The sequence below is a fragment of the Enhydra lutris genome, unplaced genomic scaffold (genome assembly GCF_002288905.1).
Source record: "Enhydra lutris kenyoni isolate GAN:26980312 unplaced genomic scaffold, ASM228890v2 scaffoldscaffold14, whole genome shotgun sequence".
In the NCBI taxonomy this organism is placed as follows: domain Eukaryota; kingdom Metazoa; phylum Chordata; class Mammalia; order Carnivora; family Mustelidae; genus Enhydra; species Enhydra lutris.
The window spans coordinates 34829057-34901145 of NW_019154098.1; the positions used below are offsets into that span (position 1 = coordinate 34829057).

Genomic DNA, 72089 nt, shown 5'->3' on the forward strand with positions numbered 1-72089 from the left:
GGGGAGGCTGTAAGGAAGGATGTTCTTTCCTGCTAGGCTCATTCTTACTGCCTGTAAGTGTAAGATATTGCTAGATAATGAAACAGATTTCTTACCTGGCTTTTTTTTTTTTTTTCCTTAATGAATTAACAACTGCTTAAAATTTGCAGTTTTGAATTCTGATTTAAAAAAAAAAGAAGGATCCCTCTTGTTATTTCTGTAGTGGCTTGGCTACATTTGACCAAAGCAAGGTTTCTCAACAATGACACTCTTGATATTTTGTACCAGATAATTCTTTGCTGTGGCGGTGTTGTCTTATGCATTGCAGGGTATTTAGCAGCATGCCTCCTGGCTTCTACCTACTAGATGCTAGCAAGAACCCTTTCCCCAGCAGGTATAACAATTAAAAAATGTCTCAGACATTGTCAAATGTCCCCAAAGGTACAAAACTGGCCCCCGTTGAGAACCACAGGGCTAAAAGTAAAAAGCCTTGCTCTAAGGTAACTGAGAGCTATAAAGCCAGACTCTTCTTAAACATTTTTAAGAAAAACAAAAAGTAAGGTGTTGTTTTTTTTTTCTTTAAAGATTTTACTTATTTATTTGTCAGAAAGAAAGAAAGAGAGAGGGAGCCCAAGCAGGGAGAGCAGCAGGCAGAGGAGAAGCAGGCTCCCCGTTGAGCTGGGAGCCCAATATGGGACTCAATCTCAGGACTCTGGGATCATGACCTGAGTCGAAGGCAGACACTAAACTGACTGAGGCCCCCAGGCGTCCTGAAGAAGAAGTTTTTTTTATTAAACTCCTAAACTTTAGTGACAGAGGATTAAGACTCATTTCAGAACTGATTCCCATTCCTGGAGCACTTGGATGACTCAGTCAGTTAAGTATCTGCCTTCAGGTCAGGTCATGATCTCAAGGTCCTGGGATGGAACCCGGCAGGCTCCTGCTAAGTGGGGAGCCTGCTTCTCCCTCTCCCTCTGCCCCTCCTCCCTGCTTGTGCTTACTCTCTCTCTTCTCTCTCTCTCAAATAAATAAATAAATAAATAAATATGTGATTCCCCTTCCTGGATATTTGCAATATGTGCCAAATGTTTGGGTTTTTTTTTAAAAACATCATTTTATACTGCTTTTTTATAAAGCCTATATGACATTACTAAAAGCTCCACCAAAAAACTATTAGAATAAACAGATTCAGTAAAGTTACCAGAAACAAAATCAACATAAAAAATCTGTTATGTTTCTATACATTAATAATAAACTATTAGAAAGAGAAATTAGAAAACAATCTCATTTACAATTATATCAAAAAGAATAAAATACCTAGGAATAAACTTAACCATAGTGGTGAAAGACTGAAAACTAAGACCTTGATGAGAGAAACTGAAGATGACACAAAAGAATGGAAAGCTACATTGTGCTCATGGACTGGAAGAACCAATATTGTTAAAATGTCCATACTTCTCAGGGCAATCTACAGATTCAATGCAATCTCCGTTAAACTTCCAATGGCATTTTCACAGAACTAGAACAAATAATTCTCATATTTGTATGGAATCACAAAAAACCCTAACTTGCCAATGTAATCCCAAGAAGGATGAAGCTAGATGCATACTTCCTGATTTCAAATCATATTCCAGAGCTATAGTAATTAGAGCACAGCGTTGTGTTGGCATAAAAAAAGATGCACAGATCAATAGAACAGAACAGAGAAGTTAAAATTAAACCCACGCATATATAGTCAAGCACTGATGGCAAAGGAGCCAAGAATATACAATGGAGACAGAACCACCTCTTCAATAAGTGGTGTTGGGAAAACTGGACAGCCACATGCAAGAGAATGAAAATAAACCACTATCTTAAATCATGCAAATAATTAACTCAAAATACGATAAAGACTTGAATGTAAGAGCTGAAACCATAAAACTCCTAGAAGAAAACAGGCAGTAAGCTCACTGACATTGGTCCTGGTGATGACTTTCTGCATCTGACACCAAAAGCAAAAATAAGTAAGTGGAAAATAAATAAATAAATAAATAAATAAGTGGGACTACATCACCCTACTGCACTGCAAAGGTAACCATCAATAAAACAAAAAGGCAATCTACCGAGTGAGATAAAAATATTTGCGAATCATATATCTGAAAAGGGGCTAATATCCAAAATATATAAAGAACTCCTACAACTCAATAGCAAAAAACAATCCAATTAAAAAATGGGTAGCAGCATCTGGGTGGCTCAGCTGGGTAAGCAGCCAACTCTTGATTTCGGCTCGGGTTGTGATCTCAGGGTCCTGGGATCACCCTGTGTGTCAGGCTCCAGGCTCAGTGAGGAGTCTGCTTCAGGATTCTCTCTCCCCCTCTGCCCCTCCTCCTGCACTCTCTTTTTCAAATAAATAAACTTTAAAAACCAACAGGCAGAGAATCTGAATATGTATTTTTCCAAAGAAGACAAAGAGAGCTAACAGATACATGAAAAGGCACTCATATTACTAATCATTAGGGAAATGTGAATGAAGGCCACAATGAGAGAATCACTTCACACCTTTTAGGATGGCTATAATTAGAAAGAACGAACAAACACAAGTGTTGCAAGGATGTGGAGAAAAGGGGAACCATCGTACACCTTTGGTGGGTATGTAAATTGGTATGCCCATTATGGAAAACCATATGGAGGTTCCGCAAAAAATTAAAAATAGAGTTACCATATGATCCAGCAATCCCACTTCTGGACATATATTTCAAGGCATTGAAATCAGGATCTCAAAGAGACATCTGCACTCTCATGTTCACTGCAGCATTATTCACAAGAGCCAAGACACAGAAGCAACTTTATTATCCATCAACAGATGAAAGAATAAAAAACCACATGCACATACACAGTGTAATATTATTCAGCCATAAAAAAAGAAGGAAATCTTGCCATCTGCAACAAAATGGATGTACCTTGAGGGCATGTTGTGTGCCAGTCTCAGCCTATCAATAACCAATGTAGCGGCTGAGCCATCCCTTGTGGTTCTTATTATGATTATAATTGCAAGATGCCCTCAGCAATAACCATCAGGAAACTTTGAAAGAAACAAGGTTAATTACTTATAGTACCTGGAAATTACATGGCACATCTGTGGCTACACAGGGAGGTTGCGGGTAGAGAGAAAAAGAGACGGCATGCATGGCCCTAGGGTTCTGATTTTATTAGGGTTGAGGATGAGGGCCTAGGGTTCAGGCTCACTTTTTATTGAATTGTTCAAAGCAGAATAGAGGGAATTTAAAATGCAGAAAGAGAGAAAACAAAAACAAAAACAAAATAAAACAAAAAAAAACCCCCAAGTGGCCCAAGTGGTCACTTATCAAGACCAACCAAGATCTCTAAAATAAAGGAGACTGGTTGGGGGTGGGAAGGCAGTTGGTTGTGGCTGACTCTTTAATTGGGGCTGGCAAGTGTTTACTTCAGACAGCCATCTTTGAAGCAGACGCCTCTTTGAAATTAGATGGCTCAGCAATCAAACCTTAAGTCATACATTTGCATTACAAAAAGAAAAGCCAAAGGGCTTATGCAAGAGGGAAATTATACTAAGTGAAATAAATCATACAGAGAGATAAACATCTTATGATCTCACTTATATGGCGAATCTGAAACAAGAACAAACAAAAACCAACTCATAGATATAAAGAGTGTTGGGTGCCAGAGGCGGCTGGGTGGAGGGGCAGGTGAGTGAAAGGGTGAAGGTGGCCAAAAGTTCAGTCATAAAATAAGTTATCCCAGGGATGTAATGTACAGCATGGTTACTATAATTAATAATATTGCACTGTTTATTTTAAAGCTGCTAAAAGAGTGGATCTTAAAACCTCTCATTACAAGGATTATAATCCTGTATGGTGATCATTTCACAGTATGCACAAATATTGAATTGTATGTTGTAGATCTGAAAGTAATGTTACATGTAGATTACATCTCAAAAAAAAGGTTTATCTTATACATTCATTACATCAAAATCTTTGAATTGAGAACTCAGTTGCCGTAAGTGGTAAGAAGTTTCCATCACTCCCCTCTACACTCCCTCCAGTAAAAATGAAAAAGGATGAGGGCAAATATCTAAACTTTCAAAAGTGGTCAGATAGTTGATGGATGGTCAAGAACCCTGAAATAGTGTTTTTCCACCATTGAAAACCCTTGTCCATTTCCTTCAACAAGCAGAAAAATCCGTGGATCTCCTTTGTGTTTTATAAAATTGAAGAAAAAACATAGAGATCAAGCAGAGGGGGAAAACTGGGGCTTTGTTTCTTTTTTTCAAAATATCATTTATTTATTTATTTATTTATTTTAGAGAGAGTGTGTGCAAGCAGAGGGAGAGGGAGAATCTCAAACAGACTCCGTGCAGAGCCCAAGGAGGTGCTCGATACCAGGATCCTGACAATCAGTGACCTGAGTCAAAACCAAGAGTTGGAAGCCTAACTAACTGAGCCACCCGGGTAGCCCTGGGTTTCTTAACTGCATGATTTGATACATGCACTCTCATTCTCCACCCCTTAATCCTGGTTGGGTCCTGCTTCAGTCATAGTGATCACTCTTCAACAAAACAGTAAAATCATAGTGATTACTCTTCAACAAAACAAAATCCAAAATCCAATCAAATACAAAAGGTATTTTGTAATGTTTATTTGGCTTAACTTTAAATATTTGACTGTATTTTTATGTATGGGTATATTTTCATGATTTGACTCAATAATTTCAATTAGTTAATTCAAACTGAGGTGTGGTATGAATGACAAAAATAGCTTGCATATTTTCATAAAGGTTAATTGAAGCAGTTACACTGTAGAGTTCAATGGCTTGAATTTAATCAACTTTTTATTTTATCAAATAATTTTTTTGATGTTAGCACATCAAAAGTCAATTTTTTGATGTTAGTACATGTTTTTATTCATGCATGTGAACAATATACTTTTTAGTATTTCGGGACAAAATATATTTTATTTTATTTTTTTAAGATTTTATTTATTTATTTGACAGAGAGAGAGAGAGATCACAAGTAGGCAGAGAAGCAGGCAGAGAGAGGGGGAAGCAGGCTCCCTGCTGGGCAGAGAGCCCTATGTGGGGCTCTATGCCAGGACTCTGAGATCATGACCTGAGCTGAAGGCAGAGGCTTAAACCACTGAGCCACCCAGGTGCCCATCAGGACAAAATATATTTTAAAAAGGCACTCTCGTTAAATACAGACATTCTGCATTCTCAGGCTTATGGAGGACAAAGGAATCAGGAGAAAAGTGTTAAGTCATGAAAATATACAACTAAAATCATCAGTAAATATTCCACCAGGATTTCAAGTCTGGCTTTTATTTTATGTCAACAAACATTTAATGAGCACCTACTACATGCCAATTCCATGACAGTTAATACCACTTAAGACCAATATTTAAAGAGCACCTTGCAAATGAATTACACTTTCACTTACATTAAGTTCAAGATAAGTAAAAAATTACTGTGTACTTACTGAATGATCTTTATGTAGAAATATCAACAGATCCTAATTCATAAGGACAATGGGTATGGAAGCAGGTAGCTGTGGCAGCCATGGAAATGTGCCCCTCAGATCTCCTTCCAGAGAACTGGCAGTGGGGAGCTGAGTCTACTAAGAACCCCAGACCCACTACCAGGCGCCAGCCCAAGGCTACACTTCCCTCAACTGTTTCCAGCCAAAGACTGAGCACAGTAGGGGTCTTAGTTCTGGCCCATCCCTGAGGGGTTAAGGAACTCTCTAATAGGCAACTCGGACTCCAGGACTCACCATTGGCTTGGCTAAAGCTTTCTTAGAACTAACTGCACTGCCGCCTAAGGCTCTCCTGGCACACGTGTCAAGCCCACAGTCCAGACAGAAGCCTCTCCCTGCGTACTTCTGCTCCCTGCCTTTTTATTTTTTTTATTTTTATTTTTGGGCTCCCTGCCCTTTCACCTTCACAGACACTTCCTTCCAATAAATCTCTTGCTTGCCTAACCCTGTCTTGGCATCTGTTTCTTTTAGAAACAAGGGTAGAGCAAGAAAAGAAGAGGTAAGGTAGAGTGCAGAGACAGCCCCACTCACTGCCTGGCTGAGAAAAACGGCTCCAGTCTGAGTGGCTGAGCCGCTGAAGATTTCAGTGTGGTGACCTAGGAAAATGTCCTGACGGGAGGAACTACCCTTGCAGGTGTGATGATTCAGGCATGTGAAGGAGACGAGGGCACAATGTCTCCAAGAACAGCAGAGTGGCTGGTTATTAAGTTGTACTGGTGCCTGGCAGAGGAATAATGAGAAACTGAGGGCCAACGACTAAAGGCTGAGAATCAGAGACCGGACTCCGCTAGCTTACAAAGTGGCCTTTCCCTCCTGCAGAGAAGGTGCTGACAAAGCCGAGCAGCAGACATGGGATCTGACCAGGAGAGTTGCAAACCTCCGTAGACACTTAAATGCTCTGCCAGTGTAGTCTGTTTTGCTAAGGACGGGGCTCTGGTAGGGAAAACCGAGAACTCTGAAATATGAGGTGGGAGAACTCCAAGGATATTGAGGATGTGGGCACTGCAAATCTCCCTGAACTACTAGAGCTTGGAGAGGTGGTCCACCCCTTCCTAGTAAGAGCTAGCATTTCTCCTGCATGGGAAGACACCACACAGGCTGCTTCTTGGCAAGGCAACAGGTATGGAGCACTCCCTGTCTACACTCTGGACTGGTGGGCCAATAACTAGAGTTCAATTCCAGCATTTCCTGTTTAGGGATACGCTGAGCCTGACAAGAAGAGAAATAGATCACACACCAAAAGAGCTACAAGAATTGGTGTATTACGGTAATACGGCAATAAGGGAGTATCGCTGGGATTCAATTTCAAGGTGGGAGGGGCATAACACTGAAAAAGGAAGAATCGTGTCTTTTGTATGGGATTTGACACCCTGGCAAGGACCCCAGGGAAAGGGGGACACTCACTGTTAGGATGGCTCCTAGAAGCCTGGAGAAAGTGATGGCCAATGTTGAGGCAAGTGGAAACACCTCGCTGCCCTGGCAGCCTGTAGAGGAAGAAAGAGAGCTGAGGGAAGTTGGCATGATGGGCGGATATATTATGTAAGGCAGAGACCATCAGCTTACGTGCATGGGAAAGCCTAGGAGACACACCATTCACCAAGGGTCAATAGGAATGCGCTGGTGAGGGGGCACCACCATCATCAAAAAGTTCAGTGCTAGTTCTCTACAGCCAAGAACCAATAGTAGGAAAAGTAGTCTGAAAGCCCTTGCTCCCAAACACATATCAGTAAAAGAGGTCAAGGGGTGGTGTTTAACCATTAGAAGCCAAGAAGTGGTCATGACCAGCAAAGTTGAGGGGCAGCCAAATAGCCTTCATCTGCAGGGAGTTTGGGAAATCATTAAAGCATGTCCTTGAGGCAATTATTGGATATGCAATAATGGTACTCTGACATCTACAGGCAGAAAAAAGCAAGAATGGAGGAGGCCGAGTGTAATCACAGTAAAAAGGCACAGTCTCTTGCTCAGTTACCAGACTTGAGTTGGAAATGCTAATTGAAGAGGTGGTTGGGACCTTAGCGGGAGGGACCTTGCAAAACCACAAGTATATGATACAATGGTTTCTCAAAAGGACCTACGGACATTTACTTATTGTAACTGTGCACTGGGCAAAGAGGAATACCCAAACATTGCAAGGATTATTGGACCCAAGGTCTGAGTTGACATTTTATTCCCAAGACCTGAGGAGTCATTATGACCCTGTTAGAATGACAACTTATGGGGATCTTACAAATGGAGAGCTAAAGTCTAATGTATCATAGGTCGACTGAGTCCATGGACCTAACCAGTTGTCACTTCCTCAATTCCAAAGTGTAATTGGAAATGATATAGTTGGAATAACCACCACATTGGGTCCCTGACCCATGAAATAAGAGCTGTGATAGGAAAAACCAGTGAAAAGCCTCTTAAATCCCACCTATTCCCCCCAAATCAGTAAATCAGAATCAATATTGCATTAGGTAGGAAAGGGGAGATGAGTGCCACCATTAAGGACCCGAAACACACTGGGAGTGGGTGGGCAGGAAGGAACAGTTACGGTCTCTTTCATATCCCTGCTGAATCTGCTGGTTTGACCTCTGCACAAACCAGATGGATTGGTGGAGAACGACTGTAACATACGTCAAGGCAAGTAGTCAAACATAGTAGTGCTGATCCCCTTGCTGGGCTGGACACAGTACTGTTGCTGGAGCAGATATGCTGGTAGGCCTCAGGTACACAGTATGCAGCTACTGATTTAGCAAATGTGTTTTCTATTCCAGCTAGAAAAGAGGATCAGAAAGTTCATGCTCACATGAAATGAACAGTATTCACTTAATTTTGCCCTTGGGCTATGAACTCTCCTGTACCCTCTCACAGTCCAGAGATCCGAGGCTGACTGGACATGCCAGAACATTTGTACATTACACTGACGACTTCCTGCTGACTGGACAGGACAAGCAAGAGATGGCTGACACGCAAGAAGTCCTGGTAAGATACATGGGGTCAAAAGGGTGAGAAATTAATCCTATTGAGGTTCAGCAATTCGCCATGTTAGTGACTTTTTAGGGGGTCCAGTGATCAGGAGGCATACCACAAGATCTCTTCCAAAGAGTAACTGCTGCGTTGGAAGGAAGCATTGTGGCTGGTAGACCCATTTGAGTTTTGTAGGTAACACATTTCATACCTAAGAATACCTACTGCTTTGGCTCATCTGCTACGAGTCTTGAGCAGAGCCCAGATCAGGAAATAGTTCTCTATCAGGTCTAGGCCACGGTACAAGCAGCCCTGATGCGTGGGTCACAAGACCCAGTAGACCTTATAGTGAAGGAAGTATGGTGGAAATGGTGGAAAAAGATCAGTGTGGAGTTTATAGTATGCCCCAGTGGGAGAATCACGACTCTGGGATTCCACTAAGGCCATGTTACCTGTAGTGCAAAATTAGACCTTTTGAGAAGTGGCTTCTGGAATGTGACTGAGCTCTGGTAGACACAGAATGCTTGACGATGAGCACCAAATAACCATGTGTCCACAACTGCCCATTTTGAGCTGAATTTAGAATCACCAAGATATAAAGCTGTATGAACTCAGCAGCAGTCTATCAGAAGACAGAAATGGTACATCTGAGACAGAGCCCAAGCAGGATCAGAGGGCAAAACAAGCTATATGTGTAGGTAGCACAGATTTCCACATCACCCACCACAGTTGCCATCAGTGTCGTACCTCCATTTGCACCAACAGCCTTGAGGGGTACACCAGCTGAAGGAAGTGATAAGGCCCAAGCTTCATTTACTGAGGGGTTGGCTTGGCTCAGTATGTGGGCACACGGCACAAATGAACCATGGCTGCCTTAAAAACACATAAAGGGGATGGCCTTGAAAGACAGTGGTGAGGAAAAATCATCCTAATGGGTAGATGTATGAGCAATATACCAGGTTATCATTATATGTAGAAGCAGCCTTAGATGAGATTCCTGGGCAATGGTCGATGGCAGGTCAGGATGTGGAAGGAAAGGCTAGAAGATCCGACAAGGAAGTCTGGAGTAGATGTATATGAATGGACATGAGGGAGTCAAGAGTAAGTATTTTGCACAACAGGCTAATGTTCACCAACAAAATCAACCACGGAAGAGGCACTGAAGCACCAAGTAGACAGAATAACTACTAGTCGACATCAGCCAACCTGGAAAAGGCACACGGGGCACATGGATAGAATGGCTTGTGGCAGAGATAGAGGCTATGAATGAGCTCAACAAAATGAAGTCCCACTTACCAAAGCGGATCTAGCTATTTTGTCTCTGACTGTCCTGTTAATGACAGAGACCAATGTTGTGTTGATATGGCACTATTTATTCCCTGAGGAGAACAAACGACCACTTGGTGTCAACGCGACTATATGATCCCTTTGATCCTAGAAGGGCCAGCAATTCATTTTCACAGACATACCAATGCCAGTATCCCCAGATATCGGTCACAAAATCTTAGCCAGCACCACTCTCTGGGCATTAACAGAATGCCTAATTCACAGGCATTAATCCCACTCCACACAGTATTCATCTAGGGAACCTACTTCAAAACAAGGAGTAAGAGACTGCACCCAACCAAAGGACCCCACTGATCACAGCACAAACGCAGTGCAGAAATAAACAATCTCATAGATTACTGGAATGGCCTAATGACATAATGTAAGCACCAGCTCAGATACAGTATGGTAAAAGGATGGGGTACCATCCTTTCGAATGATTAAATCCACTAAATCACAAACCTTTGTGTCCAAGGACCAAGAGGGAAAAGGAATGGCTCCACCATTCCTAGTGACCCACTACTTCCCATTCCTAAAACTCTGGGCTCTACAGGGTTGGAAGAATTGGTTGCCAAAGGGGGGCATACTCTTGCTAGGGAACACTGCAAAAGTCCTACTGAACTCTTAAGTTATGACTCTCACCAAGGTACTATGAACTTATATCCAGGGACCAAAAGCCTAGAAGAGTGGTCAGCCTCCTGGCAGGAGTACTGACTTTGACCAGAGGCAGTTAGGGGGAGATGGGAAAAATACGTGCAGAACACAGGCAATCCCTTTGGGGTCTACTGATATTCCCTTGCTCCACTGCAACTTTTTTAAAAGATTTTATTTATTTATTTGACAGATAGAGGTCGCAAGTAGGCAGAGAGGCGGGCAGAGAGAGAGGAGGAAGCAGGCTCCCTGTTGAGCAGAGAGCCTGATGTGGGGCTCGATCCCAGAACCCTGGGATTATGACCTGAGCCGAAGGCAGAGGCTTTAACCCACTGAGCCACCCAGGCGCCCACTCCACTGCAACTTTTAATGGGTATGTATAGGAACCCCTATCTGGGGAGGTTATGATTACCAAAGGTTCAGTCCCCTCAGGAATGAAGGTTTGGGTCATACTATTAGGTAAACCATCAAAACTTGCTAAACTGACAGCTGTAGATAAGGAAAATTTTAAAAAGATGACAGAAGACAGAGAAGATGAGTATTAGTTGTGGCCCTTCAGAGAGAGGGGTTACTGACCATCCAAATTCCCTCTTCTAAAAGAGATGCATGGAAATCATGGAGGAGTTGTTCCCCAAACCTGTAAGAAGTGGATCTGTACGGCACAAGGGGTGCAGCTATAGAGTCCTAGGTGAAGGGTCCCAGCTGCCACTACTGCATTACTATAAGGTCATGCTTCCCCATGGCTGCTCCCTGCCACCGACTGGGCACAGTGAGGGTAGTAGTGCTGGCCCATTCTTGAATACAGGACTCCTCAGACAAGCAACTTTGGTTCCAGGACACCCCATCAGCCTGGCCCAACCTTTCTTAGAGTGACACTGCATTCTGAGGCTCCCCTCCTTTCTTCCTGCTCTCCTGTCACAGGTGTCAAGCCTACAGATCAGAGAGAAGGCTCTCCCTGCGTACTCCTGCTCCCGCCTCTTAGTCTTTTACAGATAGTTCCTGCCAACAAATCTCTTGCACATCTAATCCCATTTAGGTATCTGCTTCTTGTAGGACTCAAATTTCACCAAAGCTCATGTTTTTGGATCAGTTTTTGCATACATACATCTCTAAAACCACACCCAAACTAACAGCAGTATAGTGCGAAAGACAACTTGGTTCACCTTGCAAATCAAATGATAAGGCCTACAACAGATCACATGAATTAAAAGGTAGATGGTTGATCTCTTCTCAGCCTTAAGAAAAATATGGTGAAATACCCAAGAAAGCATAAATAATACAACAATCATACAGCTTAAGAAACGAACATCAGTAAGAGTGGAAGTCTCCTGTATATCCCACCTTATCTTCCTCCCACTCTCCAGATTTTAATCATTCCTACGCATTTCTTTATATTTTTACTACAAATATATGCATTCTTAACATATATATTTGTGTGTTTTAAAAAATCTCTTCTTTCAGTTTTTTATTTGTTTAAGTAGTTTCCACAACCAGCGTGGAACTCAATGCCGGGCTTGCATCGATGACCCTGAGTTCAAGACCTGAGCTGCAATCAAGAGTTGGATGCTTAACCAACTAAGCCACCAAGGTACCCCTAAAAATCTCTTCTTTAGTTAAAATTTCCTAAAATTTGGGTTATATATACTCATAATAAAGTTTACTAAACCACAATAAAAAAAGAAAACCAACACAGAAGTATTTACGATTTACCGAGAATGAAGAGAAATTAGCAGAAATGGATCAAAGTTACAACGCTGAGAAAAGGATGTTTTATTATCTTAACTTGACCATAAATTATAATGATTATTTATAAAAGTTATATAAATGCAACCTGATTATCTTTAAAGTCTCAAAGAGCCAAATACAAATAAAGCACAGAAAATTAAATGAATTAAAAAAAGTTCTGAAATAATTCTTCCACACAATATATGTAATCACCGGAAGAATCATTGCAATAATTACCCAAAGTAATACTAAAAGTAACAAAAGAGATGTTTGGTCATAAATGTAAATTCAAATGTACAGTATATCTACAATAATAGATCAAAGTGTATCTGCAATTTCTAGCAGTAATAAACATGTTAGTCGGCAATACTGTATTCTTCAATGAAATAAGCAAGCAGATCAAGGATAAAATGTTGGATAGTCTTATCAACCAGGCCATCTTTCAGGACAGTTTTTCAGGGTAGTGTTCTACACATGTAACTGAGCTGTTTGTCATTATTCTAGAGCCAGTAATTTATTTGCACAGTCTGCACATCAAAATAAAACAAATAATTATACATCAGGATTGGTAGGAATACCAAGTATTATTTCACAACTGCCACTACGTGTTTCTTCTTCTCTGACACAATTGCCACAGATCCAGGCTTGCTATGTTTGAGACGATTCACCTCCCTAGAAATAAACAAAATACACAAAACATAAGCAAGTTTATGAGAAATCACCTTAACCAAAGAAAACTGTCTTAAAAAAAACAGGGTTTTCTTTCACTAGAAAACTCCTTACTGAAAAAGAAAAATGTTTTCACAAGGAGACTGGGTAAAAAGTAGCTAGAAGTCAACTTGGTTAATTTAACTGTTTCTTCTCTCATCACATTAATAGTGTCCTATTCCAAAGAGAAGAACATTCTACTGGGAAAATGGCAGTGAGCTCTGCTTCAGATTCAAAATTCTATGATGAATAAAAATTTTTCTAACATGTTTCAATAAATGGATGCTATGAGTTCTTTGCATTCTTTAACTTGGAAAATATACAATAGCTCTTAATTCCAGCTTCACTAGAAAGAATTTTTTAAAACATTATTTACAATACTTTTTTTAGAATGAGCAAAAATGTTTCCTTATTTTGATGGAATTCATTTCTACTGGTTGACCTTTAAACATAATCTCAAAAAATAGGTAATAGAAATTCTCAGATAATCACTGTTTCCCCTTTAAAGGAAGATTTCAAAAACATCTCTACTGTGTAACGGCACATAAATTACTCCCTTGAAAGGCATGTTTTTGTTTATTTCCGGTGATCTGAGAGGGGAAGTTAAAGAAGGGTACTGAGAGAGAATCAAATGCCCCAAATCATACTTTCGTCGGCGAGCTTCCTTCATGATCCGCTGTTCCTGGATCTGGCTGTAGATAGATTTTGGTAGATGTCGGTGACGAGCAATGCGTTTTATATGAGGATGATGTTGAAATTTCTCCTTCAACTTCTGGTTATAATCTTTGGCTGCTTTTTCTCGTGATGTAAGCTGGAAAAATGCATTTTGATATTTCAGCGAATGGTTTATTCTTTTCTTCAAATAATAAAGCTAGGAAGCACCGTTTCTCCCAAAAACTAAACTTCTAGGACATGCAACCAAAATTGCCGAGGTAATTCTACCCTTAACATGGTTATGTGAATCCTATCTCTGCAAACACTGGGCTGTATGCCTCCAATGTAGACAGATGCCACCAACTTAAAATATCAGTCCTGAGGGAGTAGGGTTATGTGGGCCACTGAATCAGACCTTCTCTGGGTATAAACAACATAGAAAAAGCACCTAAATTAATCCCTCGACATTTTTCCGTAAAAATAACTACTGAAACAGAAAACAAAAAGTGTTCAATTCTGTGATGACAGGGTCTTGTTTAACAAATGTTAAGGATATGATTTAGAGGCACTCATAATGATGAACTGAAACCTAGCATAGTGTGATATTTACCAATCACTAAGCCTAAAATAAAATTGCCTTTAATTACTGTTTATCGTATCTTGATTTTCCTTACTGGGGATACGTAGAAAACAACTCACACTTAACCTTTTCTTTTTAAACTTAGTATTTGTTGTTGACAAAAACACTCATGTTTGATATGAAATGTTTTCATAGCAAAAACATGAGACATTCAGAAAAACATCAGAAACAAAAAACCAACCATAACCTCCAATCCAGAGGTAGCTAGCCAATGATAATATGTGTTGTATCTTCACAGAATCTTCTTTATAGTCTGAAGATTTCTATATTTTTTTTAAGTTAGTGTGTCACTGTTTTTGAAATTAAAAGACCTCCCAGGCACTTGTAGACTTTATGTGCCTGATTATTATTCCTTTAACAGAGGAAGCAAGCATTCTCAGTTCTAACCTACTAGTCTTTAGACGTTCTCTCCTTATCTCAAGAAAAACACAGAGAATCAAGAAGACTCAAATATTATCAAATATTTTAATTAACAAAGGCCTCTGGAGGTGCCTATAACATAAAAAAGTAAACCTCAATACAGCCTTGTCTATTTTGTTGCTAACTTATTTTTTATCACAACTATGCCAGTTTGATCAAAATACTTAAGAATATTTCTGGGGTGCCTGGGTGGCTCAGTGGGTTAAAGCCTCTGCCTTCAGCTCAGGTCATGATCCCAGTGTCCTGGGATAGAGCCCCACATAGGGCACTCTGCTCAGTGGCGAGCCTGCTTCCCCCCTTTCACTCTGCCTGCCTCTCTGCCTACTTGTGATCTCTCTCTGTCAAATAAATAAATAAAATCTTTAAAAAAAAAAACAAAAAAAAACAAAATACTTAAGAATATTTCAAATAAATTCTTTACAATATAGTATTACCCACTAAATTAGAAACTAGTTTTATGACAATGAAAGAAAACGGGTTCTCTTACCACACCCAATTTTTCAGAAGCATTAGCTTTCCACAGACGAATGTTCATTTCATCAGATCCACACATAATATATTTGCTGTCAGAAGTCCATTTTACACAGATAACATGTTGCATTCTCTTTGTGTGATAGACTTCCCTATAAAAGAGGAATTAAGTAAAAATTAGGATTTTAAAAATTTAATTTTATTACTATTTTTTAAAGATTTTATTTATTTGACAGAGAGACACAGAGAGAGCACAAGCAGGCAGCGCGGCAGGCAAAGGGAGAGGGAAAAGCGGGCTCTCTGCTGAGCAGAGAGCCCGATATGGGGCTCGATCCCAGGACCCTGGGATCATGACCTGAGCTAAAGGCAGCCACTTAACCAACTGAGCCACCCATGCACCCCTAAAATTAGGATTTTGATACAGATTTTCTTTAACCATTGCCCATCAAGTATCTGGATAGCATTTCTGAGTCTTAAGAGAGTATAAAAGGGAAATACAAATTAATCTTAACATACTTTTATTGAACCAGACTAACAAGGTTCTATGCTAAGCCCTGGGGAGTTAAAACAAAACAAAACAAAACAAAACTCCTGCCCTCAGAGGAATTAGAATCCAATAAGAAAAATAAATATAAACAAGCTAAACAAAACCAGATGCCCAGGAAAGTTCACAAAATTACTGAAGGCATATATATAACACAATAAAATATGCTGAAGCTAGAGTAATTTTTTAGCAAAAAGAAACTGTCTCCTCCCTCCAAATCAATTCAGGTCAATAATCTTTTTTTTTTTTTCATTTTACTGGAAAATAAAATAAATGTAATAGCTTTCAAAGAGCACATCCTGGTATGTTGATACTAATGTATGATTTTTGTTTTGGTCGAATTGTTTAAAAAGCTTAATTAAAGTGAGAGTTGATGATTTACATGTGTGAATGGAAAGGGAGGGCTATAGAAGTGTCTGATGAGTTAAGAATCATTTAATAAATGGAGATGTAAAATATCATACCTATTTGGAAAGGCTGTGAAACACGCTAAGTGAATTCACAGAAGATTCTATATTGGGAAAGTGTTAAAGAGAGCATTAAAAGACAAGTAAAAGGCAAGGTCAGGAAAAATAGAGACTTTTGGAGAAATGAGTTTTCCATATCTGGGTTAGACAATTCAAAACAGAGACTTGACAGAAAGGAACCAAACTTGGCCATTTTGCACAGTAAAAGAAAACCCACACATCATGACCAGATCAGAAAGAATTCGGAGTTATAAAAATTATCTGAGATACACTCACCAAACCAGTCTTTTACACTGTTTCTAACGGATATGTTTTGAGCTCGAGTGAACATGTAGAGAAACCCAAAGAAATTTATTTCTAAAAGGGGAAGGATGGTTAGAAAGAACATCCTATTATAATAAAAACTAGATGAGACAAACTGCATTTCTTTCCCCTCTTAATGCTCTGCTTTTACAAGATTCTTTTCTCATAATCTCTACCTACTTAAGTGGCCCTTCTTTTCTTTAGCACTATAATGTATGTATGTACGTATGTATGTAAAAAGATTTTATTTATTTGTCAAAGAGAGAGAAAAAGAGAGTGAGCACAAGCAGGGGAAACAGCAGGCAGAGGGAAAGGCAGGTCCCTCACCAAGCAAGGAGCCTGATGGGGGACTCAATCCTAGGACCCTGGGATCATAACCTAGGCTGAAGGCAGACCTAACCAACTTAGCCACTCAGGCATCCCATAATGAATTTAAATGACAGGAAATATGGGGTGCCTGGATGGCTCTGTTGGTCAAGTGTCTGCCTTTGGCTCAGGTCATAATCTCAGGGTCCCTGGATAGAACCAGGTCCCTGCTCAGTGGGGAGCCTGCTTCTCCCTCTCCCTCTGCAGCTTCCCCTGCTTGTACTTGATCACACTCTCTCCCTCAAATAAATAAATAAATAAAATCTTTAAAAAAAAATAAATGATAGGAAAATTCAATCAGGCTTTCACCATTAAAAATAATCTGTTGATATATGAAACCAGTCAAATCCAATGGTTAGTTCCTTAACCAAAACAGATCCTCCTTAATTGTAAAGTATGCGGAATTCTTAACTTCTAGATACCTTTATGTATGTTAAAGATTTTAAAAAGCTCACTGAAAGTCATGCTATTAGGAGATACATTTTAAAAACTTAAATTCTTTACTATACAGTCAAAGTACTCCATGTGAATGCAAGTAATTTATTTGTTTGCTTAGTAAATATTGAATGAAATCCCAATAAGCCTAATTTCATTTTTTTAAGCTCTCAAATTAGTAACTTCATTGTTTTTTTTATTATGTTCAGTTAGCCACCACACAGTACATATCATTAGTTTTGATGTGGTGTTCAACGATTCATTAGTTGCATATAACACCCAGTCTTCCTTAATACCCATCACGTGGCTACCCCATCCCCCAACACCCCTCCCCTCTGAAACCCTGTTTGTTTCCGGGAGTCCATAGTCTCTAATGGTTTGTCTCCCTCTCTGATTCCCCCCACAATCAGTTTTCCCTCCTTTCCCCTATGGTCCTCTGTGCTTTTTGTGTTCCATGAGTGAAACCATGTGATAATTACCTTATCACAGTACTACTCTGTTTAACTTATTTCACTTAGCATAATCCCCTCCAGGTCCATCCATGTCGATGCAAATGGTGGGTATCCATTCTTTCTGATGGCTGAGTAATATTCCATTGTATATATGTACCACACCTTCTTTATCCATTCCTCTGTTGAAGGGCATCCCAGCTCCTTCCACAGTTTGGCTATTGTGGACATTGCTGCTATGAACATTGGGGTGCATGTGCCCCTTCTTCTCACTACATCTGTATCTTTGGAGTAAATAGCTAGTAATGCAATTGCTGGGTCGTAGGGTAGCTCTATTTTTAACTTTTTGAGGAAACTTCATACTATTTTCTAATTTCAAATACTGACTTACCTGTAGTTTTTAAATAATCTATTAAAAATTTACTTCAAAAATACATGTTACCACTTTAAGGTCTTTCAGAGAAAAACAGTTTAAAAATAAAGATTATTCAAAGCACTGGCTGTGCTATTTGAGTTTGTAATAAACATTACATAAAAAGCAGACCACAGAACAAACCAAAACTACCTGTTCAGCAGATGAAGGCAAAGATTAGAGGAAATACCACTTATATCTAAACCCAACAACAAGTACTATATATCACCACAGTGATTACAAAATCTCTAAATGACATCAGAAGGCAACTCCCTGGAAATGGGGCTTAAGAACACCTTACTTCATACAACTTTGGAAATTACTTGAGCTTTTTAGATAGACCCATGTTTGGATGCCCACAATAGCTTTGGAATAATTCAGTTTGAACTCAGCTGCGGGCCCTTGAGATGATAGGCGTCCAAACATTCTCAATTCTCTCTTTCTTTTGTTCTTTTCCCATTCTTTCTCTCTGCTTATGCATCCTATTAGAAAAGTGCTGTCCTGAATGGGAGAAGATATTTGCAAACAACATATTAGCTAAAGGGCTAGTATCCAAAATCTATAAAGAGCTTAGCAAACTCAACACCCAAAGAATAAATAATCCAATCAAGAAATGGGCAGAGGACATGAACAGACATTTCTGCAAAGAAGACATCCAGATGGCCAAAAGACACATGAAAAAGTGCTCCACATCACTCGGCATCAGAGAAATACAAATCAAAACCACAATGAGATACTATCTCACACCAGTCAGAATGGCTAAAATTAACAAGTCAGGAAATGACAGATACTGACGAGGATGCGGAGAAAGGGGAACCCTCCTCACTGTTGGTGGGAATGCAAGCTGGTGCAACCACTCTGGAAAACAGCATGGAGTTTCCTCAAAAAGTTGAAAATAGAGCTACCCTATGACCCAGCAATTGCACTACGGGGTTATTACCCTAAAGATACAAACGTAGTGATCCGAAGGGGCACGTGCACCCGAATGTTTATAGCAGCAATGTCCACAATAGCCAAACTATGAAAGAACCTAGATGTCCATCAACAGATGAATGGATAAAGAAGATGTGGTATGGGGCACCTGGGTGGCTCAGTGGGTTAAAGCCTCTGCCTTCGGCTCAGGTCGTGATCCCAGGGTCCTGGGATCGAGCCCCGCATCGGGCTCTCTACTCAGTGGGGAGCCTGCTTCCTCCTCTCTCTCTCTCTCTGCCTGCCTCTCCGCCTACTTGTGATCTCTCTCTCTGTGTCAAATAAAATCTTTAAAAAAAAAAAAAAAAAAAAGAAGATGTGGTATATATACACATGGAATACTATACAGTCACCAAAAGAAATGAAATCTTGCCATTTGCGACAACGTGGATGGAACTAGAGGGTATTATGCTTAGCGAAATAAGTCAATAGGAGAAAGACAACTATCATATGATCTCCCTGATATGAGGAAGTGGAGATGCAACGTGGGGATTTGGGGGGTAGGAAAAGAATAAATGAAACAAGATGGGATTGGGAGGGAGACAAACCATAAGAGACTCTTAATCTCACAAAACAAACTGAGGGTTGCTGAGGGGAGGAGGGCCGGGAGAAGGGGCATGGGGTTATGGACATTGGGGAGCGTATCTGCTATGGTGAGTGCTGTGAAGTGTGTAAACCTGGCGATTCACAGACCTGTACCCCTGGGGATAAAAATATATTATATGTTTATAAAAAAAATTTAAAAAAAAAATTGCTGTCCTACTATGGCAGCTGTGATGCAAAGAAAATAACGGAGGGCCACATTCCCCTAATTCTTAGTATCTTCCAGGGATGTGAGAAGAATGCAAACCAGCAGCCCTGCTGCGGGCCTGACTGAATAATCCCAACAAACCATTCATGACAGTTTGCAGAATATCCAGTAAGTTGTAAAGGAGGCAACAGCCATATGAAAACCAACACCAGGAATTTTACGTGCAGAAAACGGAATGAAGATCAACGTCATCAGAATACTCCAGTCATTATGCTTTTGATTCAAGCACCTTTTTAATGAGATACATAACAATGATGACAATGGCATGCTGATAATCAGTGATACAAGAACGGTTAGGAATCAGTATGGCTCCCTCCAATCACAGGGTAGGAAGACACAACTACCGTAAATAAAAATACCAAAGAGTTAAACAAAAGCAGGTTGGCTGGGACCAAAAAAGATATGGATGAGTTGCCTGACTCTGAGGAGTCACTGAAAGACTTTTTTGTTTCTGGAATGAGGCTGGGATGAGGGTGAAGAAACTGAGGTGTAGACACAGGGTCGGCACCTGCACAACCCTGACAACAATGAGGAACTCCTTAAAATTCTGCACCCAAAGCCCCTGACTTAGATGTACCTGATTTCTGACCCTGCTAGAACAGAACGACCCTGAGTCAGAAAAAGGACACAATACGAACTTTGAAAATGAACATCACTCAAAAGACTCAAAAAGGTTCAGTACTACAGAAGCTAAGCTAGTTTTCAGTACAAGTAGTGACCAAAATTCTCATCACTGCACTAAAATGGTGAGATTTCTCCAGCCTGCTGTAATTACAACACCAAATTTATGTTGTCTAGATTTATTTTTCCCTTAAGGGAAGGAAGGGTCCCAGAACAACTCTCTACTACCATCATCAAGAGCCAGTCCTCGTTAGTGTAGTGCTGAGTATCCCCCACCTGTCTACAATCATCAATCTTTATGAAGCTAGGTCCACTGCTTTACCAGCTCCATACCATGGTCCTCTGGCACAGATCATCACCTCCACTCTCATTATATATGTTTTCTGTTCCTTCCTCTCCCAGATTCCACTCACTCCTCTCCTTTCCTTTCCTACCTCTAATCACTGTTACCTTTCACCAAGTCCGTCTTTTCCCCATTGAGCTTTAATTCCACCACGTAAGAGTAGGACACTCAATCAAGTGTATGTATTTATGCATATGCATGCGCTGCGTATATATATTTATATGGTATTTTAGAGAGAATATTCATTTATTTTTTAAATTTTAATGTCAATACTATTACTATATTAAAATGGAGGTAATCATATCTTCAAGTGTGAACACCACTATAATACTTTAATTATCATTTAAAAAAATTTATTTTAAGTAATCTCTATACCCAACATTGGGCTTGAACTCATGACCCTATGGACTGAGCCAGCCAAGTACCCTAATAATCATTATTTTTTACAGGAAAATTTCCCCCAACTTACTTGGTTTTGCTCTGAATATGCTTCTAGGGACAATATAAAGCATTACTAAGGAACAACAAGAGTATGCATGGAAGTGCTCTATAAACCACAGCACACTATACAAGCAGCAATTATCTTACACATGAGTTAGGTTTTATAGTCAGCCCATAAAGCAAAAAACCAAGTGCAGTCAAAACTATCCTTAAAACCTTGAAATGCCATAGTTCTCTATTAACTAACTCAATACAGCACTATATAATAGAGATGTATAAATATACATTACATTCAGTAATACATAATATGTAGTAAAGGGCCAAGCTCTACAAAGTAACATGTATCTTCACACTAGAATTACACTGGATGTGCTTACAGAACAAGAGACAAATGGAGGACAGGACAGCTGAGTATCCTATCTCCCACTTCGTGGTCATTCCAGGGCATGTAACTACTAGTGGAATGGAGGAAGAATGGTCCTCACAATTTAAACTGTTTTTTTTCTCTTTTTTATTTTTGCTTTGAATGTATAAGAGCTGAATTTGAATAAGAAAAAAAAAAAGGTAAAGTATTGTTATTAATTGCTCTTAAACTATATGAGGGAAAACTTTTCTACATTCTTAACATTTTAAAAATTTTTTAATAATTTTTTAAAGTTTATATTTTAGAGCAATGAAAATATTATCATGATGAAAATATATCATTATATATTTGTTCAAACCCAAAGAATGCAGAACACAAAGAGTGAACCCTAAAGATAAAACATGGATTTAAGGTGATTAAGATGTGTCAATGCACATTTATTCTTATTACTAACAAACGTACTATTCCGGTGAATGATGTTGATAATGGGTGGAGGGGTAGCAGCTCTCCATGCATTGGGGCAGAGAATATATAACAAATCTCTGGGGGTGCCTGGGTGGCTCAGTTGGTTAAGCATGTGCCTTCGGCTCAGGTTAAGATCCCAGGGTAGGATCAGGTTCCATATCAGGCTCCGTGCTCAGCGGGGAGCCTGCTTCTCCCTCTACCCTCTGCCATTTCCCCTGCTTGTACTCTCATGCTCTCTCTCAAATGAATAAATAAAATCTCAAAAAAACAAAACAAAACAAAATGTTACCTTCCTCTCAATTTTGTAGTAACCTAAAAATGCCCTAAAAAAATTAAGTCTTGGGGCGCCTGGGTGGCTCACTGGATTAAGGCCTCTGCCTTCAGCTCAGGTCATGATCCCAGGGTCCTGGGATCGAGCCCCGCATTGGGCTTCCTGCTCAGCGGGGAGCCTGCTTCCCCCTCTCTCTCTGCCTGCCTCTCTGCCTACTTGTAGTCTCTGTTAAATAAATAAATAAAATCTTTAAAAAAAAAATTAAGTCTTAAAAAAGAATGTACTATAAACACTTAAAAACAACTCTGAAATAAAGGCAAACACTAAGATTTCTTATCAAGAAATTATATAAAGGTAGTTTCCTACTCAGAGAAAGAAACTGCCCAGTAGGCTCACGTTTTGCCCATAGATGACACAGTGGAAGTCGGTACCCTAAGTCACAGTACCTGTATACGAGTCCCCCATGTACACATAACAAAACCACCTTTCAAAAAAGGTAAATGATGATCAAGATATGAACAAATAGTTTACTGGTAGTCACATACCTGCTTCTACTTTTGTCCACAGGAAAGATACGAATAGATTTATCAAAACTAGCAGACACAAACTCTTTCCCAGTGGGAGAATAATCCACATCAAGCACCGCAGACACATGATCCATATGTACCATTACAGGAGTGTCCAGGGCACGCATATCAAACGTATACAAGCTGTAAAAGAATGTTTGATTATTCCATACAAATAATAATAATGCCGTACTAAGAAACAATAAGGAAATTAAGACCACTGGTGGCTAAATAATGCACACCTAAATATATAGCTTTTTTACACAGCAGCTAAGGGATGGGGAAAAATATTACCAGTTTTTATTATTCCTAAAGATTACATTTACACACTTTCAACCTCATAAACATAAATCTCATTGTAGGAAATGTAATGCTTTCAAAAAAGTACAGAGTACAAAACTTACCTTTAATTCTACCACCCAGAGGAACAGGTAGTGCAGTATAATTACTTCTAATCTTTTCACTACACTAATATTTAGATATATACTCCTAACAAAATTGGTAATACTGTATAAAGTTCTATATTCTGATATTTTATGTAGCATACGGTAAACATTTATGGTTGCATATTTAAATAAGTTAAAATAATTTATACTTAAAATTTTAAATCTATTTATTTATAATTTAATAAAAAATTTCCAACTTTCAATTTTAGGTAATTCTTGAATTAAATTCCAGCATTAGAATTTCTGAAATTCAATCTGTAACTGAATGGGACAGATTCAATTAAATCTGGACAAATACCTACAAGTAAATTACTAAGTCCAAAAGCACGAGAACTTTTAAGGTTTCGTATAGTTGACAAGTCATTTCCAACAAAGTTCCACTCCTGTCAGTGATATATAAAAGTGACTATGGCTTTTCAAAGGGTGTATTAAAATTAGAAAGCTATACTTTTTGCACAGCTGGTAAAATAAAAAAAATGAGTTCATGATTTTTAAGATTTAAAGATCCTTAATCAAGCTAAAAGAATAATGCTTCAGATGAACCAATGTGCACAAAGGACAACAGTAACACAGCATTATTGTATTCAAGTTCCTAATATTAAATGCTTCAAAATGCTAAGATTATTGAGAAGTTTGAGAAGAAACCAGGTATCTACGTAACTTCAAAGTATCTCTCCAAAGATTTGTGTTAATTACCAAAGGAAAAAAAATAGTAACTTTATAGTGCAGAAACTTGGCAGATACCATCTTAACTACGTTACCGAGATTAATACCACCAATAATAAGACAAAGTGACATCATGCACCCCTGAAGTGATGAACCAAGAAGGGCACATCAGTTTTGAGGTATTCTTGCAAAAATTGCATAATCTCAATCTAATAATGAGAAAACATCAGGTCAGCCCAAATTAAGAGCAGTCTACAAGATAAACTAACAAGTAAATCCTTTCCAAAAGGACTAAGGTCATCAAAGACAAGGGAAGATTGAGGAACAGTCACAAACTGAGCAGACTAAGGAGACATGACAATTAAATGCAACGCAGAATCCTGTGTTAGATTCTAGAACAGACAAAAAAAACATTAATGGAAAGACTGGTGATGGAATAAAGTCTGTAGTTTAGTTAACCGATGTCAAAGGCAGTGTACCCATGTTAATCTCTCGTTTTTGCTAACTGAACTATAGTTACATAAGATGTTAACCTTAGAGGAAGCTGGCTGACAGATATTATTTTTGCATCTTTTCAATAAGCCTCAAATCTCAGATTTCCCAGGGATGGAGACAAACCATAAGAGACCCTTAATCTCAGGAAACAAACTGAGGGTTGCTGGGGGGTGAAAAGGGGGAAGGGACAGGGTGGCTGGGTTATGGACTTTGGGGAGGGTATGTGCTATGGTGAGTGCTATGAACTGTGTAAGACTGATGATTCACAGACCTGTACCCCTGAAGAAAATAATACATTATATGTTAATTTTAAAAAATTTAACAAAAAATTTCACCTAAGTAAAAAATGTAAGACTTCTAAGTCTTCTAAGTTACCTTTACATGGAGTCTATACGTGTTAAGGTAAGACTTGAAATTTTATTTTTCCTTTTGTCTTACTAAAGTCAACAGTGATGCTGATAACATGACTATATGAGTATCAGCAGTGAAGAACTACACATTTTGTAGGCAAATATTTTTAGTTTCTATTAAAACATGTATGATTCAGTCACTATATGGCATAGAGATCAGACAACTTTTTCATGAAAGGCCACATAATAAATATTTTTAGCTTTGTGGGCCACATGGTCTCTGTTGCAACCACTCAACTCAGACATGAGAGCACAAAAGCAGCCATATTCAATATATAAATGAGTATCATTATAATCCAATAACTATTTACAAAAACAGGCAGTAGACAGGATTTGGTCCATGGGTCATAGTTTACTGTCTCTGGTCTATATCACTGAGAATATTTTCCTAAGACACAAGTGACAATTTTCTATCTTATATTTGAAGGAATACTATCTAGGAAAACGTATTTCATTAGCAAAATTTATACAGTTGAGCCACTTCACATAGAACCAAATAAGTTTTCTGGGTTTTTTTGTTTTGTTTTGTTTTTTTATTTGACAGACAGAGATCACAAGTAGGCAAAGAGGCAGGCAGAGGGAGAGAGAGGAGGAAGCAGGCTCCCCGATGAGCAGAGACCCCGATGCGGGGCTCAATCCCAGGACCCTGAATCGTGACCTGAGCCGAAGGCAGAGGCTTAACCCACTGAGCCACCCAGGTGCCCCTAGAACCAAATAAGTTTTAAAAAGAAGAAAACTTACTTGTAATCTTCATTTGCTGCAGTAAAAACGAAAGCTTCCATAGGGTTCCAACAAATTGTATTTGTTCTCATATCTAAGATGACCTGAGAAAGGAAGAATACACTAACCCATCACCGTGAAATCAATTCCCTCTCAAATGAATTAAGTCTCCCACTTCACATCCTTTCTTTTTTAACTGATTTAAGCACATATTTAGTAAACCCCTATTATGTGCACAGTACTCAGGTTGGTGCAAGAGGAAAAGAAATCAATCACTAATTGTTTCCGGAGCACACAGGCTAAACAGTAAAGACTGAAAAATACAAAAACGCTTAATAAATGGTCCCTCAACCTCGAATAACTTATCATTTAGTCAGAAAAATGAGATATATGTAAGAAAAGTTAAAATATAATAAAAACAGTAAATGATTAAGTATCAAATTGGGGGCAAAATTAACAGTGATTTTAGGGTTAAAGAAGAAAGATTTTAAAAAGACAAGCATGATTTGAGCCGACGTGGGACGGACCAGCATATCTGTGTTTCTCAGCCAAGAACACTACTGGCATTTCGAATAGGATAATCTTTTGCTATGAACAACCACTGTAAATGTTTAGCCTCTCACGCACATGTCCACTAAAGGCCAGTCTCTAAAATGCCCCTCTCACATTTCTAAAAATATACCCCCGGTTGAAAACTATTAAGAGTAGGAGAGAAAGGACAGAAGAAACAATGATAGCCTACTATATAGAATAATGAAATGAAAGAAAGCAGGACCTTTGCCTCCACCAAGGTGCTACATCTAAGCACACGAAGATCAGCATGCTGGCACAGCTAAATTCTGCACTAGTTCAAGATTTAGCCAAGGCTGTGGCAAAGGTGTAACTTGTAAACATGAGTTGGAGTACTATAATAACTGCAAATAAAATTGGCACCATGTGCCATCTGTACGTACTATATGTTACCTTTACTGCCTCCCCCAAGGTGACCTGCATGTGACAAACCCTATTTAAATGTTGTCTCACTGACTGAAACAAATACATCAATGGAATGCAAACTGGGACCAGATATGGAGGGCCTTGAAAGCCAGGCTATAGTTCTTTTCTTCAACCAAAAGTAACAGAGCACCATTAAAAACAGAAAATGTAAGGGCAGACGGGCCAGAAACTACTATCTATTAAACTAGATTTCATCTTAGCATTCTGCTAATAAAATATAAAATATCACGTTTTATTCTCACCAATGTACTGGAAAATAATTATTAATATCATCATTTTATAGGAGGAACACAGATCAAGTTACCTGCTTAAGGCCTAACACCAAAGTTTATGCAAAATCTGCCCACTAGACCACATGAATGAGTGAAAGGACTAAAGTGGTACTTTGGAAAGATCATCATTTTTATGTAGTTCAAATCTCAATGAATATACTCTACTTCTAATATTTCTGAATTTATTACATGTAGTAAAAATAGTTCAGGAACAACAAAAGTATTAAAAGCATTTCTTTCATATGTGTACTATCACAACAGACCTATGGCACATGAATGGTGTCTAGGTCCTTCTGCACTCTTGAGTTTAAGCACTTGTCTTCAACTTTATACCCTTTTACTTATAATGGCACTCCTCTCTTTACTGACAATATGCCTGTCCCTCTAGAGAGTCAGCTTAAGGTTGTTTCAGCTTTGGTATCTAAGTCCTGGAATGAATGCCTTAAAACTGCTGGGGAAATGAGTCACCTTGAACAAGATAGTGCTTATCTAAACACAACCTAGTCAACTAGTATCCATCAGCATGTAATTAAACAAATAGAGCTCATTATGTGAATCTATTACAAAACATTCTGGAACAGAATCCTGCATGTGTCATTTGAAAACCATGGGGTGTGAAGTAATGGGATGCAATACTTGGAACTCTGAGCTCAGTAAGTACCAACTTCAGTGCCTAAAATTTACTGACATTATAGAAGATACAAAGTTGACTAGGATACAAAACTTAGTAAAAACTTAAGGGTCCCTAAAAAACAACAAGGAGATGAGAGGATGCCATTATAATTACTTTGGCTTCTAAGAATAAGCCTATGAAAAAATTTAATTCTGAAAAAAAAATTTGTTTCACATTTTTTGGTCACTCATCTCATCGAGGAATGCATTAACAATTGTACAAAGCAGAAAACAAACTGAAACTCACCTTTTTCAGAGGAGTAGCTTGCCTCATATCATATAGTACTATATTCCTGTCAGAAGCACAACTTCCCAAGAGAAATGTCTAAAAATAACAATCAGCAGTTAAAGGCCAGGCTTGGCAGCAAACCCTGTCCATTCAATGAACAAATGATTCAATTACCCTTAATGTTTAAGATACAAAGTTATAATATCGAAGTCCATTTTTAAGATAGAACAATGAATCACTCATAATGACTTAGCAACCTAAGTCAAGTTATTTTCATTGCTAAAATGTGTATTTTACATGCCAGTGATGGGAGTGTTCAGATAATTCAGTGTTCTTTTTATAATAGAACAGATTTTATTTATCCATTCTTTCTTTAAAAATTTTTATTTATTTACTTGAGAGACAGAGTGAGAGAACACAAGCAGGACCAGGGGCAAACGGAGAAGCAGACTCCCCAATGAACAGGGAGCCAGACATAGGACTTGATCCCAGGACACCGGCATCACGACCTGAGCCAAAGGTAGACGCTCAACTGCTGAGCTACCCAGGCGCCCCCATTTATCCATTCTTCAATTTAAACCTATTTCCTAGTTTTCAGTAGGATCACTAACACTTCAACAAACATTTTCATAAACTCAACTCTTCTTTTTCTAAGGATAAAATTTCAGTAGTGGATTACTGAGTCAAAAGAATGAACAAGTTTACGGCTTTTGATATTTAGGACTAATTGTTTTCCAAGGAGCTGTATCAATATACACTGCAGTGTGGAAATACGTCAATTTTACTGCAACCGGGAAGCATTAAGTAGTGGCATTTACAAGTTCTTATCTGTACAGAAATATTTCCTAATCATATAAACTATTGCTTTTTAATAAACATTTCCTCATGTTCACTAACTGTATAAACTAAGCCTGTTCTTTGTCCAGCTGTTTAATTGCTGCATATATAAACTAATCTTCAAAGTTGTCAAGAGATTATCATGTTAGATGGTATAAGAGAGTATCCTGATAGGTAAGTTTTACACTCTCAGAGACTCAAAGCTAGTAAAAGGGAAAAAAGGTTAAGTCAAAGTAGCAGGGTATAAAATTGTTTGTATCAAGTATTGAAACATGAGATGCTGCAGTTCGATGTGAATTTGGCCTTGTGGTGCTATTGAGAGGTCAGATGGTCAGAAGGCACCCTTCCTGCCCCCCAGCATATCCTACCTGCAAGTCCTTAGTTTACTTATAAGTTAGTTACAGTGTTCAAGAGGCTGATGTAACTAACCCTTGGCTTTACATGAGAACAAGCCCCCTACCGAGGAGCAGGGCCTGAGTCCCACCAGGCCTCCTCACTCATGGTTTCTGACACCCGTAACTCCTGGCTTCTGTCTATCATTACCTACCGCAGGTGGAGGAAGAAGAGTTATCTACTACATAGCCCTAGGGCCAGCTAACTCCTACTGTATGTGTGTACACAGTTCAAATAAAACATCAAAAAGCTAAGGCTACAATCATGATCTCTTCTCTAGTCCTTTCCAAAACCTTCCTTTTTGGAGCGCCTGGGTGTTTCAGTCAGTTAAGTGTCTGCCTTTGGCTCAGGTCATGATCCCAGGTCCTGGGATTGAAACCCACATCAGGCCCCTGCCTAGTGGGAAATAGGCTTCTCCCTCTCTTTCCCTCTACCCCCATCACCCACTGTTCCTTCTCTCGCTGCCAAATAATAAATAAAATCTTTAGAAAAAACAAGAACAAAAAACCCCCAAAACCTTCCTTTTTAAATCACTTCCTCTGAGACTTTCCCCTAATTAGTGACTCCTTTAAATCTTTCTTGGTTTCTCATTATGCCACCCCAAAGTCTGACTAGGTTCCATTTCTAAAAATAAAGATTTTAATCTGAGCAAAAAATTCTACCTAGACTGAAAGCCGACTTTTACGCTTTAAAATGTGGCAATGCTCAGCATAAAACTTCTGGCTTTACCAAAATTGTAGGCTTCAATATTTTAACAGAAAATTAATTATTAATGATTAGAGGAAACAAATACACTCCATTTGTTCACAGTAACATGCCCTTCCCATTAAGTTTAATATAGGATAAAAGACATGCACACCATTTGCTTTTACCACTCAAGTTCATAAGGGTAATAAAAAGGAAAAAAAAAAACCCACACAGCTGAACAAATACAGTTCTGACACAGGCAAGTTTGAAAAACATGGTCACTAGGTCATCACTAATAACTAATTATGATTTTTGGAATTAACTATCAGCTCTTCTGACATAGGTGTTCACCAAAATAGAGAAGCAAAATACTGCTTACCCCTCAGAGAAGGAGGAATCAATATCTCTCTGCTCTGTTTATTTTTTTTTTTAATAGTAATAACATCATCCTAAATTTGGGTAGCATCTTTAAAAAATATTCACATAAAATTTAATCACGGTTTATCCTCATGACAACCGTATAAAGTACACTGGAAAATATATTTAATCTCATTTTAAAAATAAAGAAACAAATATAGAAAACAAGTGTGACTTGTATAAGGTCACTGACAAGGTACCCTGGCAGAAAATACAGTTCCAGTTTAGCTCCACACCAAGTAGGACACAAAATGTTCCTAGAAATTGCTAGTGTTTGTAGCCCGCTTCTGCCAGGGTCACCTTGGCCGGGCTCTGCAAAGCCTGCTGGCACACCCCCCAACCGTATCTCGCTTCTACAACCAAAAGGTGATGTAGGATGGAGTGAGGAAGATACAGAACAGATAGAAACGCTAGACCAAGGTCAGCAAACTTTTTCTGTAAAGGACCAAAAAGTATAAATACTTTAGACTTTGTTGGCCATTCTGCTCTCACAGCACAATATATAAATAAAAGGGTATGGTTATGTTCTAGTAAAAATGCGATTTATAAAAACAAGCAGTGGACTCACGACCCAGTTTTCCAAACCCTGCTCTTGACCTGTAACCCCTCCAGAAGTGTGCAGGTAGGATATGCTGGGGGCAGGAAGGGTGCCTCTGACTGTCTGACCTCTCGGCACCACAAGGCCAAACTCACATAAAACTGCAACAACTCATGTTCCAATACTTCATATAAACAATTTTATACCCTGCTACTTTGACTTAACTTTTTCTCTTTTATCAGCTTCGGTCTCTGAGAGTACAAAACTTTCATATCAGGATAATCTCTGATACCACCTAACATGATAATCTCATGATAACTTTGAAGATTAGTTTATACATGCAGTAATTTCCTTTTCTTTCTCCAGGAAAAGGCATTTCTACTGAGCCTTTTGGACAACGAGTTCATCTATTGTTATGTATTCAGAAATAGCTCAGGGAAAGGTCTTAAGTTCAAGGACTAGTTTAGCTTTTAGGGCAGCCTCCTTTCCTAAATTCAGACCTCAATAAACAATAAATAGAGTTGAATCTCCAACTCTTCCCTCAGACCTCAAAGGACGTAGGATCACCATATCAGACATCTGAGCAAAGAAAAATATAACTATCACCATGCAGCATAGTACTAATCATGCATATTATTATTATAAATCATTAGCGCCCTTGTCACTTACAAATAATTAATTCTCAATGCCTCTTCTGACCTCAAAGAGAGTTAAGAAATTAACATTTTCCCTAACATACAATGATGGAATCTGTGGAACATGAGCACCAAAGGCATGAGTAAACTATCATTTTACTGACATTTTACTTACGTGAAGGCACGGTACACCATTTGCTTGAATTCTACTCCTATGAGCACATGCACACACCTTCCTCTAAAGGTATATTACACTGATATATGGGACTAAACTGTGGGCAAACATGTTGAGATCTGACCAAAGGTAACAGAACTCAGATATAATCTGGAAAACTAACCAAATGCCAGAAGCCCATTACAATTTAAACAAAATTCTTATAGCATACACTCAAAGTTTCCTAAACAGAGTTGAAATTATTAAATAAAGAAACAGCAAGCAGAACTATTTCAAAAAGCAACATTACCTCAATTGGGTTAAATTTAACACTACTTATACTGTCGAATCCCCAGGTCATTGAACAGATAGGACTTGTTCTTTGTTCATCCCAAATGTCTACTTGCTGTCCACATGTGGCAAAAACAGCTTCTTTCCAGTGATGATCAATTCCTGTATACACTGTCTTTAAGAGCAAAGATGTTGTTATAGATGGGTCTTTCTATCATTAATATTTCAAATCTATATATTTTAAATATATTTACCCACACTTTCATCTTTTTTAAGAAAATCCCTATTTAGAAAGAAACTCAGTAGAGCATATGACTCTTTATCTCAGGGTCGTGAGTTCAAGCCCCACATTGGGCATGGAACCCACTTAAAATAAAAATTGAAAAAAACCTGGCAAGGGTGGATAATAATATTGTTAAAATCAATAAAATCTTATAAATTTTGAATTATCCACTTAAAAGATGAGATCGATCTATTCAGGGCAGATTAAAATCTGTCTTTATACTATGTGGTAAAAAATGTTTGCAAAGCAAATTAAAGGGAAATATTTAGCCAACACTTTACGCTTTTAAGAACTCTTAGCAGCATCCGCAGGCTTCCAATTATTTTCTATTCACGAAGACAAATCTGAGAAACTTTTCCACAGTAAGAATTAATCCCCATTACCACAGATACAGGGGTAAGATGAAATATTTCAAAAACATTTGGAGCTCCTAGAGAGAAGACATTTTCAAGAATGAAACCAATTTTGTTTTAGAATTAATGCCTAATTTTTTTACCAGTTGCAAATTATTTCCATCTAATACTCATGTCCCACCTCCATGTGCCTTTAAAAACATTTACAAGTTCTTGAAATCTGAAAAGCAGAACTTAAATATATACCAACATAATACTAAGATGACAAGCCGATTTTACAAATGTATATATTTAAAGATTAAATCTAACTTTAGAAGTTCCCTTCATATCAAAATGTAAGCATTATGAAACATGGGCAGGCCATATGATCTGAATTATACTTAAGCTATAACTAAACCATATCATCTGATTTGCAGAATAATATTCTAAGAAATGTAAATGAGATTTATACAAAAAGCATATTATAATACCTCTTCATTGCCTAAGGGGTTCTTTCAAGTAAGAAATTCTGAGCTTTGTGTAAGATCTATGATAATATAAATCAGAGAGAAGCCGATGCATTATTTTTCTTATAGATTCCTCCCATGGACTTGCCATAGGAAATGTTTCATTGCATCCTCCAGGTAAACACAGAAACTGAACCCAATACAATGAACACCAAAGACCCATTCAAATTCTTCAGCTGCAAAGGACCTTAACTGTATTAAATATTGCTTAAAATAGGTCAATTATTGCAGCCTAAAGTCTCATTTACATCTTTTATTTTTTAATTAAATTTCTGAAATAATTTTAAGAGAAGAATTTTAATAGACAAAGTATAGGTCAATTTATTTCTGTACCTTTCCTAATATTGTATGTAATGGTTCTTCCTCTTCTCCGTAGCCCGGTCCATCCATTTTCCATTGCTTCACAGTTTTGTCATCGCCAACCTTGAAACATTAATGATTCAGGTGATAATGAACTACTCTTATTAACTGTAAACTTGATAACATATACGTCAAATTATAAACACCTTGTGTTTAAAAAAATACATGTCCCAAATCCTTCCAGTACTGTATTTGTTGATGCATTTTACGTCCCACATGTTACAGTAAAGATTTGTGACAAATACACAGTAGATAAAATTAAAAATAAGGGGGCGCCTGGGTGGATCAGTGGGTTAAAGCCTCTCCCTTTGGCTCAGGTCATGGTCCCAGGGTCCTGGGATTGAGCCCCACATCGGGCTCTCTGCTCAGCAGGGAGCCTGCTTCCTCCTTTCTCTCTGTCTGCCTCTCTGCCTACTTGTGATCTCTGTCTGTCAAATAAATAAATAAAATCTTTAAAAAAAAAAAATTAAAAATAAGACAGGGGCGCCTGGGTGGCTCAATGGGTTAAAGCCTCTGCTTTTGGCTCAGGTCATGATCCCAGGGTCCTGGGATCAAGCCCCGCATCCGGTTCTCTGTTTGGCTGGGAGCCTGCTTCCCTTCCTCTCTCTGCCTGTCTCTCTGCCTACTTGTGATCTCTCTCTGTCGAATAAATAAAATTTAAAAAATAAATAAATAAAAATAAGACAATGTAAGTAGAGCAAAAGGAGAGTAGAAACAAAGTTAGGTCATAAATATAAAAAACTGCATACTATGATAAGGATGGCATTTCAAATAAGGAAGAAAAATGGATTATAATAAAATGGAATTACAGTATCAGGTGAGTCATTTAAAAAGTTTGAAGCAATCTGACACCTGGTATAAATATAAAATTCCATATAATTTTAAAGGTAAAAAATTAAATACAAAACATAAAAATAGTAGATAGAAGTCATTCTTATAATCCTGCCATGGGTAAAGCCCTTCTTTGCATGACAAAACTATTAAGTCAATGGTTTTCAAACTGTGAAATGCAGACCTCTGAAGGATCCTGAGAATTTTTCAGGGATCCATGAGGTCAAAACGATTTCCATAATGTTGTAAAGACATCATTTGTCTTTTCACTGAACTGACAGTTGTGCAGATAGTGAAAAAGCCATGGCCCAAATGAAGGCAAGGTAACAAACAATGGTAATTTAGACTTGGGCATGTAGCAGATTCATTCAAGGTATTATGGGAAATAAGCTACAAAACAATGCACAATATAACTCAGTTTAGGGTTAAAAACATAAAATAATCATATACAGGGTGCGAACAATTCTATATATACACCAAACTACTAGTTTTTAACTGAAAACTAGTATGAATGTAAAAACTTTCTACGTTTTTACATTCATATTATACATAATCTGTATCTACTTTCTAAATAAAAATATTAACAAAAATATATATTTATCTAGGACAGAAGTGTAAATTTAGTTTTCCTTATAGCAAACTCAAAGAGGGAAATCCTTCCTGCAAAACAATCCACAGCGCCCATGATATTAGAACAGGTAAGTGATTAGGGAAGAAGTTTTGGTACTAAGGTCAGACAGGAATTTCTTTTGTTGAGGAGTTGAGGATGCAATTTAGGTACTGAGGTCTTTGCTAATCTGGCCTGACCCACTGGAATGTTAGCATTTATGGAACACAGGATAAAACTGTCATTGAGACCATCTACCCCAAAGACTGCTGCTTTCGATCAAGCTTCTTCAACTATCTGCAAACTCAAAACTGAATTCCTTTGTAATTGACTATGCTACTCTATACAGTCTGTTGAGTATAAGCCTCAGCAGATCATCAATCCTGAGAAAGGTTTAACATTTTGTAGAAACGAGGAGCCAAGCAATATATGCCTGGCCGGCATAGCTTATCTCAAGGCTGAGTAAGCTGAAGAAAGACCTGTTGGTGCCACAAATTGAGATATAGTCAATATTATGAAATTTAGCTAACGAAGATTTATCTTTTGCAACATTGTGTACTGAACATTTTTTGAAACATTAAGTCCTAAATTTTGGCCAACAAGTAGTTTTCACATGTCTTACCTGAAGAAAAGAAGTGAATAGTGAGTATGAAATATTTTTCTGACTTTTTAACTTTTAAGCATTAAAAAAAAAAAAACAAACAGCCAATAAATCCTCTGCCTGGGATACTAAACTAATCAATATACCCCAAAGAATAACCAACGGGAAGTGTAGTTACAGTCAGTCTGCTCCAACTTCCCACCAATTCCTTCTACAACATACTGTATACAGGGTGATGAAGCTTGTTTAAACCCCTTTACTGTGGCACCTGGGTGGCTCAGTGGGTTAAGCCTCTGCCTTCAGCTCAGGTCATGATCTCAGGGTCCTGGGATCAAGCCCTGAAACTGGCTCTCTGCTCGGCGGGGAACCTGCTTTCCCCCCTCTCTCTGCCTGCCTCTCTGCCTACTTGTGATCTCTGTCAAATAAATAAATAAATTCTTGAAAGAAAAAAAAGACCATCTCTACGACAATGTCAGTTTCTACAGCATGTGGAGATGCCTTACTCTTAAAAAGTGTTAGCTAGGGGATCCTGGATGGCTCAGTGGGTTAAGCCTCTGCCTTCAGCTCAGGTCATGATCCCGGGGTCCTGGGATTGAGCCCCGCATTGGGCTCTCTGCTTGGCGGGAAGCCTGCTTCCTCTCTCTCTCTCTCTCTGCCTGCCTTTCTGCCTACTTGTGATCTCTGTCAAATAAATAAATAAAATCTTAAAAAAAAAAAAACAAAAAAAAAACCTTTACTGAAAAATACCTGAATTCTCTGCCTATTAGCCAAGTAGCCTATTTTGGTTTTTGACAGCGAGTTAGTTTGTCCCTACACCGAAACAAAATCTTTTAACATTAACAACTATTCCTAAGGCTGCTATATAGGAAAAGTCCATTTCTTCTTTCACACAACAATCTTTCAAATATATATTTTTTTAAATCTTCCAAATATTTAAAGGTTTCCCAGAAGTCATCTCCTCCCTTTGCTATTCCTTTCCCATCTACCTTGGCACCCAGCATGCTACTCAAGATTTACACAGTTGATTAGTGCATCTGTATACACGAGCCGCTATATATACAGGTCAAAACATATGAAAGGACAGATACCAAACTGCCAACAGTGGTAAAACTGAAAGATTAAAATCACAGGACCCTTAACTTTCTATTTTTCACAGGTCTATATTCCTAAAATACTTCTTTCAGTCTTCATCCTCGTTATCCTTTGTAGTCATTCACACAACCAATGATCCTTTCCCCCTGGGACATTAAGCTCATTTACAGGCTCTTCTAACTCTCTGGCTACTCCCAAAACTTTTCCTACCTCCTAGGAGCAGGCATTCTCCAAGGCTATTTCCCTGACATTTCTGTATTTCTACATTTTCCCTGTCACTTTCCCCCAGTGATGCCATACCATGGCTTCAATCTTTATTTCTGTACTGATGATACCAAGTTTAGTTCCAACTTTCTTCAGAACTTCAATTCCAGAGCTACATCTGTAAGGGCCTGACAGACCTCTTCACTCACATAGCCCACTGCAGTCCAGTTCATCATACCATGCCCTTCTCATTCCCTCTCTCCTCTAAAGTTTCTGACACTCCTGACTTCCCCACTCCTGGAAGGAAAAGGAATCTTCCTAAACGACCCTCAGTTGCCAAGCCTGTCATACCTCCAAAGTGTTTCTAAACCTAACAACTACTTTCCATTGTTTTCCCTCCCTAGCACAGATTCATTATTGCTTATTAAAACAGCCTCCAAACTGATCATTTACTGCTGTCAAATTCATTACTTCAAAGCACAGCTTAGATTCATTCCTGTTACTAAACTTGCAATGAACTTGAGCAGATATTTGCACACCAATGTTTATAGCAGCATTATTCATAAAAGCAGGTAGGTGGAGACAATCCAAATGTCCACTGACGGACGAACGGATAAACAAAACGTATGTACGTACAACAGAGTATGATTCAACTATAAAAAGGAAAGAAATTCTGATACCTGCTACAACATGGGTGAAGCCTGAAGACATTATGCTAAGTGAAATAAGGCAGACACAAAAGGGAAAATATTATATAATTCCACTTGTGTGAGGCACCTAGAATAGTCAACTACATAGAAAAAGAAAGTGGAACAGTGGATGCAAAGGGCTGGGAGCAGGGGGAATAGAGTTATTGTTTAAGGGACATGAGCCTGATTGGGAAGATGAAAAAGTGGTAACAGTCACACAATAATGTGAATGTACTTAACGCCACTGAAATGGACACTTAAAAATGATTAGGATGGTAAACTGTACATTCTGTATACCTTACCACACACATAAATACTTCCAAAATTTAATATCTGACAAAGTACAAATTACTCATCTCCAACACTGAAAATCTTCCAGAGTAAACCACCTTTCCAGCCTTGCCTTGCATTAATCCCACATCTCAGTGTTCTACAGAATATTAATTCGAATACACGTTAAGTATTATTTAAAAAAAATCAAGAAGTATGAAGAAGGCTGAAGTATATAAAGAAAACTAAGACTTTTCAAGACTTTAAGAAGTTGTACCGGGTTGTGAAACTCCAAAAGGCTCTTGGAAGAAATAAATGTATTCAGAAAACATTAGCTCAGTCTTATACAAGTTGAGAAGAGTTAATGACTTAATTGCATTATACTTACAGTAAAAAAAGAAGTCCCACAAAAGCGAGTACATATTCCTCGTACAAAACCTTCATGGGCTTGTATTGTACGGATACATTTCCGTTTAGTCAAGTTCCAAATTCTAACCTATGATAAAGCATACCAGGAAACTTTAGTGAACTATAAACATAAAATGTTCAAGCACAGGAGTACTATGTTCCAAGAAAAATAAATTCACACTGAAAAGCCTATGACTCACTCTACCAGATTGCTAAAAACAAAATCCTCTAGTTTAAAATACTGCAGTGCATATGGACAGTATATCAACAAGCAGAAAATTCAATCTGTTATGTACTCTGTTGATTCCAGTTTAAAGTGTTTCAAAGCTTCCTTTTCTTGCCAGAGTGGAAATAAGTGTTGAATCATTAATAACATCCTCTGTTGGGGGGGGGGACCCAAAATTCACAAATACCTTTACTACTGTAAACATGCTTGAGACTTCAGCTCAATTGAGCCTTCAGCTATTACATTTCTAATTTTTGAGGCTTAGATAAGAAACTATGTAGTTCGTAATTCAAACAGAATTCATTCTTGAGAATTAATAAAAAATAGGACACAGAAAAATGAAATCAAAGCAATTAAAATCCGCAGTAACACAAAACTATAAAACATTTGTAATATAACTATTTTTAATTTAAAATAGGAATGTTTAGAGTGATACTTGCCTCTCCATCACATGCCCCAGAAAGGACAGTAGCCAGGCTCTTTGGATGCTTTGCCAAGCAATTGACTCCATCTCGGTGACCATCCAGAGAAGCAAGGAATGGTTTTGCAAATACCCGTTCCAGTTTGGTAGCATTTAAAGCTCTTACGTATTCTCGTGGGACCTCAAAAGGATGTAAGGTAGGATCATAGTTTCTTGGAACTGAAATAAAAATGACTTCTCTTAATAAAATAATTCACTTTTAATATTTCCTGTGGTCTTCCTCAGCTAATTATTCAATTTGTTACTCAATAAGCCTTTGTTAGGAACACTGTTCTATGCCTAGCACTGTGAAAAATTCCAAAGTAGGTGCCCTTTAACTCAGAAACCTTTCCAAAAGTTTCCAAAACTACCGGAAAATCATGGAATGCATACATCTTGCAAAATAATTAGACCCTACATATAACCTCAGCTTTTACTTTTATATGTCCTACTACATTCTTTAACTGGGTTGCAAAGCTTTGATGAGCAGGGCTTTCACCACATTTTTCACTTTACTACTTATGCCTAGCACAGTGCCTGGTACAAAACAAATCTCTGACAAATGTTTACCCAACCGAACTCGAAGCTCCTTTTGAGGCAGGTAACAGTATTAATCACCAGTGCTAACCATTATATTGATATACACTGTTGTGATTATGATTATAGTAACTTTTTATTGAGCATTTCACACATTTGTTTACTTACTTAAAAAACAGTTTACCATGTCCCAGGCACTGTTCCAAATACTGTACATTAATTCATTTAATCTCCACAGTACTCTATGGGGTAAGTTCTATTACTATTTCCCATTTTATAGCTGGGAAACTGAGGCATGGAAAAGTAACTTGCCTATGAAGTGATAAGGCCAGGATTCAAACCAAAGCAGTCTGGTTTCAGAATCCATGTTCTTAACTATTACCCTATGCTGCCAAACATATTGTCTCAGTTTACAGTTGTGTTCTAAGCACACATGTCTAAAAAACCCTTAATGTTGAAAAGTAAATGCATCTTCTTACCCCACATCTTCAACTTGCTTTTTTTTTCTCTAACTCCCTATTACTGGTACTATATCCAACATTCAATCAAAAGGAAATAACACCTAAACAAGAATGAAAGAATAAGAAAAGGTAACAAATGGGGCGCCTGGGTGACTTTGTTGGTTAAGCAGCTGACTACTGATTTTGGCTCATGTCATGATCTTGGGGTCCTGTGACTGAGCCCCGTGTTGGGCTCTGCACTCTCCCAGGGGTGTCTGCTTGAGACTCTCTCAAATAAATAAATAAATAAATAAATCCTTAAAAAAAAATAACAAATGTCTTCCTTGATTTATGTTTTACAGAGCTCCTAAACTTCTATTTTTCCATTTTGCTATTAAAACTTCCATCTAAACGTCTGTCTTCGGCTCAGGTCATGATCTCAGGGTCCTGGGACTGAGCCCTGAGTCAAGCTCCCTGCTCAGCGGGGAGTCTGCTTCTCCTTCTCCCTCTGCCCATGCTCCCTTGCTTGCCCTCAAATAAATAAAATCTTTAAAAAGAAAACTTCCATGAGAAACTATAAAGAAATAGAAAGATATTATAGAAAATAAGACACTCAGTAACATCAGATGACTAATAACCTCCTAACATGGAGAGTCTATGACCAGCCAGTCACTCACTCATTCCTTCCTTCAGACATTTATAAAGTAAACACTATGTGCCAGGTGTTGTCTAGACGCAGTGGATATAGAAACAAATATGATTCTTCCCTTTTATGCAAGCTCAGTCTGATGGAAGAGACTGATAACCAAAATAATCATGAGACAGTGTGATACACACTCTGATGTTAGTACAAAAATGCGATCGAAGCATAGAAGAAGGATGCTTCAAACGGGCTGGGGGCGGGGGCGGGCAACCACAGGGAATAAGTAGGGAAAGATTATTGTTCAGAGGAAGGAGCTAAATGGAGTATGGGTGTGTGCCACAGGCCTTCTGAAAGAGAAATGTCCGAAATGTACTCAGAAATCCAAGGGTAAATGTAAGCTACCTGCAAGGAAAATAGTGACTAGTGAAACTAGAGAGGAAGATGGGACCAGAGGTTCAAGGAGCAAGGATGATGTCAAGTCCAGATGATGTAACATAATTTGCATTTTAAAAACATTACTATCTTGTTACTGTAAACATCTTGTGAACAGACACCACATATTTACCTCTCAGAATTTATTCATATATAATGAATAATCTCTACTACTCAATCAAAATACCGAAGTATCATCCGAGCTTCATCTTCTATGGCTATCCTCCTCACTGAAACTCCGAAGACATGGCCCTTCGCTTATGCTTTATTTTTATTCCTGCCTTAAAGCTTTTGTTATTCTCTTCAGACATGGTTAATCCCTCGTCATTTAGATATCATGATCTATAAGTGGTAAGTAGTCAGGCTGCTACTGGGGGAACAGACCAATAAGACCAATAAATAATAAGTCTTACTAAATTCACTTTGGCCATTTCCCCATCAGGCCTCTCCACAAAAGTTTAGAAAACTGATGGCTTTACGTTTCACCTTTGTCTCTTCCCACATTTAGAAGTACGTAACTTTAAGAAGTAAAGTGGCCAAAAGTTAGAGAGGTTTAAAGCAGCCTTTCAAATCTTTGAATTCACTTGCTTGGCTTTCAAGTTCCGCTTCTCTACAACTGGAATCTGAGAAAAGTCCGAGAGCAGCAGCTGGAAAGGGGGAGGCGGAAGCATTCCAGGTACGACCAACTTTCTCACTAACCACTAGAAAAAGTTCTTCAAAAACGGCCTTGAAGAGAAGTTACCCGCTACCCCGTCCCGCAATATCCTTATCTGCACAAAGTTTGGCTCGGCAAAAGGGAACGGGGAAAGAACGAGCCTGCAGCGCCAGTGTTCCCCCAGATTTGCTCCGTGGAAGCCGAAGGCGGACTCAAGGCTGGCGGACTCCCTAATAACTTGTCTCACCTCTTTGTAGGTCCAGTTTGGTTTCGCGTACATAGTTGTCCGGGTTCCGGCTCAGCATCTTCACCTTCATTGTGGCCGCTAGTTGCCCCCGAACCCTCCAAGCCTTGCCTCCGCGTTCGGATTACCACCTCCTCCTCAGACACATGCTACTTCCGCTTTTTCAATACTACTTCCTGTCATGTGACTTCCACGGCGTGGAAGCCGGCTGCCTCAGCAGGACCCTGCGGCGCTCCGTAGTTTTCCCGGCAGAGGTTGGCCGGAGGTGGTTCTTCAATAGTGCTCCTGTGTCCGCCACACTCGGCGCGAAACCGCAGCAGGTGGGGCGGGACGGGGCGGAGGCGGGGCCTTGACGGAGGCCGGCGCCCCGCCTCCTTCGCGCTCTCCGCAAGCGTGACGTGCTACCTTTCCCCTCTCACGTCGGCTCTGCGCTGGGGTCTCTCCGCTTAGTTACCGCGTCCTAGCACTGGTCCCGGAAGTGGGCTGTCCACCCCGCCACCCGCCTCCCGCGGTTTCTGCTCCTGGGCGGCGACGGTCGCCACGGTGGCGGCCACTGCATCTCCTACCACCTCCGTGGCCCTGGGCGCGGTATCAGCGGGCCCTGGGACTATGACGGGCCAGGGACAGTCAGCGTCAGGGTCGTCGGTGTGGAGCACGATATTCCGCCACGTCCGGTACGAGAACCTGGTGGCGGGCGTGAGCGGCGGGGTCCTGTCCAACCTCGCACTGCACCCGCTCGACCTCGTGAAGATCCGCTTCGCTGGTAAGAGCCCGCTCTGACCCTGGGCTCCTTCTCCTTGCTGGTACCCCGAACTGGGTGATAAAGGCTCAAAAGTAGGCCTTGCTCTCCCCAGCCCCTTGCGTTCTCCTAGGCGAGCGTTGAACAAAATGCTGCTTATACTGCCTCACCTGGAACTAGATTTGAGGAAGGGGAGCCTGAGAAAGGGATCTGGCTGTCCTCGTCCCCGTTCCCCAAGCCTAAGGGATGGACAACAGGGATAGAAAATTCTGAGAAAAGTTCAGATTGGCGTAGGATGGGGGACTCACCTTTGTCTTTGTAAATTGAGAAAGGGATTGGCACATTTTAGGGTTCAGCTCTCGCATGCGCTAATCATTCACCCTTGGAGGTACTTTGAAATCTTAACGGTAGCCACGTGTTTGGCGGTGGACATGAGAAAAAGTGCTTGGGGTAGGGCTAATTCTCAGCGGGTGACTGAGAATGGGTTGAGGATAGGATTCTCTTGAAGACTTGTTTTTTGGTGCTTATAGTGTGGTACAAAATCCCATGAAGGAATAGATAGCTAGAATCCAAGTGCTGTTTTTTAAAATTTAGGTTTATTAAGTGCAGTGAGGTAAGTGAAATTTACAAAGTACCGTAGAAGTTAAACTCAACAGTGAATTCTAGAAAAGATCGTTCCGAAGAACGTCTTGATAACTTTACTGGGAAACTATTTTCTGGCATTTGGTTTTCTTACTACTACAAGTTCTGCCTTGAGAATTAGATCTGCAGAAGTGGTTCATCTTCAAGAATCAGACTGATTCTATCATCTTAAATATATTGTTCCCTTAATAGTTGTAGATTGCTGTACAGGATACAGAGGCACCTAAACACAGTTCTCATCCTTGAAGGAGTTTCGGTCTAACCGTAGCCATGAGAGTTAGTCACATAAAAGATAATTCTAAGACAACATAAAACGAAGGGCAAAATCCAAATATCAAAATATGAGTAGAGACAGACTATCAGGAAAATTTTAGATTGCTGATGGTCATATGTGTCTGTATGTGTAAGGTTCCATTAGATCTTGAGGTTCCACACAGAAGGCCTCATATGTTGACAGCTGGAAAGGAGACAAGAAGCCATTCTATGGAGGAAAATCAGTGAAAATCATGGAGTATACTCCCTAGAAGAAAACCCAGAAAGGCATATAATTTCCATGGAGTTTGTAACACATGCACAGATAAAAATTGTGATGACAAATAACATTGTGCATCTACTAAGAGCAAGGCAATGAGCTAAGAGTTTTACATCTATTATCTATCTCATTTACTACCCTGAACAACCCTGAGAATTTATTATCTCCACTATACCAATGAGAATAATAGAAGTTGACTTGCTCAAGTCTCAAGTTTATAACGGCATGGATGTGGGATTTGAACTCAGGCAGTCTAATTCTAAAACCCTTGGACTCTTAAACCACTCACCATTCTACCTCTAGGAATCCCTAGTATACAGTGACTTGAACATGAAGAAAAGAATTTTGGATTTGGCTGCAGGCACAGGCCTGTATGACTTGGTGTCTCCCATGTTTTGTCTAGGAGAAGAGGTGACAGTTGAGATGATCATTGAGGAATAGTGTTGGCTTGGTGAGTTTAAGCAGGGCTGTGAAGCAGATTATGCCTGAAGAAAGGGAATTCTTGGTACCTGAGAAGATGGTAATCTTGATGAAATGGGGAGAGTTTTAGGAGGCCAGTGTGGCCAAGGTAATAGGTAAGATGATTGAGACTGGATGGAGGATAAAATTAAAGATCTAGGAATCAAAGCAGGAGTTTGTAATGATAAAGTGTGGCAGTGAAACGTGATAGAAGCTTTTGCGCAGTGGCAGTATCGTAGCCAATGAGGTTTATCCGAGGCGCGATTATTGCTAATTGAAACGTGATAGAAAAGGGGGAAAATTTAGGAAGATGAATAACAAATCAAAATAGTTGATTGGCCAGCAGCACTAATGCTGTAGTTCTTATGCTTTCATAAAACTTAGGCACTTAAAATGAAATTGTAATTACCTAGTGACAAGGGGTATTAGTCTTGAATGCCCCATTGAACCGAACCTGGAATATTTCCGTGAGTTCAGGTGCAAATTCAAAATTTTGTGTCCAGTGTGGTAGAAAGATTAGAAATCACTTGTGAGAAATGACTGGAAAAACTAGTTTGGCTTCAGGTGGGTGGAGGGCAGGGACAGATGACTTAAGATATTTGAAGAACTGCCATGTGTGAAAGGGATTTATCTTATTATGGGTTGATCCAAAGACCAGGTAGAGGTTGAGTGGAAATGATAGGTAAGCAGATTGTGACTGTCCCACGTGGGGGTGCTCAGAAATGAAACTGGTGATATCTGGACGTGGTTCAGGGCTAGAAGACAGAAGATAGGAGATGCCCCTGTGTTGAGTGGAAAAGTCGGTCGGATGAGGTGATTGATGAGGACCCTTCTAACTTTAAGATATAATTTTATTTTATTTTTTTTTTAAGATTTTATTTATTTATTTGACAGAGAGAGAGATCACAAGTAGGCAGAGAGGCAGGCAGAGAGAGAGGGGGAAGCAGGCTCTCTGCTGAGCAGAGAGCCCGATGCGGGGCTCGATCCCAGGACCCTGGCATCATGACCTGAGCCGAAGGCAGAGGCTTAACCCACTGAGCCACCCAGGCACCCCTTTAAGATATAATTTTAAATCATCCAAGAATGATGAGAGAGAGGGGTGCGTGGCTGGCTCAGTTGGAGGAGCGAGCGACTCTTGATCTTGGGGTCGTAAGTTCAAGCCCCATGTGGGGAGTAGAGATTACTTAATAAAATTTTAAAAAAGACTGATGAGATAGAGAGAGCGTGTCCGCCTCAATGAAAAATGAGGTATAACAGTAATTTTCTAAAATAACTTGAAAGCCCAATAATCCACAAGTTAAACGAGGGATGAAAGTATAGAATCAAGTAGCAAGAATAGCATACAGTCCAGTTTTGTATATATAGTGTAGTATTGCCAGCCCCTGTAGCTTAAATAAACTAATACTTCCTGAATGCTTTCTGTGTGCCATACATGGTTTTAAGGGCTGTATATGTATTCATTCATTTAGCCCTTTGTATTTTCATAGATAGGTTCTATTATTTCTCCCATTTTGTGGATGAGTTAGTGCAACCACAGAGTAATCAAGTAAGTGACTCAGAGTCACACAATTAAGTGTTGGAGTGGAAGGGGGCTGCAAAGGAAATTTAGTGACCAGAGAAGAAAGAAAAAAATCAGGAGAGTGTCATGTGAAATTAGGCCAAAGAAGAGAGTTTAGGAGGTAGACAGTCTTAAGTGCTGCTAAATAGTTGATGAGAAAGAGAGGTTTCCCCAGATTCACTTCAGGCTCTCTAGAGCCCTTGCAGTAATGGGTGGAGGCCCAAATCACACCGCAGTGGACTGGGGCGGTGCGGGGACACAGTTCACACCATCACACCATCGCCCTGCTTTCTAGCCTAATTTCCTACCAGCCCTTCCCTTCATCAGCTGTACACTTTATATCGAATCCCTGATGTTCTCCCAGACAGTGCCAGGCACTGTGATACCTGCACGTATCCACAACAGCTGTAGCGCTTGTCTAGAGACAAATCTTTCTCTCCTTTTCCCAAAGACAAGTTTCTAATCAATCTCAAGGCTCTACGCTAGCATCGTCTCTCTCACATTCACTGTCACTCTACTGCATCTCCCTAGTTCTTTCTATACCGAACATCTTTTTGTTTCTTCTGTAATCCTATAACACTTCATTCACCATAGTGCTTCTAACTGGGCAACGTGATTGTTGCTGTTTGGCCTTGAAGATTATGTCTTCCTCGGGATCAGAGTTTGTATCCTACTTGTGTTTAGATTCCCCCTTTGCCTGGCAATAACAAGGAGTCAGTAGTTTTTAAATTTTTGTATAAAGTGACAGGTGTACAAATCACCGTTTTTCAGATATAAAGATTTGATCCTAACTGTATAGTGGAGAGCAGATTATAGCATCAGGGAAGTACAGGGTGTAGAATGTTGTTGCCTGTTACTGAGATACTTAATACTCTACTTCTGTAATTAAGTGACTTGTCAAAATAATAAAGAAATCATTGGTTCATCCCCATGAAAAGCAAAGATGGTGTTTTTGTGGTTTTGTTTTTCACCTCAAGAGAGAATCTGTGTTGTGAACTTATTACTGAAAGGAAAATGGAAAGGTACTTGGAAGAAATTTATCAGGAGAATAAGAGACTTGAAATTCAAGGAAAGCATCAGAAAGATTATGAAATACACAGCAGAATATTTCTTGAGAGCCAGTCCCTCTGTTACTTGTTTTTAAACTTTATATCTTGTATAAACTTCATGACAACCTGTGAGGTGGGTCATATTTATCCCCATTTTATAAATGAGGATGCTGAAGCTCAGAAAGATTAAGGTCACGTAGCTAATTAGAGAAATTAGAGATCAGACCAGGTCTTTTGACAAAGCCTCATCTACTTTAATCTCATTTCATGGTGTAACATTGTCAGGTTAATGATGAAAGAAATTGACTTTTCTCCCTTTCCCTGGCAATGGTAAACAGTGATTCTTTGCCAAACTCCATTATGTGGTGGTGTAGTGGCAAAGGGGACAATGAACTGAGCATGCTTTTATGTGGCCAGAGGACTGTCATTTGTATAAACTTTTAGAGGGCAGTTTCAGTTTGTACTCATAACCTTTGACCCATATTAATTTCCATTCTCATAGTTAATTCTAAGGAAATAGGGATTTGTATGTTGTACAGAATATTCTCTAGAAACCTTTTAATAATAGCAAAAAAAATATGAGAACTTACATGAATGATGTACAAATGAAGGAATATCTATGGGAGGAAAAACCGTCACATTTTTTTTTTTTTTAAAGATTTTATTTATTTGAGAGAGAGCAGAGAGAGGAGAAGGTCAGAGGGAGAAGCAGACTTCCCAGAGCTGGGAGCCCGATGCAGGACTCGGTCCCAGGAATCCGGGAACATGAGCTGAGCCAAAGGCAGTGGCTTAACCAACTGAGCCACCCAGGCGCCCCATCCATCACATGATTTTTAAAAAACTTTTGGAAGTCTTTTTTTTTTTTTTTTTTTTTTTTTTAAGATTTTATTTATTTGAGAGGGAGAGAGAGAGCACAAGCAGGGGCAGCGGCAGGGAGAGGGAGAAGCAGGCTCCTTGCTGAGCAGGGAGCCCGATGTAGAGCTCGATCCCAGAACCCTGGGATCATGACCTGAGCCACCCACGTGCCCTTGGAAGTCTATTTAATTACAAATAACAAGTCTATGATAACAAAGAGGAATTCTGACAGTATACTCTTGAGTGAAGAAAAAAGCAGTATAAAAAACTATATGTAGTAAAAGATAAATTTAACATTCCTTCATTCCATTTCCCCATAGGAAACAGAAGGCACATTCAAAATAACATTCAAAGGACTGTTTACAAAGATACGAGATTATAGCAAAACCACAACAAATACTGCAGAATTCTGGAGCTAGAAACAGTTTGGGCTGTTGCCACCTTAAGGGCCAGATGTCAAGGTGAGAAGGTCCTTGAGAGAGGGCCACCTTGAGCAGAGCTGCGACTGTCAGTAGAGAAATGCAGCCTGCCTGGGGTCACCCCATAGGAAGGGAAGTGAAAGAGTAAATACCTTCCTCCACTCTCTTCCATCCCTCTGATCTCTTGTCAGGCCTCCCCACTAGCCCAACTCAACTAGAAACTAGAAGACAAGGTCAGGCTGCCAGGCAGAACATGGTAGAGAGGGATGGACCATGGATCTGGAAAAGAAACAATATTCAGGATATAATAATTGAGCAAATCTATCTTGAGAGCCTACAGTGTAGAAAGCACTAAGATAGGAGTAGAAATATGGCAGCGAAATGTAGTATTCTCTGCCCTCACAGAGCAACTTCCTACTGGGAAGCCAGAATAATTGAACAATAATGATTGCAGTGAAGAGTGTTTTTATTATGGTAGGGAAAGTATGTTATGCCATGGGTGCAAAGAAACTTGAGCTCATCTAGGGGATAGGAAAGGATCACCAAGGGAACTTATTAAGCAGACTTCAAAGAGGAATCGAAGTTAGCTGTGTAAAGGAGTTAGGTGACTGAGAAGACCGAGTGTTCATGGCAGACAGAATAGTCTGTGTAAAAGCTTTAAGGTTCAGAGACTATGTAAGAACTGAAAGTTGTTGAACATTCTAGCAATTTGCATCAGATTTGTTTTGTTTTGTTTTGTTTTTAGATTTTATTTATTTGACAGAGATCACAAGTAGGCAAAGAGGCAGGCAGAGAGAGAGGAGGAAGCAGGCTCCCTGCTGACCAGAGAACCGGATGTGGGGCTCGATCCCAGGACCCTGAGATCATAACCTGAGCCGAAGCCAGAGGCTTAACCCACTGAGCCACCCAGGCGCCCTGCATCAGATGTTTTGAAGAGAAAATAATACAGAGTAAATAGTTCCGAAAAATAAAGAGGAATATTTTTCTTTATCTAAAAAGTGTTTTCTTCTGAATTTATCTCCTTACTGTGACAATGTGACGTCTAGGCCTATACGTGATTCAGAACTAGAACTTTGCTCTCACCTAATTTTGTGCCTTTACTGCAGTGAGTGATGGATTGGAACTGAGACCAAAATATAAAGGAATTGTGCATTGCTTGACGACCATTTGGAAACTTGATGGACTACGAGGCCTTTACCAAGGAGTAACCCCAAACGTGTGGGGTGCAGGTTTATCCTGGGGACTCTACTTTTTCTTGTGAGTAGATCTGGGAGATTTTACAGTATTAAATAAAAGAAGTTTGTTTTTTCAGTGATTTTTACATTTCTGTCAATGAAACAAGATGAGTCATCAGTTTCTCTGAATAGGAAGGGTCAGAAAGAGCAAAAGGCTTATTTCCTTCTCTGTCAGCTATTATCAGAGGCATTCAGTCTGGAAGAAAAGTTCTTAATAGGAAGAAGGTGAAGGATGAGTCAGAGAAAGGCTCTTACAGAAGCCACTTCTATGAGGTGAATTCAGGAAGATGCCTTACCGAAGTCGTTCTGATTTGTAAGGAAGTTGGAAAGCCAAAGAGGACAGGTCTTGGGGTCCTCATAAGAACACGTGCCACGGGAGCTCCCTCTTAGGAACAGAAAGTAAAAGCCAATGCGTGGCTATAAGAGCTGGAGGCGCATTGCCTCTTGCCTCTCATTTGACTGGCTCCATCATCTTCCTACCTCGTTCATTTCCTTCCTCCTTCACCTGTCAGTATCGTCACCATGTGAAAGAGCTGCGATTCCATGACCAGTGGAGAAGCCACAGAAAACACCTGGGACAGGCACACTCAGGTTACTGACTGTGCAAGAGCATGGGAACAAAGCAGGGCAGTGGAGGAGCACATGCTGCCCTGATACTTGAAACTGAATCCAGGAACGGGGAGGCTTGTCTTTGTTTTAATAGATGACAGTTTTAGAACATCAGTACCCAGTCTATTTGCCTTTTTCTCTTTTGTGTTGCATATTTTAGTTTATCTCCCATAATTTTATGGCAGTCTCCAAACCACAGTCTTTTGGGGGGTGGGTGGGGAGAGGAAGAGGGAGAATCTTAAGCAGGCTCCCCACCCAGTGCAGAGCCTGGCGTGCAGCTCGATCTTGTGTCCCTGAGATCATGACCTCAGCCAAAATCAAGTCAGACGCTTAACTGACTGAGGCACCCAGGCACCCCCCCAACCACAATTTTAAAATATTTTTAAGTGAATGCAGAACAAATTCAACCTTAATATTGTTTAAAAATGTATTTTTCTTCTTTTTTAGTTCTAAGACACACTTAGATGGGTGAAATATAGGTATGAAATTTATTATGAATTTTGAGTTGTGTACGTTCTCTAAATAGAGTTTCTAAGGACATGGCTTATGAATGTAAGGTTTAGGTGATGAGAATTTCTTATAAAAGTATACTTGTTTCGTGTTAGAATAGAAATGGTAAAGTTTGGATTTATGTAGCTGAGCTCCTCTTCCAAGTGGAAAATGGAAATTGGAGTTAGAATAGACTGATCTGACTCCTCTGCTGAGAAACATTGAGTGGCTCTCGATTTTCTGTCAAATAAAGCCCAGATGTCAGTCTGCCACTCAAGTGTGGCTCCGTTTCTCTGTCTTCCCCCACCGCCCTTATTATAACTTTTGCTTACGCTCATCAGTTTCCCCATTGAAGCTGCACCTGTCTCCACACCCCACCAGTGTCACCTACACAAGCCTTCTGTGATCTCAGCCATAGTTTCTCAATCTCTTATGACACCATTTGTGATGTCTTTGTTAGGTTACTTGTGTGCTGCTTGTGGTCCTTGTTAATCCACTAGGAAGGACCTACCCAGTGTTATATCTAGCAGAATTGCCAACCACAGTACCTGAACGCTATGTGTTCAGCACTTCTTTGCTAGGGGCCCCCTTTTGTCCTTTTGCCTTGTCTGCCCCACAGCTGTGCCACTGCTACAGCCCCTCCCCCCAGTTTTCCCGTTGTTGCTATTCATTGATGAGTATGTGATTAAAATATTTTGCATATGTAGTGGTAGCCATATTCATCTTGGGGGAGGGATGATAAACTCTTGGAGTAAACCATTTCCAGCAAATCCATTCTTGAAACTTTCTTTTTTGCCATATGCATTGACTTTTATTTGTGGGGTATTGCTGTTAAGTTACACACATTTTAAACAGACCTTACTGTTTTAGGACACCAATTCAAATATTTATCAAACTGCTTATGTTTAATTCTTTTAGTTACAATGCCATCAAATCATATAAGACAGAAGGAAGAGTGGAACGTTTAGAGGCAACAGAATACCTCGTCTCAGCCGCTGAAGCTGGTAAGGCAGAGTGGGGAAATGTAAAATAGCAACTTCCAACTTGATTTTCATTTTTGTTTTTTGTTTTATTTGCTTTCCCCCCACCATTGAACAATACAGTTGAAGTATGCTTTTGTAACCAGTTATCACATGGAATTTCTTAGAAAGCAGCTACTCTTACTGGTTACTCTGGACAGATTTCAAGAATTTTAGTTATCACAAAGAAGTAAAATTTAGAAAATGTATGAATTCTTAATAGTTTAAGATGATTTGGTATGGTGTTTTCTTTAATTAAAGGATAATTTCATTTTTCAAATTAGTTTAGTAGCTTTGTTAATTGCCTCATGTTTATGTAATATTCCAAAGAGAAAAGCAGAGCAGGACCCATAAATCTTTATAACCCTTAGTTTTATACTTCATTTACTGATAGTTCTTGTCTTAAAAAGCCTACTCATTTTGTAATACCTAGCAGCTAGCACAGACTGGAATCACAGTGGGACTTAATAAATGTTTGTTGAATAAAGGACTACTTAGGAGACTCAGCAAATGAGAAACTTAACCAGATGAAATTTTTTATATACAAAATTGTCACTTTCGGTAATGAATGTAAAGTATTATGTAGTTCTTTAAGTTTGGAGATGGGTTGGCTACTTTGAATAGATTTGAGGAGGATTGTGGTAAAGTTGGAGTAGATATATATATGTACATGTGGAAAATATTGAGGCATTGGATTCCAGATCCTTTTCCCCTAATCTTTAACCCCTCTGGGTTATACTTTGTCCTCCTAAATATTTATACCTCCTTACCAGCATCCGCTTCTTAGGACCCCCGTCTGTCCCTACACAAGCCATACTGTTCAGGAGCCAGGACGTCTTTGCTGTCCTCACACCTCAAGGGGAAGGTGTTTCCCATTTCCATCTCCCTTTTAATTTACCTCCCACTTACCGAGTGAGGAACTTTTTTTTGGCCGCCAAAAACTATGGCTATCCTTTAACCCTCAGACTTCCTCAGCGATTACATCTTACTGTTGCAGGTACAACCCCTGGGCAACCCTTTGTTTATATTAATGAACTGTTCTTAATCCGGATTGTTGGAAGTGACAACCTGTATGCTGAGTAATCTTATTTAAATTTGGTTTTAGGAGCCATGACCCTCTGCATTACAAACCCATTATGGGTAACAAAAACTCGCCTTATGTTACAGTACAATGGTGTTGTTAACTCCTCACAGCGACAATATAAAGGAATGTTTGATACACTTCTGAAAATATATAAGTATGAAGGTGTGCGTGGATTATATAAGGTAAAGAATTATCAATATATTTTGAAAAACTTCCCCTGACTCTCTTGTCAGAGTTCTGAATGACCTGTAGTCAGTCCTAAAAAGAAGCCCGAATGAGGCAAGAAGCAATTTAATGAAAACCGAAGTCCTAGTGTATAATATGGAAATTGTGGTTTTATCTGTTTATCCTCATTACTATAAGATACATCACGTTGCTGGCGGGTGTGAGAAGGCCTGTCTAAAATTTTGTACAGTAACCATTTCTCTGAGTCACACATTGAGGTCACCCACTCCTTCCTCCCATCCCTAGAAACTATGTCCTTTGGGAACTGGCTTAGTTTTTGTTTTTTATTGGGGTTTTTTTTTCTGTTTTTGTTTTTTTTAATTGTTCCCATTTAGGGATTTATTCCTGGGCTGTTTGGAACGTCACATGGTGCCCTTCAGTTCATGGCATATGAACTGTTGAAGTTGAAGTACAACCAGCATATCAACAGGTTACCAGAGGCCCAGCTGGTAAGATGGTTCTTCAAAAAACAGACACAAAAACAATGGATCTCATTTACATTTATGGGCATTTAATAGATGGAGATTTTGTCCACGTTTACTCTGGTAATACTGCTATGATGATGACTGCCACTAATTTAATGTACAATTAAATATAGGCCAATGAAGGGCGCCTGGGTGGCTCAGTGGGTTAAAGCCTCTGCCTTCAGCTCAGGTCATGATCCCAGGGTCCTGGGATCGAGCCCCACATCGGGCTCTCTGCTCGGCAGGGAGCCTGCTTCCTCCTCTCTCTCTCTGCCTGCCTCTCTGCCTACTTGTGATCTCTGTCTGTCAAATAAATAAAAATAAAAAAAAAATCTTTAAAAAAAAATATAGGCCTATTTTCAACATTTTGAGGAACCTCCATGCTGTTTTCCAGAGTGGTTGCACCAGCTTGCATTCCCACCAACAGTGTAGGAGGGTTCCCCTTTCTCCGCATCCTCGCCAGCATCTGTCATTTCCTGACTTGTTAATTTTAGCCATTCTGACTGGTGTGAGGTGGTATCTCATTGTGGTTTTGATTTGTATTTCCCTGATGCCGAGTGATGTGGAGCACTTTTTCATGTGTCTGTTGGCCATCTGGATGTCTTCTTTGCAGAAATGTCTGTTCATGTCCTCTGCCCATTTCTTGATTGGATCCAGATGGCCAACAGACACATGAAAAAGTGCTCCACATCACTCGGCATCAGGGAAATACAAATCAAAACCACAATGAGATATCACCTCACACCAGTCAGAATGGCTAAAATTAACAAGTCAGGAAATGACAGATGCTGGCGAGGATGCGGAGAAAGGGGAACCCTCCTACACTGTTGGTGGGAATGCAAGCTGGTGCAACCACTCTGGAAAACAGCATGGAGGTTCCTCAAAATGTTGAAAATAGAACTACCCTATTACCCAGCAATTGCACTGCTGGGTATTTACCCTAAAGATACAAACGTAGTGATCCGAAGGGGCACGTGCACCCGAATGTTTATAGCAGCAATGTCTACAATAGCCAAACTATGGAAAGAACCTAGATGTCCATCAACAGACGAATGGATAAAGAAGATGTGGTATATATACACAATGGAATACTATGCAGCCATCAAAAGAAATGAAATCTTGCCATTTGCGACGACGTGGATGGAACTAGAGGGTATCATGCTTAGCGAAATAAGTCAATCGGAGAAAGACAACTATCATATGATCTCCCTGATATGAGGGAGAGGAGATGCAACATGGGGGGTTAAGGGGGTAGGAGAAGAATAAATGAAACAAGATGGGATTGGGAGGGAGACAAACCATAAGTGACTCTTAATCTCACAAAACAAACTGAGGGTTAATGGGGGGAGGGGGGTTGGGGGGGTGGGATTATGGACATTGGGGAGGGTATGTGCTATGGTGAGTGCTGTGAAGTGTGTCAACCTGGCGATTCACAGACCTGTACCCCTGGGGATAAAAAGATATTATATGTTTAAAAAATAAATAAAAATAGCATCAAAAAAAAAAATATATAGGCCAATGACACATATGTTAAAAATAGAACCCCTTATTTGTACAGCGCTTGTGTTAAAAGGGGAAACCATGTTTTTCATTTACAGTTCATTTAAAGATTTTCCTGTACAATGTTTACTTCTGTATTTTTAAAGAACTCCTGCCTAAAGAAAAATTAATGTCTTATGTTGTCATTTTAGAGCACAATAGAGTATATATCTGTTGCCGCACTCTCCAAGATATTTGCTGTAGCAGCCACATACCCGTACCAGGTCGTGAGAGCCCGTCTTCAGGATCAGCACATGTTTTACAAGGGCGTGCTGGACGTGATCACAAAGACGTGGAGGTGAGAGCACGTGGCGTATCAGAACAGCTCTCAGGAGGGGCCCTGCATGCCTCAAACTGACCAGTTGCTGTTAGCTGGATAGCAAAGGCCAGTGTGCTGTGCTGAAAACATAGCCAGTGGCCCCTGCTTTTCCATTTCCCATTGACTACCTATAGAACCACAGACTTAATCTCTGAGCCTTGATTCCTTCATTTGTAAAATTAGAAAATCTAGGCTAACAGCGTTGTTCTAAAAATCAAATTAGATTGGGGCTCCAGGTGGCTTGGTTGGTTTAGTGTCTGACCCTTGATTTGGGCTTAGGTGATGATCTCAGGGTCATGAGATCGAGCCCTGTCTCAGGTGCTGCACTGGGTGTGGAGCCTACTCGCAATTCTCTCTCTTCATCTCTCCTTCCCATCCCCTGCCCCTGCTTGCAAAAAATTCTGGGCTTGAACAAATTGATATACTAAAATTTAGGTGTCCTAAGATAGTTGAATGGCACTGAATATAGGAAGTCATAAAAACCCTAGTTTAATAGAATTAAACTGCTGCTGGCACAGTAACTTGCAAACACTTGTCTCCATGTATAGAAGAGATGCTCACTCTTCAGCCTGTGGATAAACTGTTACAGATAGACATCCCCATATTTTTCTGTAATTCTGGAAGGATTCTAGAGCAGAATATTTTGGATGTTTACACTGAGTTCAGTATATATTTATTGAGAATGCAAGTGACATGTTCCAAGGCCATATTCCCATTCCAGGCATTAAGGAAATAAAGTTTTATTTTTGTATGTGCTAGATTTACTGTCGCCTGGCATTTATATAAGCTGTAAGATTTTTGATGCCTCCTTTAGTTAATCAGTTAATAGCATGCTTGTACATTTAGAGACATTTGAAAGATGGTTGTCATTACAGCACTTCTCAGTTTTGGAGTGCCTCTGCCCTCTCTTCTGAGTCAGTCACAGAAGGAATGGAAGCCCCTATAAATGGCTCGTAGACTGCATTACTTCAGCACATGGACTTGAATCACAGGGAGGCTTGAATGCTCATTCCATGCCCTATGCTAATGAAACTTTTGTATCTTCAGGCTAGCTATGTAGGAAATTAAGCATGTATCTATTTTTTCCCTTTAAAGGAAAGAAGGAGTTGGTGGATTTTACAAAGGAATTGCCCCCAATTTGATCAGAGTGACTCCAGCCTGCTGTATTACTTTTGTGGTATATGAGAATGTCTCACATTTTCTACTTGATCTTAGAGAAAATAAAAAGTAATCTAGAAGAAGATAATTTCAGTACATCTGCTTAAGGGAGCAGCTTTTCCTTTGTGTTTGAGATGTAAACCTCGGAAGAAGACTGCACAGCAACGTGGGTCACATGGAAATCAGTCTGTAATCATTAGAAGTCAAAGAACTGCTAAAACTTTGCAATGTTTTTCCGCTTTTTGCCTTCTCCATTTATATGGGACTTGGCTACCTCGGCCAGAAATGGCTCCCATCGACACAATAGTAAAACTGACATCAAGCGGAGAGTTTCACAAATTTCTGTATTTCCCTGTTCACGTAGAAGCTGATTATAGCATTTGCTAAATGGATTAGATGAATGCGCTGCTTTTTCTGAACTCATTTGCCTGGATTGGCTTTAAAATCAGTCTCTGTGCAATAACAAGAAAATGGCTTCTGAAAAGAATTATTATGGCTGTTTCAAGGGTAAATTAAACTTGAAGGATTTTGCTGGGAAAAGTACTGCTTAAATCCAGACCATTTTTGAATCGGGAAATTTTGGTGAGGAAAAAAACACTGTTAAGTGTGTTTTCGTTTTAATTCCATTGGAATGTGCTAACTAGGAAAATTTGAGAAGTTACATACTTCTCTTCATTTGAGAAATGTCTGATATTTGTTATTAATTTTTTTTCTCCAGGGGCTCTGTAATTGTGGATCCAGTTACATTTTTTGACATAGGTACTTAGTGTCTCGTAAAGTTATAAAATCTGAATTAGGATTCAGCTGGGTTAGCATATTTGGCTATAAATCACTGATTGGCTGTAGGTGACTAATAGATCACTTCATACAGACACAAAAATGATTGGAATATGTTTTTGAGAAACTGTGTGGAAGTGAGAAACTAACTTCCTACTTCAGCTCTCTGACATATGGGTTCGGGTCCCAAATAAATGATTAATCTTCATTGGTTGTTCACATTCAGGTTTAAATACAAATTACATTGATGGCCATTATTGATTTTACTTTTATGAGCCATTGCAAATATCTATAAAAGCCTGCCCCCAAAGGATGCCAGAATAATATTTTTATTTATCATAAACCTTTATGAATGCTGTTGCACTTCCATCTATTTGTTGTAAATAAAACTGTGGTTTTCAAAGCCATATTTAAATGGGTCTTTGAAAACGGGTCTATTTTTTATATTTTGAAAATGGCATTGTTTTAAAAATACAGAATAGTAAGTATCTAATTGTATTTACTCTAATCTCTTGTAACATGCACAGAATACTTTATAAATTAAATGTGATGTATTTTTTCATACTTCTGGATTTACTATAATTCATATGAAATCCTGATATTTGCCTCTACATGGAGGACCGGCTATAGTTACTGTTTGGAGTTTTGGAGGTAGTGCCATTCTTTGAATGCCTCCTGTGTACCCCCATATTACTAAAACATAATTCCTGTCTTCTAAGAGCATACAAACTTACAGAAAAAAATAAATAAGCATTAAGTAACTAACAGTTCTAGGCTAGCAGACAAGAAGATTTCTACAAAGCTCTGTAAGAGTTCTGAGAAAAGAGACTCATTCCACTCATTCAACAACGAATTGTTACTGAGTTCTTGCTCTGTGCGGGCAGTGGAGATAGAGCAGGAAATAAGCCAGACAACATTCCTGCCCTCAGGGGACTTTCATTTTAGTGGGAGTGTCAGAGAACATAAATTATGCATAATACAATCTCAGATAGATTAAATGCTATAAATAGAACTAGAGCAGAGTTGGAAATTGTGCTGCTATCTTAGGATGGTTAGGGTCAGGAAAGACCTCTTTGAAGAGAGAATATTTGAAACATTTTGTAAGAAAGGAGGAAGCAAGCTACAACAAGATCAGGAATTCTAGGATGGATAGACACATTCTAGGCAGAGAAAATATGAAATACAAAGGCCCTGAGGCAGGAATTAATTTACCCGGAGGCAATGAGTTAAGGATAGAGTGACCAGGGAGGAGGGGGCTGGAGAAAAGGCCCTTATAGTATACAGAAGGGAAGAGTGCAGGATTGGCTTCAGATTTCAGCCTTCCCATTTGCTGGTTGGCCTCAGGCCAATCAAGTTTTCTCATTTGTAAACTGTGTCTTAGATATGTTCCTTTGCGGAGGAGGGTGATATGAGGATGCTTGGGCAAGTGATCATTGAGGGAATGCTCTTAGGATCATAGGTAATGGAGTGAAGAAAACAGGGGAAGAAGTAGTTTCAGAAGTTCACCTTTAGCCTGACCCTACAGGACACTGCAGTATGAATTGGACCACAGAGATTATTATCCTGCCCTGAGGTGAGAGGCTGTGCTATTGTGTTCTCACAGCAGGCAGTCATTCACTACCTGTCACGGTGGGAGGAGTGGAGGCTAGGTCCCTCTTTGAGGGAGTCCTCCAAATAAGGTGGGGATGACAGCTGTTAGCAGCTGGGGATATGGGTGCACTGGCCCTGTAAAAAGGGATTTGGTGGGTCATCAACACAGCCAGCATCTGCAAATGAGGATGTTAAAAGTAGGTAGCTCAAAGGATTATTGATCAGATTAAATGGATCAACCCATGTCAAGTGCTTAGCATTTTAGAAACACTAGCATGGACCAGCTCTTACAGGCCACGGTCAGGGGTTTAGATTGGGGGAGAGATCATTCTAGCAATGGTATGAGGAAACAATTAGGAGACAAGAAACAGGGTTACTAGTTAGGAAGCTTTCACGGACACCTAGTGAAGAGTTTGATGGGGTTGGAGATAGTTTATAGCTTGGTGGGAACTAGAGCAGGGTTCGTGGAAGGAGAAAACTTGAAGCTTGGCCTTGGTGGTAGAGATTTCAAAGGGAACCATGAAAAAAAAAAAAAGCACAGGTGACATGTCTTGAGCTGTGGGTTGTCAATGTAGTAAAAAAAGGAAGAAATAGAAGAGAAAGCTGAAAGACCAGGACCAGGACGTGAGAACTCTGAGTCTTACTGCATGTGTTTGGGTTTTATTTGATGAGTAAAAGAGAAGTGAGAGTCATTAACAGAAGAGAGAGATACGGTTACGTCGTAAGGGTGACAGAAGACAACCAATCAGATAAGAGGAGCAAACTCAAAGGGAAGGGGTTATCAACCATGTAAATATTTCAGTAAGGTGAAGATGAATGTCGCTGATAACTTTAAGCAGATTCAAATTATAGAGGCTGAAGACAGATTGCAAGCATTTGAGCAGGTGGGGCAAAGAGCAAGTATTCATTTCACTCGAGGCTCTTCTTCCTTGGATTTCAGCAGATAAAGGAAAGGTAGAGCGAGAACTTTAGCTTGAAAAAAGTTCTGGGAGTCTGGGAGGGGGTGCGAGCCGGAAGGTTGAGGCCAAAACAAAACTCGGAGCTCAGCATCAGAGAATGAACACATGGTAGAATGGGAACCAAGACAATGTTGGCTGCCATGCCTTGTGAAAAGGAGGTTGTTAACGTTTGCAGTGTGTGCTTTTGTAGCGTGGCCGTTTTAGAAAGTCGTGTTATTTAAAGCCATACTAGAAAAGGGTTATCAACTGAAAAGTGTGTTTGAGTTCAGGAGTCATCAGAGCAAGGTCTGTCTGTAAAATGGACACCTTACTGAACATAGAATCCTCCAGGCAGAGTGTTGTTACGTTAATAGCAAGGCCTCTTTAGTGATTGTAAAATTGCCGAAATAAAATACCATGAAATGATTTAACTATTTCTTTTCTGAAAATACATTCTTTAACATCAGAAAGTATGTGAAGTTTTGGGTTACTTTGGCTGAGGTCTTAAATGTCTTTCCAAGTGAGTGAATAAGAAATAGACTCTGCAGGGGCACCTGGGTGGCTCAGTGGGTTAAGCCACTGCCTTCGGCTCGGGCCCTGATCTCAGGGTCCTGGGATCGAGCCCCGCATCGGGCTCTCTGCTCAGCGGGGACCCCCTGTCTCTCTGCCTACTTATGATCTCTCTCTCTTTCTCTCTCTCTGTCAAATAAATAAAATCTTTAAAAAAAAAAAAAAGAAAGAAAGAAATAGACTGCAAATATCTCTAGTCAATACCCTGTTACCAGCTGCTTGGCGTCTGTTTCCCTTCTGAGACTAGTAGCCAGAATTTCTTTTCAGAACCTCTCTCCTCCCTCCATTCACACCTTTGTGGTTTAGATGGAATTGGCCTCACTTGCGTGGGGCGGGGGGTAATGCTGATTAGCAGAGCCAATCTAAATGGGCCATCTCTGTTCACAATGAACGTTTGGAATTGACACAGTTGCCTAAACTGGCCCAGTTGGGGTGACTCTTAAAAAGACTTTTTTCTGTGTGTCCTGACGTAGAGTCTCTCTGCTGTTTCACCAATTAGGATTCGTACCCGAATTCACAAAGCCCCTCAAAGGCAATTCAAGATTATGAATTGGAGAGGGGGAGTTTGGAGTCAAAATGAAATCAAAACCAAGGAAATGACAAGAAAAAAATGGAAAGAAACAGGGTCCTAAATCATGACATATGAGATTCTAGATCAATTCTGACCCCCAGCTGCATGTACCTCTATAGTTTTCAACTGAGTGAACCAATAACTTTTATTAAGAAAGTTAATAAGACCAATAACTTTCTTTATTAAGAAAGTTAAGACCCAACTCTCAGTTGGGTCTTTCTATTACTCCCTGGGACTGGAAGCTTCCCAGATGACTCAGAATCTGTGATACAGACCCTAAAGTCTCTGTGTCATTTTCCCATCAACTGTGATGATGCTGACCTCTTCGTTTCTATGGAAACTGATGTTTCTTTTAGGAAAAAGGAGCACTTTGTGACCTTTCCACAGGTTGTATAGGTTTTTGAAAATGTTTTTACCTTAATTGAAAAACATAAGCTATTTAATATTTATAAAGATTTAAAGAGGTTATTTAACTCACCATGAAAAGCAGGAAAGAGGAAGACTGACCAGCAGACATAGAAAAATAACTAAAATCTGCTATTGGAGAAGGTCCAACTGTACAAGTGTTGGATGATTTGAAGTTGTCTCCAATGCATTTTCTGACATCAAATATTACAAAATTGTGGGTTTATATTAAATTTCAGTATATATCGTGATGTCAGGCATGTTCTACTCAAGGCTAGAAAGTGATAAAGCCAATTCACACACAACGTGTCAAAAAGCAACAAGAAGTTTTTGTTAAGTGATTCACATTAACCTCTTTCTCGCCCAGGCTTAAAATGTTTTCATAATTAGGGGGTGCCCAGGTGGCTCAGTCCAGTGAGTATCTGACTCTCGATTTCAGCTCAGGTCATGATCTCAGGGTCCTGCAACTGAGCCAGCGGCAGGCTCCTGGCCCAGCGAGGAGTCTGTCTCCCTCTGCCCCTCCCCCTACTTGCAAGCACTCTCTCTCAAATAAATAAATCCTTAAAAAAAAAACTAATTCATAAATTGACAAGGTAAGTGAAGCATGATAGGATATTATCATCCTTAGCAGTAGTAAGGCTGAAATTAGAGAAATGAAGCTTGTATCTGTGTAAAAGAAGTTTCGCTTATATCAAGCCTCGGAGTCATTCACACCTATGCTTCCAGCCCCAGAGAGCACTGGACCAAGACTCTTAGAGCCTGTCCTTGTAAAACACAGCAAGAAGGGGGCGTCTGGGTGGCTCAGTCGATTGGATGCCTGCTTCTGCTCAGGTCATGCTCCCTGCTTGGAGTCTACCTCTCCCTCTCCCACTGCTCCTTCTCTCTCTCTCTCTCACTCACTCACTCACTTACTCACATAAATCGTAAAAAAACAAAACATAACAGCAAGGGGTTATGGGGCTGAACTCATGCTGTGAGCAGCTTGTTTCCAAAGAGGAGAGAAAACGTTACTCATGGTCACTTCCTTGTCCCCAACTCCAATCAACTAATTACCTTCTTATCAATCTAAACCCAATCTGGAGACAGAACACACAGCAAGTTTAACCAAGAGAAGTTTAAGGAATTGCTAAGCTTGATAAATATATTACGGGAACTCTTAAACAGTGCCCTAAAGGTGAAAAAGAGGAGACAAGGAAGGACAAGCTTGGAAGAGGGTGCCCCTTTGAAATTCAGACCTCTTGAAGAAGGTACCATCGCAGACCACCCCATGATGAGAAAGTCTGCTGGGTTTACTGAGCCAGAGCTGGTTTAGCATTATATGATAAACAGGAAAAGATCCCTTAGGACACAAGCCAAGTCTTGTTGAGCAGTTTGCCTAGGAAGTTGGGACATTTTGCAGGTGCAAAACCAGGGCAGATGTCCACGTTGGAAAGGCTTCAGAAACAACTCTAGGGCACAGGCAAGCCGAGACTTGTGGGTGGGCATGCTGGAGAATCAGGGGCGCCACCACAGCAGAAGCCAGGAGTATGGGGTGTCCTCAACTGCAGGGGCTGTGGCTAGAAGTCCTAGTTAAAGGACTGTGCATTCTGGGTGTGCAAGGAGCAGAGTACCACCAGACAGACACGCACACACCACTGAGAGGAGCAAGAAAAAGCACCTTTCAGCACACTGAAACCCAGGAAGACAAGCTTCTTTCTTCTGCAGTGCCCCTCCAGTATTCTTTTAATAGGATCCTTCTAGAGGAGTCTTAAAGAGTCCCGCTCATTATCACAGTGTAGGTACTGAAGAATGAATTTAGAGCTCAGACGTAATAAATTGATGAGTAGTTTGACCCTTTGGAGTACTTAGTTTCATTTGCAACCTTCTACACACATTCCAATTCCTGCACAAGGACGAAGCAACTCACTCTGTATTTTAGCCCTCTCATGATACAGCTCTCCCGATAGTGCCTGCCCTTCCCCCACATGAGAAAACACAAAGCCCAACGATCATTGAATCCATGGCTGGCTGTATTAATTACTCCCCAAATTCAGTCATGGTCCCAATGAATATTTTGTTAACTAAAGACTACATTGTAAAGTTGACCTCCACCAACTTTTATACAAGATAAAAATGGGAAGGAGAGAAAGGAAGAAAAGGGTTAGCATGTATAAACAGACATATAACAAAGAGAAAATATCCAAAGCTACCACAGTCCTGGCTTCTGTCCTTGTTCACAAGGTCATAGTTGATAGCTACAGCTTCCACCTTTAACCACCCATTCCACGTGTTCCTTGCCCACAGACAGAACCCACAGCTCTGTCTTCTTTACCTGGTGAAGTAGATCCAAATCCTCCTTTCTGAAAGTTCTGGATGCCCAGTCACTCTGCTTTTTCAGGTTTTCCATTCATCTTTGACACTGAAGTACTAAAAAGAACTTCAGAAAATCTTCTGGGTTCCAAGCATAATCCTTCTTGCTTTCACAATAGTAGCAACTAATTTCCCTTGGTAATTGGGATCCACCAGTAAAGCCAATAGATTAACTCCTGTTTTTCACCTGTTGGTTCAGTGGTATAAAGAGTGCAAAATGGCCAGGTGGCAGTCTGTGGTAGGTAGGCTTCTAATGTGGATTCCATGAACCCCGCCCCCGATGTAAACAGCCTATTTCTAGTGGAGCATTGTTAGGACCTGTCAATAGAGTTGGGTATCAATTCTATGATTATATTATATGGCAGAAGGAATTCTTCAGATGTAATTAGGATCCCTAAACAGTTGGCTATAATCCAAAAGGAGACGAACTTGAGGAAGCCCAACCAACCCAGTCAGGCAAGCCCTATAAGCAGCAGAGTTTTCTTGCTGGTCTGGAAGAAAAACAGCCATGTCGTAAGAGGAGGTGCCACATAGATAGCACCTGGGAGCGACCTCTAAGAGGTAAAAGCAGTTCTCAGCTGACAGCAAGAAAACAAGGTTTTTAACAACCCAGCTGCAAGGAACTGGATTCTTCAAACAAACACATGAGTTGAGAAGAGAATCCTGAGTGTCAGATGAGATAACTAAGTCAATACCTTGATTTCAGCCTGGTGACTCCATAAGCAGAAGACTCAACTAACCTGTACCTATACCCTTGGCCCACAGAAACCATGAGATAAATAAATTGATGTTGTCTAAGTCTACTAAATTAGTTATGCAGTCAACAGAAAGCTAGTACACAAAACTAGGTCTCCTCTTCCAATTCAGTGGAACTATTTTTGTCTCCCCTGGTGGAAGCATTCCCTTCTTGGATACCAAGATCTCCAAACCAGCAGTTCAAAGTTGCCAGGACAGAAAGCAAAAAGTCTACAAAAGTCTACAAAAAAAGCAAAATGGTATAATAGTGAGAGAAGCCACTCTCACTCCCACCGCTTATATTCTAGTTACAGGAGAGATGACAGCTTATGATTTCTGATCCAAGCACACACTGCATCCTATAAGGCAAAACCCTATTCTTCTAGGATGTTGTCTACCAACTGGTACCATAATGAGTCCTCGGTAAGCCATTTCACCTTTCCTTTAGACTAGCCACTCTCAAATGACGGGTTAAGTAGTAAGACCAGTTAATTCCATGGGGTGAGCCCCATTGCTGCACTTCTCTGTTGTAAAATGAGGTTTCAGGATCTGAAGCAGTGCCGAGTAGAATGCCATGACAGTGGGGTCCATGCATAGGAGTGCTGGCAGAAGTATTATTGGCACGGTGGGGGCAGGGGGCAATCTATATCCAGAATATATGTCTATTTCCATGAGAATGAATCTTTGCCCCTCCGTGGTAGAAGAGGTCCCCTAGGTGTTTGGCTTGTCCTCTCAGGGAATGGTGCCAATGTTACATGTTCAGTAACACTAGCCCAGCCAGCCTTTTAAGGAAACTCCATGTTGTTGAAGAGCCTCCATCCTTGCCACCAGGGTCTCTTTGTTCATGGCTCCATTGAACTAGCCCTGGCGTGGCTGGGGAAAGGAGCTGACATCAACAGTGTAATATTTTGTCCATCTCACTATTAAAAGCCTGCTCTGCAGTGGATGTTCTTTGGTAGGCATTCACGTGGGACCCAGATATCTTCACAGTCTGTGCCAATTTAAAGAGGTCTGAACTAATGTTCTCGTCCCCAGCCAACATGTCCTTAATCCCAGTCCCATTTCTCAAAAATATTACCCATCTTGGTTAACTTCTCTTTTCAACATTATTTCATCCAGCCTCCTTTTCACCCACCTTTCCTTTCCAGATTGTTCTGAAGCAAATCCCAGACATATCACTTTACCTTAAATATTGCAGTACCTCTAAAAGATAAACATTATTCAAAAATAACCACAATATGGGATATCGGCTTGGCTCAGTCAGTGGAGCATATGACTCTTGATCCCGGGTTTGTGAATCCAAGCCCCATGTTGGGTGTAGAGATTACTTAAAAATAAAATATCTTTTGTTAAAGATTTTATTTATTTATTTGACAGATGGTAGAGGCAAGAGAAGTAGCAAGTAGGCAGAGAGGCAGGCAGAGAGAGAGGAGGAAGCAGGCTCCCCGCTGAGCAGACAGCCCGATGCGGGGCTCGATCCCAGAACCCTGGGATCATGACCTGAGCCACCCAAGTGCCCCCAAAATAAAATATCTTTTTAAAATATTTTATTTATTTATTTGAGATAGCGAATGAGATCGAGAAAGATAGCACAAGTGGGGAAGGGGGCAGAGGGAGAGGGTGAAGCAGGCTCCCCGCTGAACAGGGAGCCCTATGTGGGGTTTGATCTTAGGACCCCAGGGTTATGACCCGAGCCAAAGGCAGATGCTTAACTCACTGAGCCACCCAGGTGCCCCTTAAAAATAAAATACAAAAAAACTTAGGGTGCCTGGGTGGCTCAGTGGGTTAAAGCCTCTGCCTTGGGCTCGGGTCATGGTCCCAGGATCCTGGGATCGAGCCCCACATCAGGCTCTCTGCTCAGTGGAGAGACTGCTTCCTCCTCTCTCTCTGCCTGCCTCTCTGCCTGCTTGTGATCTGTCAAATAGATAAATAAAATTAAAAAAAAAAAAAAAAAGAGGTACATAGTCTGTTCCCTCCCTTTTTGGAAAGCTATCAGTCATTGACAGTCATTGCTAGATCCCTTAATTTGTGAGGGGTTGAAAATTTGTTATTCTAATTCCATCACTCCTCATTTGTTATCTATACCAATACACACTACAAAGTACACACACACTTCCATAAGGAGAAATTTCCCTTCATCCAAAATATGGTCACCCAGAAATACGGTTCATATTGAGAAAGCAGAATAAATGCTTGTTTTTTTTTTCTATTTACCAATTTTCAAAGTAACAGGTTGGTTTTCTGGTATCCTCCAAGTTGACCAATGAATTTTATGTTAATATCATTATGAACTCCTGCATTAAAACATATTTGATGTGTTACAAACCATTGCAGTTATTATGTTTATTAACGCTTACATTGTACTGTCTTTGCCAGAGGGAACCAATTCAAGTTGGCTCTTGGATCCTTTTCGGTTATCTTTCATAGCTGCCTTGTTTTCCAGTACGCCAAGACGTTCCAGACTCACATTGTATGTTTCCTGCCCCGGAGCTGAAATCACGTCTTTCTTCAAGGAGGCTTAGTTCCTTTTAGAAGGAAATGGAACGTGGAGATCATATTACTCGATGGGTCATCATTTCTAAGCCTTTTCTAGGTCATTGTTTGCAGGCCAAAAACTAGGAGACTTTGTTGTTATTGTTTTATAGATTCATTTAACGTAAAGTACTTTAGGAGTTTATACGGATACTCCCAGTTGAAGACCAAGATTCACTTAACTTTTTCAGTCTAACACCTGCCCTTCCTTCCTCATGAATTCTTTCTGATCACCTTGGCCAGAAGTAACAAAACATCCCTTGAATTGTATCACCCCTCCAACAACTTTTCTGTCAATCAACATATCGATCTTCGATTTATTGTTATTTTTGTATAGATCTTATCCTCCCTACTAAATGGTAAACAATTTAAGGACAGAATTCCTCTTTTTATTCTTTGTTAAAAATAACAGCTTTTTATTCTTTGTTAAAGATAAAATTCCTAAAGTGCTAATGTATTTCTTGACATGTAAATACATCTTTTTCCTTGATATTCTTCAAAATATGAAACAGTACTATACATGCACTAAAATTTTAAATATGATCGTTAAATGACCCCAACTTTTCAGAAAGAAAGTACTAAGAACGCTAATTTTAGTGGCAGTTAGGTTAACATATTGAAGTTGTTTGAAATAAGTTTTATTTCACAGATATAAAACAGTTCTGAACATTTACAACTTGTACAAAGACTGATATGGTAGCCTTCCTGTTTCAAAAAACACTATCCTAAGAGAACAGGAAAAGTTAAAGACCACAATGACATTCCAAATTACAGGTTCAGGGAATGGGGACTATGAAGAAGGTATTCTAATCAACTACAAAATCCTGAAACCATTTCTGATGGAAGGAAAATGAATAATACTGGATTCTCCAAACAGTGTGAGATCACACTTTGGTCTGAAACACGTTTATCTTTGTTTCTTCTTCAGTTGTATACATAAAAATGATATAAAAATGCCACTAAAATGAACCCTTTAAAGGTTTAATTTAAAAAAGAGGTAGGGAATGAAAATTAGAGGATTTATTTGGGCAGTTCTTCAATAATGATGCGAGAAACTGAATTCCATCCAGTGGAGGCGTCCCCTTTCGGATAATCCGAACAGGTCCCGACCCAGATGGCAACATCCACTAGTCCAGCTCCGATTCCTTCACAGAGCCCTTCCACTGCAGAACAGAGAGGAAAGTTACACCCTTCTTTAGAACAAAAAGCAAAAATCTTCACCTAAATGTTATTACCCTAGCAAGGTAGCTAACAAATCTACTGAACGCACAGTGAATTAAAAATTCTAACACTTAATAAGGACTTCATGAAGGTAAGTTCTCTCCTTCTTACCACATAAGTATTTTTTTAAAAATGTACACCTAGGGACGCCTGGGTGGCTCAGTTGGTTAAGCAGCTGCCTTCGGCTCAGGTCATGATCCCAGCGTCCTGGGATCGAGTCCCACGTCGGGCTCCTTGCTCATCAGGGAGCCTGCTTCTCCCTCTGTCTCTGCCTGCCATTCTGTCTGCCTGTGCTTGCTCTCTCTCCCTCTTTCTCTCTGACAAATAAATAAATAAAATCTTAAAAAAAAAAAATGTACACCTATCCATCCGATGATATAAGCTGAACAGGCAGTTTTCTCACAGGTTTCAGCCATAAAACCAGAATCTGTTTAGTTACCGGAAGTTACTGTTCAGGTGACCAGAAACAAACAAACAAAAAAAGCAGTTTCTTTAACTAAACTGAAGAAGCCCACACTTTTGAAAGCCATGACTTTTGGGGGCGCCTGGATGGCTCAGTGGGTTAAGCCTCTGCCTTCGGCTTGGGTCGTGATCCCAGGGTCCTGGGATCAAGCCCAGCAGGGAGCCTGCTTCCCGCCTCTCTCTCTGCCTGCCTCTCTGGGTACTTATGATCTCTCTCTGTCGAATAAATAAATAAAGTCTTAAAAAAAAAAAAGAAAGCTATGACTTTTTATTTGATATGCAGGTCTTTTTGATATGCAAGCCTTTTCCAACACTTACCTATACACTTGGTGCGTAGAAGGACTTTTGTAACATTAAAGGAAATTCTAGCATAATCATTATACCAGCCCTTCAGTCTGGGAATCCCATTTTATGTGGAATTTCCTCACAGTGAACAAACCAAACACCCTGCTTTTCCTCAGCGTTCTTATGCTTTATTAATACACAACTTTTCTCAGGGTCTCTGGACTTCCACATACAAATGTACAACTTGCATTCCATCTTACCAAGGTCCTTATATATTTAAAAAAAAAAAAATCCCTCAATGGTCATTTTAAGAAACAAAAAGATATGTGTCTGTGTAACGGGGAAAAGGAACCCAAGGTTGCCAGATTGTTTCAGAAAATGAGTCCTGACGTAGAATTAGTGAGAGATGCCACCATGTAACCGGTCAGGTTTCCCATTTGGTAGGTTAGTACGTTCCAACTGAGCCTCAGGGATGTAGGTCTGAAGCGATCTTCTTCCTTGAGCTCACACCTCAGTGAATCTAAGGTAAGTCCCTCAGAATCCAGGGATTTGACTGTGGTTCGGGCCCCTTTCAAAGCTGGGAGAACAAAGCAGTGTGATCACAGTCCCGCTTAATCTAGGGCCACACTGGGTGAAAATGTCCAGAAATACTCATGTTCTCCCAAGGTCGGCACACCCATGGCCTAGAAACTTGTTCACCACACGTACAGGACGTAAGACAAACTTGAGTCTACCCCTAGTCTCACATGAGGAGGGTCAATTGGTCACTTCATGGTTTTGAACCTGTGAAATAATGTTTTTTGAATGAATGAGCATATGTACTGGGATAAGGTAGTATTGCAACTTAATAAGCACCCGAAATATGTTGGATTAGGGGCTTCTAGACCTGTTCCCCTCCTAGCCCCAGGTAACAAGGTGACATTTAAATGTTTTTCAAACTCCCATGGGCATATCCAAGGCTTTAAGTCATCCTCGATGTGCTAAGTGTAAGTGTATCTCCTTTCTCTCAGGAAAGAGTATCTGTGCGCAAGGGAAAGTGATTTCATTACGGAGGTAACCTTCTACCGTCTTAATACAAAAACTGTTATAAATACCAAATTACTTCTGACATTCCACCCAAGTGATCACACCAAATAATTTCCACACCATGGTTGGGAACTGCTATGTTAAATAATTTATAAAACATATGCATGTATAGGTCACAGTTCCTAAGCCTAAAGGCTTAAATTATAGCAAGATATTAACACAAACACCTTAAAGGTAATACAATAGAAAGTTAGTTGCTTATCCCAACTACACATATCCCGTACCTACTATGTAGTATACAATGTTTAGTATATATACATATACTATGTCTATGTATTTATTATATATATATATTATGCATATATACTAAACATATATCACTTCCTAATCAAATTCTGATTTTCTAGTTTTTTCTTATTGCAGGGAATAAGATAAGCACCCCATCTGTGCTTCTCAGATGGAAAACCATAGCCTTTCCAGCACAAGTATCTAAGAACTTGGTGATGAAACTTTTTAACTTGATCAAAGAGAGGGCTGGGGAGACAAGAGGGCAGGGAAGGAGCTGGTTTCTGCTTGCCGGAACACTGATTGTACTGTCCTGCCTAACACACTTTATTTCCCTGGACCTTTTCTATGTGCCAAGAGAGGGGGTTCAAATATCTTCTTTATATCTCAAGGATAGTGTGGGGATTTGAGGAAGAATGCAGAAGGGATGGCCATGATTTCTTAGGAATAAATGTGCTCTGTTAATTTTTGGGTTCAGTATCTGACTTGGGTCCCCAAAGCATGCTGAAATAGAACTGCTTCTGATTAATAGGGAGGGACCTCTTCTCTTCCCTCTGTCATTGTTACGTACAAGGTTAGTGAGACATCCCTGCAAGACATGAGGGGAATGAAGCCAGTGATATATACATCTTGTGATTCTCCCAGCGTGGACCGTCACGGTGTGCTATCCCACTGCAACTCAAGAAACCAAAATGGCTGGCAGTCAAATACAGTGGTGTGTCTTGAGTGATGACATTAACACAAACCTCCCTCCCCCTCTATTTCTTGGTATCTTCCAAACTTTCTTTAATGAAACTTAAAATCAAATAAAACAAACTAATAACGTTTTTTTTTCTTATAGCTTAATGACCACTGGTTTAAATGATTGTCCTTTCTCTTACACTAGGCAGAAACAAAGAATGCACTATAGAAATGTTCTCTTTTACAAATTCAGCAGACAATATCTATCCTTTTAAAGGACGAGGCAGAGAAATGATCACCTTACCAAGTGGACCTCAACCCGGGATGAGCATTAGAAATTCCAGTACCTTGGCGCATCTAGCCCCATGAAGTCAGACTCCTTAGAAGGGTGGGACCCAGGTGTGGGGATTTAAGTGCCCTAGTTGAACCTCATGTGTAGCCAAAGTTGGAAACCACTGCTCTGTGGTATTATGGGCTGTTTTGCCATTTCATCTAATTCAGTGATTTTCAACTTTGGGGGTCTTTTAAGAAATACAGTCTTATCTCCAGAGATTCTGACTCAGTTGGTCAGAGGCAGGACCTAGGCATCTGCGTATTTTTTTTAAAGATCTATTTCAGGGAATTCTGAAATGTAACTGGGATGAAGAGTTAGGTGCTGAAAACTTGCTATTGGTCTCTTTATCACAGGCTGGTGAGCTAACACGATAGCGGGTTCCAAACCAGTCTTCTGTCTCTAAAGACATCAGGCACACCCTGCAGTCGCTATTTTACGTACCAGAAGAAGTACGATGAATATTAATTGTTGAATTGAGTTCAGGGCTTCCTTGGTCCAAATAAATGATGGCTTCGATGGGAAGAGGTCCAGAACATTCAGCTCCATTGAACGTGAAATACCAACGCTGACAGCACGCACTTCTGCATTTTAACCGAAGGGAGCCACTGAACAAAACTCTCAGAGCGCTGTTTGAGCGCATTTTTGTGAATGTACACTCCTATCACAAACACAGAAATAGGGTGTAATTAGCATTTTCAATTTCCATTTACAAGATGCTTTCAAGTTGTAGTGTGACTGTTACTCCACTTTCCTTTTCCTCAAACTACATTTTAAAAAGCTTAACTTTTACAGAAGGAGAGAGAGAAGAGACTCCGATATTAGGAACTCTAAGAAAATCAAATTATGGCATTCTTAGAATTCTTCACGCCACTGAAGGTATCTTTTAGTTTTACTCAAAACAGCTGGTCTTCAGTATTTTAAGCCAAACCAGTCTATATATCTACTTTTCTTTTTTCACTCCAAAACTACTTCCTGGGCCCTACGTGCTGGACTTTACAGTTACCACAGTAAATGAAACAGAATCTACCCTCATGGTCCTTACATTCTGACCTATATATTTATTCTTTTTTTTTTTAATTTTTTAATTTATTTGACAGAGAGAGAGAGAGATCACAAGTAGGCAGAGGGAGAGGGAGAGGCAAAGGGAGAGGGGGAAGCAGGCTCCCCGCTGAGCAGAGAGCCCAACGTGGGGCTCGATCCCAGGACCCCGAGACCATGACCTGAGCCAAAGGCAGAGAGGCTCAACCCACTGAGCCATCCAGGCGCCCCTATATATTTATTCTTAACCGGTCTCTTTTCGACCAATAGCAAACAGTATCAGGGATAAAGCATAGGTAGAG

The 72089-nt window shown here is 39.8% G+C and overlaps 3 protein-coding genes across 4 annotated transcripts in view; 1 reads left to right on the forward strand and 2 right to left on the reverse strand.

Annotated features, from left to right (window-relative positions):
* Window positions 1-12205: 12205 nt before the first annotated feature.
* LOC111146573 (DDB1 and CUL4 associated factor 13) lies at window positions 12206-41768 on the reverse strand. Its single transcript, XM_022502175.1, has 11 exons — window positions 41598-41768; window positions 38624-38823; window positions 37938-38045; window positions 33229-33318; window positions 31773-31928; window positions 27820-27897; window positions 25654-25736; window positions 22875-23039; window positions 15085-15220; window positions 13531-13694; window positions 12206-12847 (listed from the first exon to the last, which is right to left on the reverse strand). The coding sequence occupies exons 1-11, from the start codon at window positions 41665-41667 to the stop codon at window positions 12760-12762; spliced, it is 1338 nt and encodes a 445-aa protein (XP_022357883.1). The 5' UTR covers window positions 41668-41768; the 3' UTR covers window positions 12206-12759.
* A 194-nt stretch (window positions 41769-41962) lies between these two features.
* Window positions 41963-57329, forward strand: LOC111146703 (solute carrier family 25 member 32). The gene is made up of 7 exons (XM_022502371.1): window positions 41963-42357; window positions 48954-49104; window positions 51099-51184; window positions 52305-52465; window positions 52844-52957; window positions 54664-54809; window positions 55926-57329. Exons 1-7 carry the CDS (start codon window positions 42204-42206, stop codon window positions 56059-56061), a joined length of 948 nt encoding a protein of 315 aa, XP_022358079.1. The 5' UTR covers window positions 41963-42203; the 3' UTR covers window positions 56062-57329.
* A 9748-nt stretch (window positions 57330-67077) lies between these two features.
* Window positions 67078-72089, reverse strand: part of LOC111146720 (collagen triple helix repeat containing 1) — an 11138-nt gene continuing 6126 nt past the window's right edge. The window contains exons 3-4 of one of the 2 annotated variants that reach the window (XM_022502393.1): window positions 71191-71407; window positions 67078-67618 (exon numbers count right to left, since the gene is read on the reverse strand). In XM_022502393.1, the coding sequence (XP_022358101.1) occupies window positions 67476-67618; window positions 71191-71407 (360 nt within the window). In that variant the 3' untranslated portion in view covers window positions 67078-67475. The remainder of the gene's footprint in view (window positions 67619-71190; window positions 71408-72089) is intronic. The other variant, XM_022502394.1, reaches the window with a different exon arrangement.

Excerpts from the sequence above, each read along its gene's own strand:
- LOC111146573 (XM_022502175.1), bottom strand. The coding sequence starts at position 41,667 with ATGAAGGTGAAGATGCTGAGCCGGAACCCGGACAACTATGTACGCGAA. Across the intron at positions 15,221-22,874 it reads GTGGACAAAAGTAGAAGCAG|GGAAGTCTATCACACAAAGA; the intron begins GTATGTGACTAC and ends CCTCTTTTATAG. Across the intron at positions 12,848-13,530 it reads AAGGAAGCTCGCCGACGAAA|GGAGGTGAATCGTCTCAAAC; the intron begins GTATGATTTGGG and ends GTTTATTTCTAG.
- LOC111146703 (XM_022502371.1), top strand. The coding sequence starts at position 42,204 with ATGACGGGCCAGGGACAGTCAGCGTCAGGGTCGTCGGTGTGGAGCACG. Across the intron at positions 49,105-51,098 it reads TGGGGACTCTACTTTTTCTT|TTACAATGCCATCAAATCAT; the intron begins GTGAGTAGATCT and ends TAATTCTTTTAG. Across the intron at positions 52,466-52,843 it reads GTGTGCGTGGATTATATAAG|GGATTTATTCCTGGGCTGTT; the intron begins GTAAAGAATTAT and ends GTTCCCATTTAG.